This window comes from Syzygium oleosum, unplaced genomic scaffold (assembly GCF_021117445.2).
Source record: "Syzygium oleosum isolate NSW1041296 unplaced genomic scaffold, Sole_v2.1 Sole_v2.12, whole genome shotgun sequence".
In the NCBI taxonomy this organism is placed as follows: Eukaryota; Viridiplantae; Streptophyta; class Magnoliopsida; order Myrtales; family Myrtaceae; genus Syzygium; species Syzygium oleosum.
The window spans coordinates 5,669,401-5,735,058 of NW_026607496.1; the positions used below are offsets into that span (position 1 = coordinate 5,669,401).

The following is a 65,658-nucleotide window of genomic DNA, read 5'->3' on the forward strand; positions in this document are numbered from 1 at the left end:
AGACCATGTAGCGAAGGACAGAGAAGCTTTCGTGGAGTTCCGACGAGTTCCACAAGGAACGAAGTGGATATACGTGGGGAACAATTCAAGAGTGGAGGTCAGAGGCATTGGCACCTGTCAACTACTTATGCGCGGTGGACGCACATTGTTCCTACATGATGTGCTATTTGCTCCAGAGATTCGTCGGAACTTAGTTTCGGTGTTGGTTTTAGTTAGACTTGATTTTAATGTAAACTTCCATAACAATGGTGTAGACTTATGTTTAGGTACAAGTTATTATGGTTCCGGATATTTCTTAGATGGTTTCATTGTATTAGATGTTGACTATTGTGAAGTTAATGTTAGTTATTCCTTATTTACAACATCTGATTCTTATGAGAATGATGTGAACGTGTGGCATGCTAGACTTTGTCATATTGGCCAACAAAGAATGAATAGATTGGCTAAAGATGGCTTATTGGGCAATATTAAAAAGGTTGATTTGCCCATATGTGAGCATTGCCTAGAAGGAAAAACAACACGGAAACCATTTGGAAAAGGAACAAGAGCTGAATTTCCTTTGCAATTAATCCATACTGACATCTGTGGTCCAATGAATATAAAAGAAAGGTACGGGTCTGTTTATTTCATCACATTCATTGATGACTATACTCGATTCGGACATGTCGATTTGATTTCTCATAAGTCCGAAGCTTTAAATTGCTTTAAAAGATTTATGAGCTTCGTGGAAAATCAATTAGACAAGAAAATAAAAGCATTAAGATCCGATCGAGGTCGAGAATATCTGTCTGATCAGTTCAGAAATATATGTGATGAAAAGGGAATAGAAAGACAACTGACTATTCCATATACTCCTCAACAAAATGGTGTTGCGGAAAGGAGAAACAAAACCTTAATGGAAATGGTTAGATCAATGATGGCACAAGCTAACTTGCCCATCACCTTTTGGGGTGATGCTTTGTTGACTGCTGCCTACATACTTAACTGTGTGCCTTCTAAATCAGTTGCTTCTACTCCATATGAGTTATGGGCAGGCAGAAAGCCTCATTTAAGCTTTTTAAAACCTTGGGGTTGTGCTGCCTATACTCGTGAGTCTTCTCACAAGTATGGACAATTAGGCCCAAGAGGCAAAAAGAGTATTTTTATAAGATACTCGGAGCACTCAAAAGGATATGTATTCATAGGTGAGCAAGAAAGCGGAAGTATAACTGAATTTGAATCACGGGATGTCACATTCTTAGAGAATGAATTTCCTAAAAAGGGCGAAGTAGGTGGTGATTACTCACTATACGAATCTGTGGATCGTGATAGTGAAGTTAGTGGGAGCATTGTGACAAATGGAGAGTTGAATGCAACCCAGTCTCAATTGCAACCACTTAAAGAGACGACACCACCATTATCTCATTCGAGTGGGAGCGCAATGGAACGTGGTGAATCATCAGGAGTACAACATTCCATACGACAGTCAAGTCGTAATAGGATTCCCCGTCGACGTTTTGACATTGAAGGAGAAGCTTTCATGATCGCCCCACAAGACGAAGATGAGCCGAAGAATGTGAATGATGCTCTAAAGTGCCCTGATAAGGAAGAATGGATACATGCAATGGAAGAGGAAATGGAGTCATTAAGATCAAACCAAGTTTGGGAATTGGTTGACCTTCCAAAAGGACGCAAAGCCATTGGGAACAAGTGGGTTCTCAAAATAAAGCGTAAGGCTGATGGCTCAATAGAGAGGTATAAGGCTCGCCTTGTGTCGAAAGGATATAATTAACAAGAAGGAGTTGACTTTGAAGAAACTTTTTCTCCTGTGGTTAGATTTACCTCTATTCGCCTTATTCTGGCAATAGTAGCTAGTATGGATCTGGAATTACATCAAATGGATGTAAAGACTGCATTCCTCAATGGAGAATTAGAGGAAGAAATTTATATGGAACAACCTGTTGGTTTCATTACAAAAGGCCAGGAGCACAAAGTGTGTCGACTATTGAGGTCGATATATAGCCTTAAGCAGTCTTCGAGACAATGGTATATACGTTTTCACAATGCCATAATGGCATATGATTTTGTAATGATTAGTGAAGACAATTGTGTATATATCAAAAGATCCAAAGATCAATTTGTGATCTTGTCATTATATGTTGATGATATACTAATTGCCGGAAGTAGTATGGAGTTGGTTAATACAGTCAAGAATTGGTTATCTTCCAATTTTGAGATGAAAGATATGGGTGAAGCTGCATACATTCTTGGAGTTAAGATTTCAAGAGATCACTCAAAGAAATCCCTATCCCTTTCACAAGAGACGTATGTGAATAAAATCCTTGAGCAATTTCGTATGCAAGAATGTAAACCAATAGATACTCCTATTGCAATGGGCGAAGCATTAAGCGACAGAATGTATCCTAAGACTTCACAAGAAAAGGAGTAAATGGAACAAGTTCCATATGCTAGTGCTATCGGAAGCTTGATGTACGCTATGATGTGTACAAGACCTGATATTTGTTATGCAGTTGGAATGGTAAGTAGATACCAATCTAATCCAGGTCAAGCACATTGGATCGCCGTCAAAAGAATCCTGAGATATCTAAAGGGAAGTGCCGACTATGCGCTGACTTATCAAGGAAGTGATCTACACCTTGAAGGCTATACTGATGCTGACTGGGGAGGAGATTTAAAAGAAAGGAAATCTACTTACGGATACGTGTTCTTACCGAATAATGGCGCCATATCTTGGAGCAAGTAAGAAACAACGTGTGTAGCCTTATCTACAATGGAAGCCGAGTTCGTGGCTCTATCAGCAGCGGCACAAGAAGCTGTTTGGCTTAGAAGATTTTTGGATCACTTAGGTGTAACTGAGAATGCTACAAACCCAGTATTGGTCTATTGTGATAGCCAAGCAGCAATAGCGTACACTAAGGATCCCAAGTACCATGGAAAAACCAAACATATAGATATCAAGTATAACTATGTCAAGGACATGGTTGCACGAAAGGAAGTGAACGTGAAGTACATATCTACACAAATGATGATAGCAGATCCTATGACGAAGCCGATTCCTAGAGAAATTTTTCATGGTCATGTGAGATCTCTAGGACTGTGTAGAATATGATGTACTGAATATTGTAATTTTCCTAGAATGTTCACTATTAATGAAGTTTATTATTATCAATGCCTATAAGTTTGTATGACGTTTGTGAATGTCGATGCTGAGTGCATTATATTGAAAAGTTATGTCGGAAAGATGAGAGATTAGCCCACTTATACGGGTAATCGCCTCTACTCACTGTGTGATGAATAGAGATGAGACAGTTTTAAGCTTGTTATCTAGGTGATAATTGAGAGCTCGAGCTTGAAGCATGGACGTCGCCTTAACAGAATGTTAAGATGAGGACATATGGATTATTATGTCCGAAAGTGAAATGACCCACATATTTCACTTTACCTGTCTTTAATGCCAGATGTGAGTTCTAATAGATGCTTATGAATAGAGTAGATTTGTGAACTCAAGTTAGACATTGAGTATGTCTAAACTATCATCTGTACGGTATTGAGAGTAAAGACATATGCTCTATGGGAAAAGGAGAGAATACCGTAATACGTATTTCATATTACGTATACATGGGACGACCGATAAGAGTTGGCAAAAATTTATGATCTCAATTTTTAAGTCGTGTGAGACTCTTGAAGAAAATAGTTCTTCTCAATTAAAGTGCCCTCACGACTCTTACTTATTCTCGAAATTTCTATTCAGTATTTGCTATCTTAGGATGTTGCCGATGATCATGATAATTCGGTCTAACGGGGTATTTCTAGAAAAGCGAGTTGGATTGAAATGGAGAGGTTTAAGGAAAGAGGAAGATCAATTTAATTTATGATGTCACATTCTATATTTGTATTCACAGGTCGACCAATTATGATTTTGAGTAAATCATAGTTGTGAATACAATATATGAGATACTAAAAGAGATCAAGAGAGATAAAAAATGTGACTGATTGATCTAGGGAACTGCATACTAATTCCACTCTGGATAATGCCCAAATTTGAGCTGTTATATATTCCTAACAGATGTATAACAACGAGCTCTCGTAATATGCTGGTCGCACGGATTATTTGTCAATATGAACTTTGCAAGGAAGAGAGTTGTGTTTAGTCCATCGTGAGCGAGTGGGAGATGAAAGACATAATGGGTGGACCGCCCAAGATGGGCCAAACCCGGCCCGTGAGCCACAAGGGCCCACGAGGTAGTTATTTACCTATCTATAATAGAAGGCACCCCTTGAAAAACAGACGTGATTTTTCACATATGCAAACACACTCCTTCGAATACGTCGTCTTCTCCAGTTTTCTTCAGAACGCACACGAATACGAAAGATGATCGAAGAACTCTCAAGCGCAAAGTGGCACTTAATCTGTGACAATACCGGGTATGTTCGTTGTGTGATATACCTGTACGATCGGTGATACAAGTTGATGGTCCTCGGGCACGTTTTCCGCATTGATCGAATTCGTTCCGAATATTTTTCGAACGCAACGATCGGGGATTGAGTTTTCCCAACAGTTTCGTATTAGGTTTGCACAAGAGGGGAGAATGTTTCGTTCTGCTGCATTAATCCGATGTTGTTCTGATTATCATTGTTCTATAAATACAACTCTCTTCTCACATAATGCAGAAACTTATCTCCGAGCACGAAAGCGTGTTTTACCCAATACAAGACACATGCATGCATTAATTCGACAAGAAAGTAACATGATTCAAGTCAAATGCTTACCTATGTCAACGTATGAGCTCATAGGAGTCAATAAGCATGTAAATGAAGCCAAACAAACTTCATTAAAGTTTGAAATGATCCTGGACAGCAGCGCGCACAGCCTTTATGTCATGCAACAAAGGGCATAAAACACGTGAAAACGATGGGAAACTATCACAATAGCAATATGGTTTCACCGGTGATCAACAGAGCACCCAAATGAAGTCAAATTCTTTCTATGTCTAACTCATCCATATGCTCAAACAGTTACTCATCGATTAAATATATGACATGTATATCCTATCATAAGCAAATCATCATTTGGAGGCCAAAACGAATCAAATGGATGCAAATGCTTATCACAAGAAAATTATCATTTAGGTGTCAACAATCCATTCATTTAAGATGTGTTTAGATGAGATTTTAATATAAAAACAACAAAAGGACGTTGAGGACCCTTTCGTGGTTCGACACGTGGCTCGATTAGTTTGTGTTCGACTCATTTTGCCCACCCCACCAGCTTGGGGCACTCCGCCGCCACGCTGTAGTCGGCCAATTTCTCCGGAGCATAGAATGAGTTGTACAGCGGTATCAGCGACACATCCACGTACCCAAACCTCTCACCTCCAAAGTATGCCTTGTCCCCAAGCTCTCCCTCCAGCACCCTTAAGCCCTCGATGTACTCCTTTGCCTCTTCCCGGGCCTCCCCCGTCCACAGCAATGCCACTCGCGCTGCTGGGAAAATCTGCACTGTCTTTTCGTGCCTCGACGTTAAGCGCACCTAGGGAAAGAAATGTTTGAAAGATCGGGCGTCGGTCATCTTATCTTGTCCGCATAGTCGGCCCAGAGCCTGGCACGGGCGTGCTCGTGAGGATCGGAAGGCAAGAGAGGGGACTCGCAACCGCGGGTGTTGTCGATGTACTGGACAATATTGAGGGACTCGCAAACCGGCTTGCCGTTGTGCATGAGGACGGGGATTTTCTTGTGGACTGATTTCATCTCCAAGAGGAGGGGGCTCTTGTTGCTCAGAATGTCCTCCTCCCTCATATCAAAGTGCACGCCCTTCTCTTTCAGGGCAATCCTGGCCCTCATCCCGTAGGGGCTCGGCCAGAAGTCCAGCAATATCACTTCCTCTGCCATTGAAGCTCAGTAATATGAACTCAAGAATGCTTTTCTGCGGTGAAATAAGGCTAAAAGTGATAGGTTATATCCTAAACATAATCAAAATAATCATACAGATAATAGAAAAATTGACACACGAGTTTACCCAAGTTCACCCCAGAATAAGGCTACGTCCTACAAAGAGATTTCACTATGATATTTAGGTTTTACAATCACAATAACTCGTCACAATGATCTCTCATACGAGTACAATATATAGGACTTAAAATGGGCCCAAAGCCCAAGCCTATCCAAATCCCTTTGATCCCACAACAAACGGGTCAGCAAACCCGATGTTGTTTCGGGAGCGCTGCCCCCGAGCCCCCGTCCGCTCACCGGGAAGCGGAACCCCCGCCTGCTGTCCAGGCAGCGAGACCCCCGACATTCCCTGCGTAGGGGTCATATGTCATCGGTTCATACTTCGATTTCCCTAAGCTCACTTGGGCATGCCTAGTATAAGAAACAAGGATCTCCGAAGTATTCGCCAAATCCAACAAAAAGCAGGTGCCGATATAGAGGGAAAGACAATGTTGACGAGGCTCTCAACTCGCTGCAACGTTTGAGAGGCTGCTTACTGCTGTCATTGCTCGCGTCACCGTCAGGTTCAAGTCTACTCTTCACGACCGGCAGGCGGCGGATGAGATCATGGCTTAGGTTTAACATTTACGAGCATGGTAAGTTTGATTTCTCATCTGATCACGTCTTTTTGCTGATGTTTATTATGAGTTTACAGGCTTTAACGTCCCTACCATGATCTCATCCTTCCCCGTTCATGTGATCCTTTACACACAGTTGTTGGAGATCCGGGCCTACTATCACCATAAAGAATAGAGCTTTCACTATGGAAGAATACATATAAAGATCTCTTAGCTGATGCTCTGACCACCTGTTGATGATACTTAATAAATGAATATATTCAATTTCGATGTACCGATTGCGCATAACACTTGACGGCGGGTGCTTTGGAAATGATAACTATATAAACATGGGCATATAGACTGATTTTAAAAATGTGACGATGAACAAATCGACAACATTATCGAAAGCGTGGCGAAGCACATATCTTTAGTAAGATCACCGAAAGTCTCATTGTTTTTGAAAATCATTATTCCAGCCGAGCAAAATTAGTGAACATATTTGGCACGACAAGAACAACAACAATTTATTGAACTTGATACATGTTTTATGATCTTTAAGATGTACTTAATTTTGTCTTCCTATGTCAGGGCATGACGGTATTCAATTAGAAATCGACACACAAATCGTTATTTTCTTTTTCACTCGGTTTCAATTAAATAATCAATTTGTAGCCTTGTCAAATATTTCAAGAAAGATATAAAATGACAAGAATAATAGTCCAAATTTTGTGACGGTCCACCCATTGGCCTATTTTAGATCGGGCATTGTCGTCTTGCCGGTTTTCTCTGGAAAATGCTTAATTTTTCATTTTGTTGATAAATAATTCAGAAAATATTTCTACTAAGTAAAAATTTATTTATTTAATAGTAAAAACCTAGTCTTCCATTTTTCTTTTCACAGAAAATTCAAGAAAATATTTCAAAATAAATAGAAATGGCTGATAGAAAGCTAAATTTTTCTTCCTTGCGTACTAACTCACATAGTGGGTCGCAAAGCAAAGTGCACACTCCGATAATTTCTTTGCTAGAGATGAAGGTAAAGTTGCTACAGCAATGAAAAATGCTCTTGCAAAGGAGATGTCCAAATAAAAAGCTTAATTTTATCTATTAAAATATGTCTCGAGTTTGAGCCTATAAAACGAAACCCGACCGATGAGAATGTGTGAACTCGACCACGTTGGAGTAAAAAATTGGCATATCAGAATTGTTGGCAGAGATTTCAACAAGTGTGAAGAAGAATTAATTACGCGTGACTTTGTTGCCTTCTCCAAGTCCAATTTATCCTGCATGTTGGATTCTTTGGCATGCTGAATTTATTGGCGAAGGAAGACATCTTTTGTTCACACAGAAGAAGGAGCTCACCAATTAGGAAAAAAAGCCACAAAAAACTTCAAATTATGCTTACTGTAATACATTAACTTTAAAAAAAAAATTGTAACATCAAAAACCTCATATTTTTCCCACTATGACACATTTATCTTAAACTTTTTCTTATGACATAAAAAATCCCAAACCTATATATTTACTCTATGTCAAGATTTCGTTAGATATTTTTCTGTCAAAACAACATCGTTTTTATTTCACTTAAGCCACGTAGGCACCATGTTAACACTGTTTATTTTTTTGCGTCCATGTAGGCAAATTTAGGATAAATGTGTCGGAGTGGGCATAATTTAGAGTCTTTGATGGCTTTTGCCCTACATATTATTTATATTTATTTGTAGGGTCTAGACCTGAGTAAGTCCTTAAACTGCATTAAACTCGGAGCTATTTTATTGAGAGAGGGAAGAAAAACTTTCTCCTCAAAATACCTTTGCACTCTCCCAATTTTTAATAAAGAATTATGCCACTCCTTCCAACGCTGGACAACTAAGCCGTGTTAATTGACTACACCATGAGAAGAAGTCAAAACCCGACTCAGGAAAGCTTGGAGTAGACCAAGAATGGGTTGACTGCCTGCAGATGATTTGTGCAGTGGCCATTTAGCCTAGAGGTTAGTGGTTACGGGTTCTAGGTAGGTTTCATTGTTCCACCCGGAACTTAGAATCTACCCGTTGGAATAAATTTTTCATTTTTTTTTGAACCTAGAACTTACCCTGTATACCTTGAAACTTGGAACCTACAATATCACAGGTTTCAGGATTGATTCTGGGGTTTACCTAGGTTCCACCTGTAATATTAATTTAACGATTGTAGTAAATCATCACTTTTAATGACCACCATTTGCTGCTATAATCCTCTGATCGCAACTTATTTTTAGACACACGAATAATACGAAACATTAACAAAGTAAAAGTCTTAGTCACAAAATGGAAGTTTAGACTAGTGGTTCCAGATTATACATTTATCATCATACGTCATGGAATTTCGCATGATTGCGTGAAGACATAGACCAAGAAAAATACAAAAACTTGTTCCAGATTCCACCTACCTAGAACTTAGAACTTACCTATTAAAATAGGTTATTCAATTTTTAGAACCGGGAACCTACCCTGCATACTCTGGAGCCGGACATATTCCCACAGATCCGGTTCTCCGGTTCCATGGTAGAACCATGGAATCGTGCTCACCCATATTTTAGCCCACTTTGGGCCTTAGGTCGATCCCCGAATCAAAGTTTGATATTACTTTTTTGGCCCAAAGATGATACGGATCAAGATATTAAAATTCCCCGCATGTAAAGATAGACATCGATCGAGGCAAGAAACATCGACTTTACAATGACGAGATGGTGAATCGGCTAATCATGTCCAGATCTAACTTCACGGCAAACAATGTCATGCTTTCGAGGAATGGTATCATGCTCGCAAAGCATAGAATTCCAACAAAATGACAAGAAATCGTCACTAGGCCCGCACGAACAGACTCAAGGGACAGAAGGTTAGAAAAGCGCAATTATCTATCTTTTGGTTCACGAGAAAATTGTCTAAAAAATCTTAAATCTATTGTACGGCAGCCAATTCACTCTTAAATCTTTTAATTATGTCAATTTAGTTCTAAATTTTTTGACAACTTGCCAATTTAGTCATGAACCTTCTGGTATTTACTAATTTAGTCCTAAACCTTTGGACAACTTGCCAATTTAGTCATTCTGGCCAACTTTGATCCGAAATCGCTGATGTAGACACTAGCCATCTTACATGGCGTGATCAGTGCTGGTGTGGATAGTTTTTACATTTTTAATATTTTTTTTCCTTTACTTTTTTCTCTTTTCTTTCCCTTTGGCTCGTGGCCGACAGTTGTCCATTGTCGGCGACTGATCATTAATGAGGGCTCGACCCTCGTGGCCTGGGTGAGGGTTGCCCTCACTAAACCTGGCGAGGGCCGCCCTTGCCAGATCTAGCAAGGGCTCGACCCTCGCGGCCTAGGCGAGGGTCACCCTTGTTAAATTTGGCAAGGGCCACTGTCGCCTAGGCCCCGAGGGTCAAGCCCTTGCAAAGGCCACGAGGACAGCCCTCGCCATATTTGGCGAGAATGACCTTCCCCAAGCCGCAAGGGTCGAGCCCTCGCCAGATCCGGCGAGGGCTTATGTCTGGTCGTCGACCATGGCCGAATACCAACGATAGGCCAAAGGGAAAAAAAGAAAAGAGGAAAAATTTAAAAAAAATGAAAAAATTATCCACGTTATCGCTGGTCATGCCACGTAAGATAGCCGGCATCTATGTTAGCGATTTCCAGTTAAAATTGATCGGAAGGACTAAATTGACAAGTCGTCGGAAGGTTTAGTACTAAGTTAGCAATTCGTCAAAATATTTAGGTCAGTGATCTCAATATTTTTTTTAAAGAAAGGCAGTATGATCCTAGGACACAAAATTTACCACCTTCCATTTCAACATTTACCCTCACTTGGGAGTAGTGCAAGTTGAACCGCGAGGTTGCTAAGCCTAGGTCACCGTTAGGCACCGCTCTTTTTGCCATCTCCTTTAATTATCCTTAGAACTTTATTAAAAAGTTTCATCAGGCATTTATTAGGAAACTCAATAAGGCAAAACTGTAAATTTTCAACCCACTAGCTATTTTCATGATGTACAAAATCAATGCTTTGAGAGGCTCGATAGCATTTGTACACAAAACCACTTCTTTTATTGTCTCATGGTACAAAGATATCCTAGAAAAAGTTGGCTGAACTAGAATGTGGAATTTTTATTTTGAGTTACAAATTGGCCCTTTACAAAGTACTTTGTCTCAACAAAATAACCCTATCTACTTGAGCATGACGATATCCACGTTTTCGCACAAAAATAGATACTTTTACCGACCCTTTTTGTTGAAGGACATGAGCGAAGAGCATTCTTGATAAGACATCCATCTTCTCATCAAGTATAAATAGCTATCACCAAGAAAAAAAAACCGTGCAAATAGTCACACTCTTTCATGACTAATAATGTTCTTCAGTACCCAAAGTTGGTTTACAGAACAAGGAATGGACTTGTGCGTGTGAATTAGGCAAACAATTTCGAAACACCCATTTAAGATTTGGGTCACGTCTTAAAAGGTTTTGTCTTCTTGAAGGAGAGATAGTATAGTCTAATATTACAGGAACATGATATTAGGTCAAAGAATTAAGAGGGCTGTGATTGCCCGAATCTAGAATGTTTACATTTATACCGTGGAACGTTTAGGGATCCAAGTACAAGATTGTTAAATTCTGTACGTGATGGTTTGACTGGTCTGTCAACCTTGATAGAAAAATTACCGAAGGAGATAGAGAGGTATTCTAAAATTGGGAAGAACTTACTCTAAGAGCGAATTTGGGGATTGTTTCTCAAAAAGCAAATCTAATCTGAGATTCGTTGCAAGTTCTAGATTTTCGAACAAATATCAAAGGTTGGAAATTCTTCGACATATTAGGAAATCTAAATCTTCAACGATCATTTTCTGCCCTCATTTGGATCGAGTCGTTACAGGTTTTATCTCAGACATAGGCCAGCCCGAATTGGATATTCCTTGCTTTATTCATCTATCTACCAAACTTTATTCCCTTAACTTTTGTTTTTGCTTTATTTGCTACGTTTCATGTTCGATAATGTTCGAATGCATGATACTAATAGATGATTATTGGGAGCGAAATTGGTCAATAGTGCATGAAAAGGATTTTCATCAAAAAGGAAACTATAAATTCGAGAACGCAAATAATGCAAACATAATGCTAAACGGAATTAGCATATAATTTATTAGGCGATCCAGAAACACTCAAAGTACAAAAAAGAAATCATGAAAGTGTGGAAAGAGCTAAGCCTCGTCCAAAGGAAAGAGGGGTTATTGAACAAAAGAGCCGGGAAATGACCATTCTGAGATTCAAGAGTTGTCACTGCGCCTGAAGCTTCTTCCTCAACTCCAACATGAAGTCATAGACCTTGTGCTGGTCGGGCAACGACTTGGCCACGCTCTCCCTCTGCATGCACCGCTTTGCCCACCCCACCAACTTGGGGCACTCTTCCCCGATGCTAAAGTTGGCCGATGTCTCCACAGCATAGAACCAGCTATAGAATGGTATCAGCGACACATCCACGTACCCAAACCTCTCGCCTCCAAAGTACACCTTGTCCCCAAGCTCTCCCTCCAACACCTTTAAGCCCTCGATATACTCCGTCTTCGCTGCCTCCTGGGCCTCCCCTGTCGACAGCCACACCATTCGCCACGCAGGAAATATCTGTGCCGTCATGTTGTGTCACGTCTTGATGTCAAGCGCACTTAACAAGGAAATGATCAGGAAAGATTGGGTGCTGTTCGTCTTACCTTCTTGTCCATGTAGTCAGCCCAGAACCTTGCACGGGCACGCTTGTGGGGATCGGAAGGCAAGAGAGGGGACTCAGGACCCCAGGTCTCATCAATGTACTGGACGATGATGAGGGACTCGCAGACCGGCTTGCCGTCGTGGATGAGGACGGGGATTTTCTTGTGGACCGGGTTCATCTGCAAGAGCAGGGGGCTCTTGTTGCTCAGAAGTGCCTCCTCCCTCAGATCAAACTCCACGCCCTTCTCTCTCAGGGCAATTTTGGCCCTCATCGCGAACGGGCTCGGCCAGAAGTCCAACAGTATCACTTCCTCTGCCATTAGAGCTATGGTAATCTGAACTCGAGAATGCTTTTTTTGTGGTGAAATGAGGTTAAAAGCAGGAGCCACTTATATAGAGCAAAAGAGAAGATGGATGAGGCTTTTCATTCGCTGCAGTGCTCAAGGACTAGGACGGGCTGCTTAATGCTGTCATTGCTCGCGTCACTGGCAGGTCCAAATCTAGTCTCCATGCCCGGCCGATTAGCTCTTGGTTTAGGTTGTAACACGAACGAGAAATACATATCTTATTATTAGTTCGACTGGTGGTTGCTTCCTTCTTTCTAGTGCTTCCAGTTCTTCCCTACTGCATTATGTTCCATTTCTCATTATTCCCGAACTTAGACGCAATCATCTCGTCCTTGACTTTAAGCCAAGCTTTCATCTGTAAATAAACCGTAGTTTAATGGCGCGAAAGTAAACAATTGTACATAATTATGGAATATAATATTATTTCTTGCTGATGAAGAAAAGAACAATCATATTTCTGTTGCCCTACTAGGCGTAATCGACGTAGAAATCTGAACTCAAGAATGCTTTGTTTTATGTGGTTTATAGAGGTTAAAAGCAGGAGCCACTTATATAGAGGGAAAGAGAACATGGATGAGGCTTTTCATTCGCTGCAGTGCTCGAGGACTAGGAGGGGCTGCTTAATGCTGTCATTGCTCGCGTCACTGGCAGGTCCAAATCTAGTCTCCATGCCCGGCGTATTAGGTCATGGTTTAGGTGGCAACGTGAACGAGAAATACGTATCTTATTATTTCTTGCTGGTGCTTCCAGTTCCTCTCTACTTGTTTATTTTATATTTCTCATTATTTCTATTGAAAATATATCACGAATTTAAGCATAAAAAAGAAAAATTTCCTTGTTGGAGTTGATTTCCTATTTGAATGGGTACTTAGTTTAAGTAGGTGTCCTGTTTTGGATTCATCTTTTGTCTAGATATAAAAAGTATTTTCGCTGTGAAAAGTATCAAAAGATGACTTCTTGTAAATTACATTTTGAAACAATTCGAGACTGTTGAAGCCAATAAATTTTGTGGTAAGATTTATAATTTCATTTCTGAGTTGTTGTGTGCAATTGAGGGGTGGGAAACATTGATAGTGTTTGAGTTTGTAATCTCCATTTTATCGCTTGATCTCCAAAGGAATTCTTTGATGCTCTTCCCGTGAACCGAGGTCACCTTGACTAAATCACGTAAATCTTATGTCCGATCTATTTTCTTGTTTTGTCTATTTTACTAATGTGATCGCTTGTTTCCGCGATAATTTCTGTACTTAGACACAATCATCTAGTTCTCGACTTAGAGCCAAGCTTTCATATGTAATTAAAACCTTTTTTTATAGCTAAAAAATAAACAATTATACATAATTATGGAATTTAATATAAGCCGTTGCCCGACCAGTGGTAATCGACGTGCCATTGCAGAAGTTTTCGGTCATGGTGATCATTGACTTTTTAAATTAGGGTTTTTGATTATTTGGAAGTGATAATAACGTCATAGAAAAACCCCATCTTTTATCCCATTTTCCAGTTTACCCCATCTTTCAAGGTTGGCATAACAATACCCAACCTTTTTTGTTTTTTACTTCAAAATACCTTGCAGTGAAGCTCCATTCCAATCTCAAACAAATATCTTTAAATATTTATATAATTTCCATTAAGGCTACAGTTCTTTTAAAAAGCTTAATTTTTTGTTTTTTTTTATAAAAATTCAATTCTTCATGAGTAAGAATAGCTATATTTTATTGCAAAACCTAGTTTTCCTTTTTTTTTCTTTTCATGCAAAATTGAAACATATTTCAATTTAAAAAAATGGCCAGTAGAAGGCTAGATCTTTCTTCCTTGCATTATGAGTTATAGCTCACATAGTGGGTCGCTAAGCACAGTTAAATACTCTGCTAACCAAATTCTTTGCTAGAGATGAAAGCAACGACGTTGCTCTAGCAGGGGAAAATGCTCTTGCAAAAGAGATGGACAAATTGGTCCTTGAAAGGCTTGATTCTGTTGAAAGAGAGAGTAATTCAAATAGGCCTCAAAGAGTAACGAGTCAAGCCCCTAAAGCCTAAACGATATGGCAGGAAAAGGCTGCACCTTTTGTCCTTGATCTTGCGAATATGGTGGTCAACCTAATGGTAATTATGCCAAATCGTTCAACCCAAGTTGTAGGACAATATTTAGCACCGGCTGAGGAAGCTTAAATACGTTCGGAAAGCTCAGTATTTGTTTTGAAGATTAAAAAGCATTATGCATGAACTAATATGTGTGTTGGAGTATGCAGACGAAATATGCAAGCGGGGAAGTACGAGATGAGGAAAGAATGTACTAAATGTACTTGCATAACTGACTCCAAGTGAGGAGTGTCAATTTAAGAATTAGAAAGGAGTAAACTAGGGGCAATTTAGAAGCACAGAAAAATCTCCAGTTAGGTGACCCGCGTGTTTATGAAAACGGAAACTTGGTGGATTGGTCCCATGGCCTGAATAAGTTCAGGCCTTTTTGTACGAGCAAATGATTCTGACTCGCAGCACTTTACGCACTACTGGTAGGATATGAACAAATAACCTCCACATCCTGATTCGAAAATCCCCTAATGCCTCAATCAATTGCGCCAACTAGTTCCTTCACGATATCATAAATTAAATTATATAACAAATGTCAGTTCATATCACAAACTGTCACAATCTAGTGCATGTATACCATCTGAGTCATCCTCAGATCATTAAATACAGACGGGATAATATTACTAAATCATATTATATTGTATCCAACAAGAAACTCACATCACATAGGTTTAAGGAGTAGTGCCAAAGACGAACACGTCCTTCGAAATCGTGGGAACGGAAGGCAATGATGGTCTAGAGAAATCACAGATGTGAGGAAATTCGGACAATTTTGGTTTCGGTATTGTTGGTAATTCGGGCTTTGGTAGTTCACGAAGTGGCGGCAATTCGACTTTCGACAGTGATGGCAATTCCTACTTTGGCAGGCTCGGAATATTAGGAAGTTGAGGCAATCCAGACTAAGGCAGTTCGGGCACTTCAGGCAACGTTGCCTCTGAAAGTTGGTGAGCCTTGACTGAATTCTTGTAGATTATCAAAGAAAGAGCGAGGACAAACAATCCCAAAATACACGCAAACATATGATAATTTGCAATTGTGGAATCGACAAGCAAATTGAAAAACTTTGATGAAGATGGTGAAAAAGCTATGAATCTTGAGAAAAGGGTCGTGGCGTGTTTCAGGAATGGCTTGATCAAGAGGGGGAAAATCCCCGTCCTCATCCACAACAGCAAGCCAGTTTGCGGTTCTCTCGTCATTGTTCAGTACATAGACGTGACCCAGGGTCGCAAGTCCCCTCTCTTGCCTTTCGATCCTTACAAGCGAGCCTATGCCAGGTTCCGGGCCGATTATGTGGACAAGAAGGCAAGACAACAAAATGCTTTATCTTTCAATGAATTTCCAAGTGTGCTTAACATTGAGACATGAAATGATGGTGTAGATTGTTGCGAAAACCAAAGGATCGAAATTTCCTTAATTTTTGTTTTGGCTTCGTTTGCTATGCTTTCGTGTTTGATAATGTTGGTAATGCATGGTATTTACATGCGTTTTGGGAACAGAATAGGTTGATAATGCATGGAAAAGATTTTCATCAAAAAGAAAAATATATATTTGATGTCCACGCGCGCAAATAACGCAAAACATAATGCTGAACGAAATTCATGAAATGTTGTATAGAATTTATCAGCTGATCCAGAAATACTCAAATACAAAAAGGAAATCATGAAAGTGAAAAGAGCTAAGCCTCGTCCAAAGGAGAGGAATTACTGAACAAAAGTCATGAGATGACCATAATGAGACTCAAGAGTTGTCACTGCGCCTAAAGCTTCTTCTTGAGCTCTAACTTGAAGTCATAGACCTTGTGATGGTCGGGCAATGACTTGGCCACGCTTTTCCTCTGCATGCAACACTTGGCCCAACCCACCAACTTGGGGCACTCCTCCTCAGTGCTAAAGTCGGCCGATGCCTCGAAAGCATAGAACCAGCTATAGAACAGTATTGGCGACACATCCATGTACCCAAACCTCTCACCTCCAAAGTAAGCCTTGTCGCCGAGCTCTCCCTCCAACACCTTCAAGCACTCGATGTACTCCTTCTTCGCCGCCTCCTGGGCCTCCCCTGTCGACGTCCACACCGCTCGCACCACTGTAATCTACACCACCGTTTCATGTTTTGACGTTAAGCATGATTAATAAGGAAATGTATGAAAGATTGGGCATCATTGTCCCACCTTCTTGTCCACATAGCCGGCCCAGAACCTGGCGTGGGCCCGCTCGTGAGGATTGGAAGGCAAGAGAGGGGACCCATGACCCCAGGTCTTGTCGATGTACTGGACGATGACGAGGGACTCGCAAACCGGCTTGCCGATGTGGATGAGGACGGGGATTTTCATGTGGACCGGGTTCATCTCCAAGAGCAGGGGGCTCTTGTTGCTCAGAGCATCCTCCTTCCTCAGATCAAAGTCCACGCCCTTCTCTCTCAGGGCAATCATGGCCCTCATCCCGAATGGGCTCGGCCAGAAGTCCAACAATATCACTTCCTCCGCCATTGAAGCTATGGTAATCTGAACTCAAGAATGCTTTGTTTTATGCGGTGAAGTGAGGTTAAAAGCAGGAGCCACTTGTATAGAGCAAAAGAGAAGATGGAAGAGGCTTTTCATTCGCTGCAGTGCTCGAGGAGGGGCTGCTCAATGCTGTCATTGCTCGCGTCACTGTCAGCTCCAAATCTAGTCTCCATGCCCGGCCGATTAGCTCATGGCTTAGGTTTTAACATGAACGAGAAATACATATCTTATTATTAGTTCGACTGGTGGTTGCTTCCTTCTTTCTAGTGCTTCCAGTTCTTCCCTACTGCATTATGTTCCATTTCTCATTATTCCTGAACTCAGGCTCCGTTCGTTTGGCGGAAAATATTCTCCTTTCGGAAAATATTTTCCCAAAAGTCATTTTCCTGAAAAATGTTTTTCTGGAACACAATTTTCTGGTGTTTGGCTAAAATCTGAAAAAGTTTCGGAAAATATTTTCTGGTATTTGGCGACGGCCGATCCGCCGGCGGCGATCGGCAACCGGCGGAGGTCGGTGGCGGCGGGCGGCGATCGGCGGTGATCGACGACCGACGGCCGGCGGCGGCCGACGACCAACGGTGACCGGCGACCGACGACCAGCAGCGGTGATCGGCGGCGGTGGTGACCGGCGGCGGCCGACGACCGACGATGACCAGCGACCGACGATCGGCGATGGAGACCGCGGCGACCGCGGTGGCGGCCGGCGGTGGCGGTGGCGGCTGCGGTCGGCAGCGGCGATGGGCGGCGGTCGACGATCGACGGTGACTAGCGACTGGCGATGGCGACTGGCGGTTGCGACCGGCGGCCAACGATCGACGATGACCGGCGACCGACGATTGGTGGCGGCGATCGGCGACGGTGACTGGCGGCGGCGGCGACCGGTAGCCGGCGGCAGCGGCCGATGGCGGCAGCGGCCGATGGCGGCGACCGGCGATCAACTTCAGGAAATCATTTTCCCTCAAAGTGAAGGCAAAATTGCCTATGGGAGGGAAAATGTTTTCCGTGGGAAGTTATTTTCCGCCCCGCGAACACTGAAAAATCCGGAAAATATTTTCCGCCAAACGAATGGAGCCTTAGACGCAATCATCTCATCCTTGACTTTAAGCCAAGCTTTCATCTGTAAATGGACCCTAGTTTGATGGCGCGAAAGTAAACAATTGTGCATAATTATGGAATATAATATTATTTCTTGCTGATGAAGAAAAGAACAATCATATGTCTGTTGCCCGACTAGTGGTAATCGACGTGGCATTGTAGGAGTCTCTGGTCATGGTGATTTTTGACTTTTTAAATTAGGGTTTTTGATTATTTGGAAGGCTAATGTCATGTAAAAACCCCACCTTTTATCTCATTTTTCCAATTTATCCCATGTTTCAAGGTTGGCATAACAATACCCAACTTTTTTGTTTTAACTTCAAAAAATACCTTGCAGTGAAGCTCCTTTTCAAATCTCAAACATCTTTTTAAGTATTTACGGAATTTCCATTAAGGCCATATAGTTCTTGAAAAAGCTTAACTTTTCGTTTTTTTTATAAAAATCCCAAAAAAAATATATTCTTAATAAGTAAGGATAGCTATATTTTATTGAGAAAACCTAGTTTTCCATTTTTTTTCTTTTCAGGAAAAATTGAAAAAATGTAAAAAAAATTAATAAAGGCCGGTAGAAGGCTAGATCTTTCTTCCTTGCGTTATAACTTACATAGTGGGTTCAATACTCCGTTAACGAAATTCTTTGCTAGGGATGAAAGCAACGTTGCTACAGTAGGGAAAAATGCTCTTGCAAAAGAGATGGACATATTGTAAATGAAAGGCTTGATTCTGTCGTAAGAGGAAAGTAATTCAAATAGACCTAAAAAAGTTAGGAGTCAAGGTCCTAAAGCCAACCACTGGGATTTGCCCTAATGGCCACCATTCCTATTTGGAAAAGGAGAGATGGGGAGTTCGATTTTTTACCTTCTCAGGAGGGGGTTAGGGGTGGGAACGTTTAGTATCGGATGTAGGTTTCGACTCCTGGTAAAAGTTTAAGAGTAAGTTGAGAGTTAAGTAAGAAAAAAAAAAACCCCTCCAGCCAAACAGATATGGCAAGAAAAGGCTGCACCATTTGTCCTTGATCTTGCTAAAAAAGTGGTTAACCTTAATGGCAATTACACCAAATCGTTACACCCAAGTCGTAGGACAATCCTTAGCACTGGCTGAGGAAGCATAAATACGCTTGGAAAACTCACTACTTATTTGAAGATAACAAAGCATTTTGCATGAACTCGTATGTGTATATGCATGAGCAAACGAAATATCTAGATATAATAGTCCACAAAAAAAAATGATACAACATATTGAGTTTAGTACAAATTTAGGTCAATAACGAGTGCATTCGAGTGAAATATTTGCAAATCCAGATAGCTCTTCAACGCAAATCATAATGACTCTTTAATAAAATAAATTTGATGATCATATCAGTCATTTTATGGATGAAATTTCACTCAATGTTCGTGTAGCGGATAAGAATCACATGCATGCTTGTAGATCGTCAGCCCTGCTCTAAGCTTTCTCTAGTATGATTTTGACATCTTGTCATAGTGTAGTCAATTGTAGTATGTCATGCATGACGTACCCTCCTGATGGCAGTTTGGTCATGTGCTTTGAAGGACCCGCGTCGCCTCGAATGGTGGATGGATTACTTAAGTGTGCTCGGACAATTCCTCTCGCGAGTTATCACTCACACTTAGCTCGGATTCTTCCAAACCTTACCAATTGTGACATTGGTTGATTGGGCTTGTTTGGTTCAGCATTTGCAAGGGACTTTGGGTAGCCAAATGTAAATAGCGTTTGGCAATTTTTTTAGAGAATTTTGGGAAAATGCAATCACATTTCCAAAGGCCTCTAAAAGACTTTAGCTCATGGCAGGTCCGGAACTACTTTGGTAACTTGCATTCTCGAAATGCAAGTTCATTGTTTATTGCACTATTCATCGCACTGTTCATCTTCCCCGATTTACCCAGAGAAGCAGTTCCAAAAACTTACGACCGCCACCTAAGGGGTCGCGCGACCTTAGGCGTTGCCTAGGTTGCACGACCCGGGTAAGCATTGGCTTGGGTCGTGCGATCCCAGGCGATCGTCGCCTGGGTCACGTGACCCAGGCGATGATGCCTAAGTTTGAGCCCAGGCCACGGTTGCCTGGGTTGCATGACCCCAGGCAAGGCTGGTTGGTGGCTGTTTTGGCCGGCCAGTGTCTGAGACTTTAAAAAAAAAATATTAGCAAAAGTTATTTACAAAATATAGTTTTTACAAAACGGTGTTTAGTCAAAATTGCTTTCAAATGTGATTTTAAAATACACTTTACTAAACACTACTTGCATTTCGGAAAATCACTTTAGCCTAAAGGCCTTTGTATTTTGCCAAAGACATTCCCCCAAAGTCAGATCAAATGGGCCCTAAGTATGATGACTATTGCCCTTTCCTTTAGGAGTCGCTATTAACCTATTGGAGGCTGATTAGAAGCTTAGTTAAACAGAGAAGGCCGTTTTACTTTCCGTGAACCAGAGATTCGAGAATAGACACTTAATTGCGTTGAAGTCTATCAGTGCCTAAACTTGGTACCTATTCTTGCTATTTCGAAAACGTTTCGATCATGCAATCTTGTTCATTTAAATGCCTAGGCACATCCATCTAAATGAGTATGTGCCACGAATTTGCCTGCGAACATTCAACGTTCATACAATCAAGGTGATAATCCAAACATAATAAACAAAGACGACATGATGATAAAGCGTGAAAATAAAAAATTGATATGATGTCGGGCAAAGAATATACACAGCTACATTATTAAGCCTAGAGACAAGGACCCCCATGAGCTAAGCCCTAATTTAAACATGCATGCATCTTTCTAAAGGATGCTCTCATCCTCCAAAGGACCAAATGATGTTATACTAAGTGCAATCCAGTTTTAATATGACGTATCACTAAACATGCAATGCGGTACTCCTAAACTCACAGCTTTCATTAGATGCTTATGTTTTACTGTTAAACATGCAATGCCATTCAGTCCATGCGTAGATCGTTGTTACGTCTATGGGCAGTCAACCCATTCATGGTCTTCGACAAAAAAAAAAAAAAACGCCCATTCTTGGTCTACTGCGAGCTTCCCTGAGTCGGGTTTTGATTTCTTCTCATGGTGTAGTCAATTATGGCATGTCATCCGTTTTCTATCGTGACTCGAATACTTCATATTCGACTATTTTTAAGTCTCCTCGGATCAATTGTTGACGAGTTTTCACTTCGCCATAATTCATTGCATTTAGGCACATCTATTCTTACGAATAAGGTCACAGAGGTTCTATCCGAGACGTACATAACAAGGCGTTGTGATAATATTGCCCAAGACAGCCGAACTGGACTTTCTTTGCCCTTTACTTATCTACCTACTGAACTTTATTTCCTGAGTACTCATTATTGCTTTGTTCGCTATGTTTTCTTGTTTGATGATGTAGGTAACGCATGGATGAAAAAGATTTCATCAAAGAGAAAAAGAGAAAAAATAGTATGTTAGAGGTACACATGCGCAAAGAACGCAAAACATTTTGCTAAACGGAAATCATCGAAAGTGGAAAGAGCGAGCCTCGACCAAGGGAGAGAGGGATTAATGAACAAAAGAGTCATCAAAATGACCGTTATTATGAGACTCGAGAGGTGTCGCTGCGCCTGAAGCTACTTCCTGACCTTCAACATGAAGTCATAGACCTTGTGCTGGTCGGGCAACGACTTCGCCACGCTCTTCCTCTGCATGCACCACTTGGCCCATCCCACCAGCTCGGGGCACTCATCCCCGATGCTACAGTTGGCCAGTGTCTCCACAGCATATAACCAGCTATAGAACAGTATCAACGACACATCCACGTACCCAAACCTCTCACCTCCAAAGTATGCCTTGTCCCCAAGCTCTCCCTCTAGCACCTTTAAGCCCTCGATGTACTCCTTCTTCACCACCTTCTGGGCCTCCCCCGTCGAAAACATCGCCGTTTTCCCCGCTGGAAATATCTGCACCGTCGTTTTGTGTCTTGACGTTAAGCACACTTAGTAAAAGAAATGTTCGATAGATTGGGCATCGTCGTCTTACCTTGTCTACGTAGTCAGCCCAGAACCTGGCACGTGCCCGCTAGGGGTGTCAACAATATCCGCGCCGGCCCGGCCCGACCCGCGCCGGCTCGGTCCGGCCCTAAAATTTGGGGTATTTTGGGGTCGGGCCTTAATCTTCTTCGAATATGGCCCTAAAATTTGGGGTATCATTAGGGTTGGGGTAGGATCGGGCCGACCCATTAACACTCTGGGCCGACCCATCTCCCTCTTTCAGTCACCAAACGCCATCGCCGTCGGACGCTCTCGACTCTCTCGCCTCACCTCACCTCGTCTGCATCCTTCACTCATCGATCATCTCTCTGCATCCTTCACTCGTCGCCGTCGCTCGAGGTCGGTCTCTCTCTCTCTCTCTCTCTCTCTCTCTCTCTCTCTCTCTAGCTTTGCAACGCCTCTGTTAGGGTTCGCGTTTCGAGTCCTTGATTCTGTTGAGGCAGTTGTTGTCCTTTTCGCTCCGCTTGCCCTAGCGTCCTCGATCTGCTCCCTTTCGCTCCGCGATCGCGAGCTCCCGCCCTTCCTGGGCACAGGTTATGGAGCAGGTTAATGAGCGCTATTCCTTTTTGAATGTCCCTGAAGCCGAGGAGGCTCTAGAGCGATCGAGCTTCGGTGGTCACGTAGCGGAATCGGACGATCAGTCCGTCGAATTAGACGTTTCCTTTTGATGTTTATGACTTTTTAGGTTAATTGGCTATACACCCTTTTGATGTTTGTTCTCTTAACCCCGTGATTCAAAATCTGAAATTGTATACATGTACGCAGCTCGATGCGATATTGATTGATTGGTGTTTTTTACGTTGGGGGGACTGCTGATTGTGCTGTATAGGTATGTGAATCGCAAGTTTAGCAATCAGTATAAGGCGACGATCGGAGCTGATTTCTTAACGAAGGAAGTTCAGTTTGAGGACAGGTTGTTCACATTGCAGGTGAGCCCCAAAAAAAGGGTGAATTTTTCGCATGGTTCCTAGTTTCTTTTCCGTGTAAATTGTATCATTTGAGCATGGATTTTGAATTGCATCTGTTGTGCTCATTGGTTTCTGCGAATTTAATGGCCCTTATTTGATTAAAACGATGTTGATTAGCTGGTGACACCCTTTGGCTTTCTTGCTCTGAAAAATTTACCATGATTACTCTGTTACCGGGCTTCGTCTACATAGCATATGACTCAAGCTCAATGACCCATGGACTGCATAAATCTTTGTTTCCCACTTTTTTTCCCGATAAATCTGGTTACCTGGAATGCAAGAACTCACCATTGTGCTGCTTAAGGGACCTTTTTTTTGCAAATATATGTCATCCAGATTGGTTGAGCCAATGCCAATACAATCAAATTGCTTAGGTGATTTATTACAAACTATTTGGTCTAACAGATGGTCTGTTATTTTCAACATGGAATGCTAGTATCAATCTCACTTAGATGTTAGCAACAGCATAGCAACTTATCACCATTAGCATGGTGGCTACATTCCCTTTGGATTTTGTTACTCATAAGGCGTATTTGCAGTGAAGTTAAAATGATTTTGACTTTGCGAATCTGGCGGAGAAGCGGCGTGTATGGTTGTTAATGATGGCGTTGGACTTGAACATCTGATTGCCTTGGTGTCGAGAAACGGCAACGTCTCTTTGGGCATAGGATCTGTTGCTCTAATCAAATGCTAATTTATGTGGCTTCTAAGTTCTTGCTAGGAGTCGTTATATACCTATCAATATGAGGCATGCAAAATCTACTTTCATGGTTCTAGCATATCGTCCTTACTATCCATTGTATCAGTGTGTCTCTTATGTTCAGATGCATGAATTTGTGTAAAATTTTATTATGTGTTGATTATTTTGTTCTTTTTGGTTGTTTTAATTATCTTAAGCTTGCTTTAACTTGTGTAGAAAAGGGAGAAGTGATTAGTGCACATTACAAGCTCCTTCCAGTTGACTTGCGTGACATACCAAAGTTGGACGACATTATATCATTGGCTAATATTGATCCAAGGTATGCAATTATATTATCGTGGCTTGGGACTAAACCATAAACAGAGATGGAAAATCTCTGACCCTTGACATTTCTGTTTGCATGAATAAATTGTTGGAAGTGATCTTTTAAATTACTCAGATATGTGTGTATGGGCTAAATAGTTGGATGACTGGGATTGATAAAATTACTTTGTAGTAGGAACTTAATAAAGGTTTAGCAGCTGGTCTTCACAAATTTCGACTATGTGGACTAACTTGACCTTGTTTAACAGCTGGTCTTTACAAATTGTGGGGCAATGTATGTTTTTTTGGTTTTCTTTTCCATTTTATGTTCTATTGCTGCAAATTATATGAACTTGTTGAGATTTCTTAGCTGCTATCTTACTTCTATTTTGTTGGTCCTCATGATGAGATGGTTTATCAGTAGCTCAGATTCCCCTATCACATTACCCAAAATCAGCATGTTACTGGCTAGGAAGGGGAAATGAAAGAAAATACAAGATTCCCCATATCCATATCCTATCTTGCAACTGCTTCCGAAGTAACTTTGTCCCTCTAGTGAGTGCTTCGTTGTCAGCTGCTTGACTTGGTTCCATTGTGATCTGCATTACATCAAAGTCTGCCTTCCTCCGGAATAGCTTCTTACCATGTTCATTTTCATGATTCATGTTTTCATATTCTGGCTATGCGTCACCCAAGGAGACTTGTCTTGTCAGGTTGCTTGCCAACTTTGGTGGTAAGTGTACTTCTACAGCTTTCAAATATTTAATGCCTTAGCATGAAGTCGTTCTAGACACTTCATCTTTCATGGACTAAGACCTTCTGTATCTGCATCTTTTAGCCAGGTGATGACTATTCTTTCGCTTTTGTTGGTTGGGCTGCTCCTAACCTGGTAAGTTGTTTCCTATATGATTCCTGCGGTATTTCTTTCTTCTCTTTCTACTTAGTGAATGTCAATATACATAACAAGGGCAGCATTTGTTTTCTTTTACTTATTGGAGTTCCATTTGATGTTCTTTTATAAGGAAGTGATGGCCTGAAGCACATGCTTTTAGTATGGTTCTAGAATGACATATGCTTGGTCTTTCTGAAGTGTCGCGACCTAAAATTTCTCTCAGGCTAATGAATTGTTAAGACTAAGCCTAACTCGGGCCCTCCCAAGCCCTACCAATTCGCAACTTAGGGTTTAAGTTTTTTAACATGCAAAAGTTTTTATGCTCGGAGTCGCCACTAATCAATTTATGGTAGGTTGATTAGAAACCTAAATAAAATATAGGGAGATATGTTTTATTCCTACGAACCAGAGATTCTAAGCTCGGGGACTTGGTTACGCTAGATCTAGTCTAACGCCCTTTCGGTACCTTTTCTTTTCAAAAATATTTATGCATGCAGTCTGGATCCATTTTATTGCCTAATCACTAACATGTGAGGTGTTCATGCCGGTGCACAAACCACCAAAGTAACACCCAATAATCAAAACATTAAATAAATTGCAAGATTGGGAGAATTACTTACCTCGAAGCAACGTAAGCATCTGCATTGTTAGCTAGAAAATCACATTAACAATTCTAATATGATTTCTAATTAACAAGCAATTCACTCAATTTCTTTTTTGGATTTTCACTTATTTAAATGAAATCTAGCCTATATGCAATGACATGCGAAAATGACATGCGATTAATGCAACCTAGCATGCAAACTATATGTCGTGCGACGACGTGACCTATTTCTAATGACAGGACGAATGATTATTTTTGGTATTTTCTCAATTTAAATTCGGAATAATAAAAATGCCTAAATTAACATGCAAACTATGATGACTTAATCTACCCTAGCATGATTTCTTTTTAGGATTTTTGTTAAAATTCGAAATAATGAATTACTTAAATTAAGAATACAATCTATCCTAATCTATCCTAAAACAATTCATTCTTCTTTTTTGGGATTTTCATGGAAATTCGAAATAATAAAATAACCTGAATAATCTATTAAGATTAGAATATTACTTAATTTAAACTAGGAAATAGATCATCTCAAGTCCTAATTTAAATTAAACAACTACTCTATCTTCTAGATATATTTAGGATTCCTAGACATGTGAAAACTCTAATTCAAATCTAATTAATATTTTTTGAATTTTCTGTTTATTTGAAAAAGGAAAGCAATTAAATAAACAAGGATAGCAACCACATTCAAAACGTCCACGGGATCCGCCATATTTGTTTCAAACTCGGATTAGGCACAAAAATCAAACTATCGGTCATATCTATAGGGTTATAGATATCGACGGAAAGCCGATTATTCAAATTTGGAAAGCGGATAAAAATCATTATCGTACCCAAGTGGTTATGGATAGGATAATAATTTTCCGTATCGCCGCGTATCGAACCTTAGGGATAAGGTCGGATAGTCATCCAGATACGTTGCTAAATTAGGAATGATTCCTAATTTTGGGTGTTTTCGAATATTACGGATATCACAAAATTATCCTAGGATATATAGCTATCCACCAAAGAATATCCACGAAATATTCAAACACCGAAAACTTAGGAAATTAAATATTTCAGAAAATATTCGGATAATGATCTTACCTAATTTGCGGATAACTTCCAAATTCGAGCTTGATGCCGGATCGAGTTTGCGGATCACGGGACGGTAGCCGATGGTGGGCGATCGATGGCGGACACGGTTCTCACGACGGTGACAATGGCTCACAGTGATACGACGAGTTCGCGGTGGCGGTTCGGCTAGGACCGTCGATGAGGGGCTCAACCGGCTGCGGTGACAAGGACAATGGCGCCTTGGCTAGAGGTACAGTGCCACGGCAAGGACCGTCGATGGAGACTTCTCGGTGTCGCGGTATCGGTGAGGTGCTCACAACGCGGCCGGCGAGAGCTTTAGATAACTTAGCTTGCCGTTTGAGTGAGATCACTTGACACACGGGACGATCACCAACGAACCGGCACCGCGAAAAGCTTCAAGGACGCTCGTGGAATGTTGAGAACGCCGTAGGAAACAGAAACCGGCATGGCGAGGGTCGCAACGAGAAATTGGACGCTGAACAAAGAAAGCAAAGAACACCCCTTTGTCTTCACTTGATTATTTTATTCACAGCCTCTACTTCCTTTCTTTTCTTCGTGAATATCTCCCCTCCTTTGTCACTCTCAGCTTGGACCAATCAAGACAAAAACCACCGCTTGATCATGTCTAGTGTTGACTAGATTTTATTGCTTTGGCAGTGGGTCTTCAATGGCCGCATCTCTCGAACGACGGAAGCGTTGGTGCGGCGATGATGGATGGTTGCCAAGCACCGAAGGAACCACCGCGGGAGGACAGAACTTCTCTTCTTTTTCAGCCGTCAATCTCTCTCGTGCTCTCAGGAATTGTGTTCTGGAAATTATGAGAGTCCCCCCGTGTCAATTATTAGGCATAACGACATATTTATATCGCAACCCTAGGTTAATTAACCGGGCTTCCTAGTCCTAATGGGCTTAGACTTAGGCTTTATCATTTAATTTAATTTTAATTCCAAATGGGCTAAATTAATTCGGGCTGATTTAAGCTCAAATTAAAACAACCAAAGCCTTTTGACTTGTAATTCCCGACCCTTGCCTTCTAAGCGAGCCGAGTCTCGTTCGATGAAATTTTAAGCTCATTCGCCACTGCCAATCTGATGCAAAAAATGCAATTAAATTAAATGGACCTCAACTATATGTTTATGCAATTTAAATATTTTTGTTTAGGGGTTAAAAATTTAATCCCTAATTTTCTATGCAAATTACACTAAATGATACGCCAAAATTTAGGTGTCAACATGAAGCTTTTTATTTAATTGATCGGAATTTCATTATCTTGGACCTCTCATAATTTGACTTTTGTTAATGCGAAACACCTCAAACCTTTCAAAATTCAACGATTGACATGTGGAATTACACATGATATTCCATAATTTTTCGAAACTCGAGATATCCTTTTCCTTCTTCAAAATTTTGGAGGGAAAGTCACAAGTAGAAGTAATAAGCTGCAACAAACAGGCCTACCTCCCGAATCTACTGCACGCATTTCTTGTTGTTGTGATCCTGACCTAGTTTTACCCTTTTCCTGGTTGATATCGTAGTTATAGAGCCTATTCATATGCGGTTGAAGAATAACATAACTGTTTCAATTTTTTGTTTCGGAGAATCTATTAAGCTGTCTTGGAATCAGTCTAGACAGTGAGATTGAAAGACTTTCTACAAGCAGAGGGTTTCAGTGGAAATGAACTGAACTTGATTCTTTTTTTTTGTAATTTGCTTCAAAGACTCTAGAGAAATAACCTTAGTGCATGATAAGCTGACCTAGCTATTACCATAATTTCATTTCTGCATGTCTCCTAATTGCAGATAGATGAACCTGGATAGACATTTCCACCATATCAGCGTCAATCATTTCTAGTACAACAGCACCATACTCATTTGAGCTACCCATTCTGAATCTGTGACACTATGATTCATTTATTCTTTTTAGTCCGTATAAAAATCTTGATTCTCGGCTTTTTCTATCTGTGACACTGTGATTTTGGCATGCTGTATTAGGTTTTGCACTTTATTCGATCAAAGCAAGTTTTAATGCTAAGAATGGGAGCAATCATTGTTTCTAATATGGTACTTTTATTGTATTGTGTGTTGTTAGGTTGTACCCCGTTGCACTGGGCCGCATTAAGGGTTTGCTAGGGATTTTCAACACCAATAGTAACCTGGAATAACAGAACATTTAATCTTTTTCTACCAAAATTTGGTGAGTTTTTTTGTTCAATTAACAACAGAAAATGTTATGATGATGGTTTATCTAAGACTTTCCTACTTCAGATTTTTTAGATTTGCATGGTTTATCTACTCTAGAACCTAGTTGGTAAATATGTTGGCAAGTACATGAACTGTAGAAGGCATTACTACACCATTTGTATTTGTCAAGAGTATGTTGAGGACTACATTTCTGATTATAGTAATACTTTCCAGGTTCTAAGTGTCATAGATAGAATGATTGCTAAATGTTTGAGATAAGTGCTTCTAGTGTGACACAAAGAAGGACGAGATCTTCAGTATGGGAACACTTTAAACATATTCCTGATGAAGAAAATGTTGACTATATATACTGTGGGACATGTATTGGTTGTGCTAGTGGTCAAGGGACCAGTTCGATGCATCGTCATTTAGCTAGATGTAAGGAATTCCCATATGCAAATGTCGAGAAAAGGCAAAAAAGTAACTCGGGTCCTTGGAAATTTGACCAAGATGATAGTGGAAAAGAATTAGCGATCATGTTTATTCTTGATGAATTGCCTTTTAAGTTGGTAGAGCATGAGGGATTTCGGCGATTTGTGAATAAAATCCAGCCAAATTTCTTAATCCCGTCGCGCAACACTTTGAGGCACAAATGTTATGATTTATACAAGGATGAAAGAAGTAAGTTAAAGAAATATTTCTTGGAGACATCTCCAAGAGTGTCTTACAACAGACACATGGACTTCTTGTCAAAATTTGAGCTATATGTGTCTCAATGCTCATTTTGTTGATGCCGATTGGAAGCTGCATAAGAAAATATTAAATTTTTGTCAAATCCCGGGTCATTCTGCCGAGATAATAGGAAAAGTGGTTGAGAAATGCTTGATTGATTAGGGGATTCAAAGCATTTTTTCTATCACCGTGGATAATGCTAGCTCAAATGACTTAAGAATTCAATATTTGAAGAAGAGAGGTGAGTTGCTCCACATGAGTTGTTGTGCTCATATATTGAGTTTGATTGTGAGAGAGGGAATGAAAGACATAAATGATTCGATTGTTAGAATACGTTCGGCCGTGCGTTATGTGAGGTCTTCTCCTGCAAGGTTGAGACGGTTTAAAGGTTGTATTGAGCTAGAGAAAATTGAGTCCAAGAGTCTTGTATGTTTGGATGTCAAGACTCGTTGGAACTCGAATATAATGTTGGAAGCAGCTTTGAAGTTTCAAACAGCTTTTAGCTCATTGGAATTTCATAATGGCAAATTTGTTGAAGAGCTTTCCAAGGTGAAAGGATTGCCCACTAGTGATGATTGGGAGTATGCCCGTCACTTTCTTCCTTTTCTGAAGTTATTCTTTGATACGACTTTAAAAGTTTTGGGTTCTTCTTATGTCACTAGTAATGATATGGCAAAGGATGTGTATGGGATTTATATCATGATTGACAGATGTTGTGAAAATGAGGACTCGACTTTACAGGAAATGGCTAAGAGAATGAAGATCAAATGCAATAAGTATTTTGGCAATGTGAACAACATCAATCTTACTTTGTTCATTGCTTGCATACTTGACCTGCGGCATAAGTGGGAATATGTGAAGTGGATGATTAACTGTGTTTATGAAAGCAAGCAGGCGGAAACTTTACAAGATAAAGTAATAACATCTCTGACGTCTTTATTCGAGCAATACCGCACTGGTGTATGCCCCCAAAGCAACTTGAGGCTAAAGAGCACAAGGATGATTAATGTGTCAAAGTCTCCGGTGGTTAGTGCTGATATTATGACTGCAATGTACCTTAGTGAAACCGGACAACAATATTTAGAAGAAAAATCTGAATTGGACAAGTATTTGGAAGAAGGATGTGAACGTTATAGCGTTGAGTTTGATATCTTAAGTTGTTGGAAAATAAATTCTTCAAGATATCCCATCCTTTCTTTCATTGCTCGAGATATTTTGGCCGTGCCCGTCTCAACTGTAGCATCAGTGGCTGCATTTAGCACAGGAGGTCGTGTGCTTGATGTGTTTCGTAGCTCTTTAACCCCAGACATGGTGGAGGCTCTTATATGTGCTCAAGATTGATTACGATCCGCGCCACTTTCACGTTCGATTGAAGAGGACTTAGAAGAACTCGAAATCTTTGAGTCAGGCGAAAAAATATGGTTGTAGAATATTAATACCCTTCTATGTTTCAATGGATACATTAATTCTCATTTTCATCGTGAATTTAATGCAGAGTTGCCAACTACAACCATGGAGCCAAACTCGATATCAATTTCTCTAGATGATTGATGAAGTTGGAGATTGCCATTTTAGGTAACTTGTCAGTTTTTACTCGAGATTCTAAATGACTTGGGACCTATTTTTACTATATAGTGTTTGGACTACTACAGTTTTAACAGAAGTATGGTAAAACTATTTAAATAGCTGGTAAACTATGGCATCCAACACAAGGTTGTTTGCTTTGTTTAATTCCCCAATCGAAGCTTTACACATGGCTACCATACATGTTAATAATATACTCTCTCTTGTAGCAAAAGAAATACACGTATGTCAAGTGATCTAGTGCCATATATTCACACACTCGCGCGCATAAAAAACTCATACTGCTTACATAGGATATATATGTCTCATCATATGCATACAATCATCCAAGAAAAAGTGCAATGAATCGACACGGTCTCTGTTATATGCTTAACTAATCAAGTTTTCTTTTGTGCATGCCCCTTTAAATTTAATTTTATTGGTCACTAACCTCGGACCTGACATCTTTTAAACCATATCAAGACAAATATCCCAGTGTGTCTGGGCAAATTGAGTTTGTAGGTTGTCTCAAGGGTCTTTCATTTTGTCCTCAAACTCAATCTGCTTTAGCAAGCTGGTTTATGTTCAACCAACAAATAGCTTCTCAATGGAATCTTCAATTTTCTTGTCCTTCTTGCTGCACTTATCTTCTTGTTTCCCTTGTGACCTCTTGAGAACATCGACTTCTGACAGACTCAGGGTGAACAAAAGCCAATTTTAGTCCTTACTAGCAACAAACTTAATGATATCTCACCTACCACTTCTAGTTCAGCAACGTCTGGTGCCAGATCTTTGTTAACCCTTTTCTTATGAACTAATCTTAGAATCAATCTTGCTTTTGAATCTTCTAGAACAATCCACTTTCAGGCGGCACTGCATCGACGAGGAAAAGAAATTCGGAGTCCAACCCTTTTGCACTAGCTTTATCTTTGGAATGTCGACCCATGATGATGTATTAGTAATTGGAAGCAAGCCAATCTTGCTTAGGAGTGAAAAAATTCCAGTCATTGCTGTCCGTTAATGTTGTTTTAGTTACTTTGTACTACAGAACTTGTTCTACGATGGTATTGTTTTAGTTTCTTTCTTTTTTTTTTAGTTACTTTGTACTACAAAACTTGTTCTACGATGGTACTCACACAGTGAGAGTGGGAAGAAAAGAGATTCTGGCGTAGTGTTGGAAATCGTCTCTATTATCATTTTTCCGTCTTGTGCATATGAAAAGAAAAAATAAGAGAACAGAACCAACCTAACCTGGTTAGTCATCTGATAATTCGGTTCTGTATTTGCGGCGGGTTCACAATTCCAATCTATCTGCACAAAAAAAAAAAAAAATCAAAATTCGGCCCGACCCGACCCGACCCGGGCCTTGGGGTGTACGGTGAACTGGGTCTCGAGTGGGTCTGGGCGGGTCACGCATGACCCTATAGGTTTCGGATCGGGTCATGTATCAAGAAAGCCTGACCTGACCCGACCCATTGACACCCCTAGTACTGCTCGCTGGTAAGGATCGGAAGGCAGGAGAGGGGACTCGCGACCCCAGGTCTCGTTGATGTATTGGACGATGACGAGGGACTCGCAAACCGACTTGCCATTGTGGATGAGGACGGGGATTTTCTTGTGGACCGGGTTCGTCTCCAAGAGCAGGGGGCTCTTGTTGCTCAGAAGGTCCTCCTCCCTCATATCAAAGTCCACGCCCTTCTCTCTCAGGGCAATCCTGGCCCTTATCCCGAACAGGCTCGACCAGAAGTCCAACAATATCACTTCCTCCGCCATTGAAGCTCTGGTAATTTGAACTCAAGAATGCCTTTTTTTGTGGTGAAATAAGGCTAAAAGCAGGAGCCACTTGTATAGAACGAAAGAACACACTGACTAGACTTTTCATTCGCTGCAGTGCTCGAGGAGAGGGGCTGCCTACCGCTGTCATTGCTCGCGTTGCTGTCAGGTCCAAAGTGTACACTACAAGTCCGCCCGATCGATTAGGTCATGGATTAGGTGTAACATGAACGAGACATTTATTGCTATTACTAGTACAATTACGATTAGTCATACTGGTGGTTGCTTATTCTTTCTGGAAAGCTATGGCGCATAAGTAAATTATTATAACCATATAAGCTTGTTACAAATTTTACTTTAATGGAAATATTAGATATAATATTCCACAAGAAAATATGATACGACATTTAGTAAAAGTTTAGGTCAATAGAGAGTGCATTCGAGTGAAATTATTTGCAAATTTAGGCGGCTCTTCAAAGTGAATTATAACGACTCTTGAATAAAATGAATTTGAAGATCATATTATTCATTTTATGAATATAACTTTACTCAATGTACCTATAGAGGATAGAATTACATGCATGCTTGCATATCGTGGGCCCTACTCCGAGCTTTCCATAGTTTGATTGACATCCTGTCATGGTGTAGCCAATTGTAGCATGTCATGCATGACGATGACGTGACCTTCCTGATGGCAATTTGGTCATGTGCGTTGAAGGACCTGTGTTGCCTCAAATGTTGTGTGGATTACTTAAGTACGCACAAACAGTTCCTATTGTGAGTTGTCGCTTGCACTTAGCTTGGATTTTCCCAGATCCTACCAATTGCCGTTGATTGACTCAATTAATTATGATGATTATTGCTCTTTCCTTTAGGAGTCAATATTAACTTGAGGCCGATTAGAAGCTTAGTTAAACACAGAAGGCCATTTTAATTTCCGAGAATTAGAGATTCAAAAACAAAGACTTAATTGCGCTAAAGTCTATTAGTGCCCAAACTTGGTACCTATTCTCGCTATTTCGAAAACGTTTTGATCATGCAATCTTGTTCATTTTAATGCCTAGGCACATCCATCTAAATGAGTATGTGCCACAAATTTGTCCGCGAACATTCAACGTGATAATCCAAACAATAAACAAGCACGACATGATAATAAAGCACGAAAATATAAAATACAATATGATGTCGAGCAAAGAATATACACTGCTACCTTATTAAGCCCCGGGACAGGACTCCCACGAGTTAAGCCGGAATCTAAACAAGCATGCGTCTATCTAAGGATGCTCTCATCCTCCACAAGACCAAATGATACACTAAGTGGAATCCAATTTTCATGTTTTCTCACTAAATGCAATTCTAATATGACGTATCACTAAACATGCAATGCGGTATTCCTAAACTCACAACTTCATTAGATGCTTATTTTTTACTGTTAATCTTACCATTTTTCATTTCTTCGATTACATCAACATGAATTAACATCTATGCTAGACTAAACAAATGCAAACCAATTGAGCTTAACATGCATAACCACACTCAAAGACAAACTAGCAAGCTATTTAGGGATGATAACCCATTTAAACACATAGATGGCATCAGATACACTAACTAAAGCAACCATGCATATTCGACATCAATGCATTCCTAATGACACCAAAACATGATCCCGAGCCACCGAAACCGCTCACGACTTTCAACCGCTCCCCATCATACCCAAATCAGCCATGGTTTGGCGGTCAAACCCAAACCAACCATGATTCGATGATCCAACCTGAATCAATCATGATTCGGTATCTGAGGAGGCCAGGCCGATTGGTCTCCCGCCGGTACTTTGATCCGAATAACCATAATGAAATGAAGCTAAATAGCACTAAAACACATCGATAAATATCCCGACGCGTCACTAGGCTATGCTATCCGATCAAGGCCGACTCAAGGTATATTGTGTGGCTCAAATGAAGGCTAAAGCTGGCTGTTCATGGACTGAACGGCAAGCTCCAGGCCGAGAGCAAGCAATAAAAGGCCCTCACATGCATTAATTTGATAAGAAACTTAGATGGATCAAGCCCAATGCACACCTATGTTAAGTAGGGGTGTCAACGGTTCAAGTCCGGTCGGATTTCCATGATACGTAACGTAAGGGATGTGTGTTTATTATGACATTAACTGAGAATACCTGAACCCAAAAAGCAGTTCGGGGCTGTTCGGGTTTTTAGTTCTCTCTCTCTTTGTGGATCTACTACTCCAGGACACAATCAGGCAATGCCATCTAAGCATACTTGTGCAGTTATGAAGAAGAAAAGGACAATTTCAAGCTCACCATGGTACTTTCTAAGGATTAATCTAGCAAGGAAAACAAAACTTAGCCATTTTTGAATTTGATGGTCTTTCTCTGTCGGCAAAAGAAGAAAAAGAAAAAGGAACTTTTGTTGGCAAAAAATCAATGTGAATTGGGAAAATCAATGGAATCAGATTTTGAGGCGTGGTAACACTCTTTTTAAAGAATTATTTATCCCACAACGTTGTTAATGATTACTAGAAAAAATTCTCCAAGATACAATAAAGTCTCGAATGAGAATACCACAGAGCAATTATGGTACTTCTCCAGGTTCTCTCAAGGTAAACAATTGGAAAATATGGCGATATGTCTCTTGAAAGAAAGCGAAATTGGAAGTTCAAAGTAATGAACAGAATTATTGAATAAATATATTTGAACAAATACAATCTTTCAAAGATAAAGAAATTATGTCCAAACAGACACAACATTTCAAAGGTTAAGGAGATATGTCCGAATAGATACAACCTTCCAAAGGTTGTAAGAACACATATTAACCGTTAGGCAAAAATAATAAATTCAAAATTAAATTATTAATAAATAACCGTCACTCAATTGTGAACAGTCATACTGTTTCAATAAGACAAAATAATTATTTTATAATAATAATTTGAAAATTAATAAATAAAAAAATTTGTCCACATGCGCACTCACATTTTTTCGATGTGGGACAATGCACCTCTTAGTTTGTTTTACGAACAACTTATACTATATTTCACACTATCTTCTCCTGAATTTACAAATTAAGCTAAGAAACCAAAGCAACGACCAAAAAACAGAGAGAGGGAGAAAAAAAAAAAGAAGACGGAGAGATTCCCACAAAAGCAACAGATTTAAACCAAGAACAAAGAAGTAAGTTCCAAAAACAAAGAAGCTAAGAAGATCATATGCCTCTTTTTGGCTATGTTCACTCCAATGTGGAGAAAGCCCAATGAATTGTAAGCAAAGACTTGAGTTCATATGATAATTTATATGGAGAAATAAGGTTTTTCACCATTATTATGTTGTAGCAGCAAAAAGAATGTTGGTCAAGATGTAGTAGCAAGAGAGAAAGAGAGTGCAGAAAATCTGGGAAAGATGGCAATAGCTGGTTTTCATCAAGCTAACATCAGAGGTCGATTCGGTGTCTGATTGAGCTAAAATTGTCTTAGCATGCTCATGACGCATTCTTCTCAAATCTGATAATTTTGATTCTTATTTGCAACTCCCTATATCAGGTTTTCCGTGGATTAAACCGAACCTGTGTTTTGAGAGATTTATCCTTGATCTCTTATAAAGATCATGTGTATTGCCAATAATGGTGTTCTTGATATTATTGTTGCTATGTACCCTAGTATTAACTAGAGAAGAACTTTGTTCACCCAATTTTATTGATAGTGAAGATTTTTGGATGGACTCCGGTCCCGTGATTTTTTATCTCCTCATACCGAAGAGGTTTTCCACGTAAAAAATTCGCCTTGTGTTTATGGATGTTTGGTATCTATATTGCTCCATTTAGTTGTTTCGTATGAGGTTTGCACAAGAGGGGAGAGTGTTTTGTTCTACTGCGTTAATCCAATGTTGTTCTGATTATCATTGTTCTCCAAATACAACTCTCTTCTCACATAATGCAGAAACTTATCTCCGAGCACGAAAGCGTGTTTTACCCAATACAAGACACATGCATGCATTAATTCGACAAGAAAGTAACATGATTCAAGTCAAATGCTTACCTATGTCAACGTATGAGCTCATAGGAGTCAATAAGCATGTAAATGAAGCCAAACAAACTTCATTAAAGTTTAAAATGATCCTGGACAGCAGCGTGCACAGCCTTTATGTCATGCAACAAAGGGCATAAAACACGTGAAAACGATGGGAAACTATCACAATAGCAATATGGTTTCACCGGTGATCAACAGAGCACCCAAATGAAGTCAAATTCTTTCTATGTCTAACTCATCCATGTGCTCAAACAGTTACTCATCGATTAAATATATGACATGTATATCCTATCATAAGCAAATCATCATTTGGAGGCCAAAACGAATCAAATGGATGCAAATGCTTATCACAAGAAAATTATCATTTAGGTGTCAACAATCCATTCATTTAAGATGTGTTTAGATGAGATTTTAATATAAAAACAACAAAAGGACATTGAGGGCCCTTTCGTGGTTCGACACGTGGCTCGACATGTAGCTCGATTAGTTCGTGTTCGACTCGTTTTGCCCACCCCACCAGCTTGGGGAACTCCACCGCCACGCTGCAGTCGGCCAATTTCTCCAGAGCATAGAATGAGTTGTACAGTGGTATCAGCGACACATCCACATACCCAAACCTCTCATCTCCAAAGTATGCCTTGTCCCCAAGCTCTCCCTCCAGCACCCTCAAGCCCTCGATGTACTCCTTCTTCGCCGCTTCCTGGGCCTCCCCCGTCGACAGCAATGCCGCTCGCGCCGCTGGGAATATCTGCACTGTCTTTTCGTACCTCGACGTTAAGCGCACCTAGGGAAAGATATGTTCGAAAGATCGGGCGTCGGTCATCTTATCTTGTCCGCATAGTCGGCCTAGAACCTGGCACGGGCGTGCTCGTGAGGATCTGAAGGCAAGAGAGGGGACTCACAACCCCAGGTGTCGTCGATGTACTGGACAATGATGAGGGACTCGCAAACCGGCTTGCCGTTGTGGATGAGGACGGCGATTTTCTTGTGGACTAATTTCATCTCCAAGAGGAGGGGGCTCTTGTTGCTCAGAATGTCCTCCTCCCTCATATCAAAGTGCACACCCTTCTCTCTCAGGGCAATCCTGGCCCTCATCTCGTAGGGGCTCGGCCAGAAGTCCAGCAATATCACTTCCTCTGCCATTGAAGCTCAGTAATATGAACTCAAGAACGCTTTTCTGCGGTGAAATAAGGCTAAAAGTGATAGGTTATATCCTAAACATAATCAGAATAATCACACAGATAATAGAAAAATTGACACACGAGTTTATCCAGATTCACCCCAGAATAAGACTACGTCCTGCAAAGGGATTCCACTATGATATTTAGGTTTTACAACCACAACAACTCGTCACAATGATCTCTCATACGAGTACAATATATAGGACTTAAAATGGGCCCAAAGCCCAAGCCTATCCAAATTCCTTTGATCCCACAACAAACGGGTCAGCAAACCCGATATTATTTTGGGGGCGCTACCCCTAAGCCCCCGTCCGCTCACTGGGAAGCGGAATCCCCGCCCGCTGTCCAGGCAGCCAGACCCCCGACATTCCTTGTGTAAGGGTCATATGTTGTCGGTTCATACTTCGATTTCCCTAAACTCACTTGGGCATGCTTAGTATGAGAAACAAGGGTTTCCAAAGTATTCGCCAACTCCAACAAAAAGCAGGTGCCACTTATATAGAGGGAAAGACAACGTTGACGAGGCTCTCAACTCGCTGCAACGTTTGAGAGGCTGCTTACTGCTGTCATTGCTCGCGTCACCGTCAGGTTCAAGTCTACTCTTCACGACCGGCAGGCGGCGGATGAGATCATGGCTTAGGTTTAACATTTACGAGCAAGGTAAGTTTGATTTCTCATCTGATCACGTCTTTTTGCTGATGTTTATTATGAGTTTTACAGGCTTTAACGTCCCTACCATGATCTCATCCTTCCACGTTCATGTGATCCTTTACACACAGTTGTTGGAGATCCGGTCCTACTATCACCATAAAGAATAGAGCTTTCACTATGGAAGAATACATATAAAAATCTCTTAGCTGATGCTCTGACCACCTGTTGATGATAGTTAATAAATGAATATATTCAATTTCGATGTACCGATTGCGCATTACACTTGACGGCGGGTGCTTTGGAAATGATAACCATATAAACATGGGCATATAGACTGATTTTAAAGATGTGACGATGAACAAATCGACAACATTATCGAAAGCGTGGCGAAGCACATATCTTTAGTAAGATCACTGCAAGTCTCATTGTTTTTGAAAATCATTATTCCAGCCGAGCAAAATTAGTGAACATATTTGGTACGACAAGAACAACAACAATTTATTGGACTTGATACATGTTTTATGATCTTTAAGATGTACTTAATTTTGTCTTCCTATGTCAGGGCATGACGGTATTCAATTAGAAATCGACACACAAATCGTTATTTTTTTTTCACTCAGTTTCAATTAAATAATTAATTTGTAGCCTTGTCAAATATTTCAAGAAAGATATGAAATGACAAGAATAATAGTCCAAATTTTGTGATGGTCCACCCATTGGCCTATTTTAGATCGGGCATTGTCGTCTTGCCGGTTTTCTCTGGAAAATGCTTAATTTTTCATTTTGTTGATAAATAATTCAGAAAATATTTCTACTAAGTAAAAATTTATTTATTTAATAGTAAAAACCTAGTCTTCCATTTTTCTTTTCACAGAAAATTCAAGAAAATATTTCAAAATAAATAGAAATGGCTGATAGAAAGCTAAATTTTTCTTCCTTGCGTGCTAACTCGCATAGTGGTTCGCAAAGCAAAGTGCACACTCCGATAATTTCTTTGCTAGAGATGAAGGTAAAGTTGCTACAGCAATGAGAAATGCTCTTGCAAAGGAGATGTCCAAATAAAAAGCTTAATTTTATCTATTAAAATATGTCTTGAGTTTGAGCCTGTAAAACGAAACCCGACCAATGAGAATGTGTGAACTCGACCACGTTGGAGTAAAAAATTGGCGTATCAGAATTGTTGGCAGAGATTTCAACAAGTGTGAAGAAGAATTAATTACGCGTGACTTTGTTGCCTTCTCCAAGTCCAATTTATCCTGCATGTTGGATTCTTTGGCATGCTGAATTTATTGCCGAAGGAAAACATCTTTTGTTCACACAGAAGAAGGAGCTCACCTATTAGGAAAAAAAGCCACAAAAAACTTCAAATTATGCTCACTGTGATACATTAACCTTACACTTTTTTTTGTGACATCAAAAATCTCATATTTTTCCCACTATGACACATTTATCTTAAACCTTTTCTTATGACATAAAAAATCCCAAACCTATATATTTACTCTATGTCAAGATTTCGTTAGATATTTTTCTATCAAAACATCGTTTTTATTTCACTTAAGCCACGTGGGCACCATGTTAACATTGTTTATTTTTTGGCATCCATGTAGGCAAATTTAGGATAAATGTGTCGGAGTGGGCATAATTTAGAGTCTTTGATGGCTTTTGCCCCACATATTATTTATATTTATTTGTAGGTTCTAGACCTGAGTAAGTCCTTAAACTGCATTAAACTCGGATGTATTTTCTTGAGAGAGGGAAGAAAAACTTTCTCCTCAAAATACCTTTGCACTCTCCCAATTTTTAATAAAGAATTAAGCCACTCCTTCCAACGCTGGACAACTAAGCCGTGTTAATTGACTACACCATGAGAAGAAGTCAAAACCCGACTCAGGAAAGCTCAGAGTAGACCAAGAATGGGTTGACTGCCTGCAGATGATTTGTGCAGTGGCCATTTAGCCTAGAGGTTAGTGGTTACGGGTTTTAGGTAGGTTTCATTGTTCCACCTGGAACTTAGAATCTACCCGTTTGAATAAATTTTTCATTTTTTTTTAACCTAGAACTTACCCTGCATATCTTGAAACTTGGAACCTACAATATCATAGGTTTCAGGATTGGTTCTGGGGTTTACATAGGTTCCACCTGTAATATTAATTTAACGATTGTAGTAAATCATAACTTTTAATGACCACCATTTGCTGCTACAATTCTCTGATCGCAACTTATATTTAGACACACGAATAATACGAAATATTAACAAAGTAAAAGTCTCAGTCACAAAATGGAAGTTTAGACTAGTGGTTCCAGATTATACATTTATCATCATACGTCATGGAATTTCGCATGATTGCGTGAAGACATAGACCAAGAAAAATACAAAAACTTGTTCCAGGTTCCACCTACCTAGAACTTAGAACTTACCTATTAAAATAGGTTATTCAATTTTTAGAACCGGGAACCTACCCTGCATACTCTGGAGCCGGACAGATTCCCACAGATCCGGTTCTCCGGTTCCATGGTAGAACCATGGAATCGTGCTCACCCATATTTTAGCCCACTTTGGGCCTTAGGTCAATCCCCGAATCAAAGTTTGATATTACTTTTTTGACCCAAAGATGATACGGATCAAGATATTAAAATTCCACGCATGTAAAGATAGACATCGATCGAGGCAAGAAACATCGACTTTACAATGACAAGAGATGGTGAATCGGCTAGTCATCTCCAGATCTTACTTCACGGCAAACAATGTCATGCTTTCGAGAAATGGTATCATGCTCGCAAAGCATAGAATTCCAACAAAATGACAAGACATCGTCACTAGGCCCGCACGAACAGACTCAAGGGACAGAAGGTTAGAAAAGCGCAATTATCTATCTTTTGGTTCCCAAGAAAATTGTCTAAAAAATCTTAAACCTATTGTACGGCAGCCAATTCACTCTTAAATTTTTAATTGTGTCAATTTAGTTTTAAATTTTTTGACAACTTGCCAATTTGGTCATGAACCTTCTGGTATTTACTAATTTAGTCCTAAACCTTTGGACAACTTGCCAATTTAGTCATTCTGGCCAACTTTGATCCGAAATCGCTGATGTAGACACTAGCCATCTTACATGGCGTGATCAGTGCTGGTGTGGATAGTTTTTACATTTTTAATATTTTTTTTTCCTTTCCTTTTTTCTCTTTTCTTTCCCTTTGGCTCGTGGCCGACAGTTGTCCATTGTCGGCGACTGATCATAGGTGAGGGCTCGACCCTCATGGCCTGGGTGAGGGTTGCCCTCACTAAACCTGGTGAGGGCCGCCCTTGCCAGATCTAGCAAGGGCTCGACCCTCGCGGCCTAGGTGAGGGTCACCCGTGTTAAATTTGGCAAGGACCACTGTCGCCCAGGCCCCGAGGGTCAAGCCCTTGCAAAGGCCACGAGGACAGCCCTTGCCATATTTGGCGAGAATGACCCTCCCCAAGCCGCAAGGGTCGAGCCCTCGCCAGATCCGGTGAGGGCTTATGTCTGGTCATCGGCCATGGCCGAATACCAACGATAGGCCAAAGGGAAAAAAAGAAAAGAGGAAAAATTTAAAAAAATGAAAAAATTATCCACGTTATCGCTGGTCATGCCACGTAAGATAGCCGGCATCTATGTTAGCGATTTCCAGTCAAAATTGATCGGAATGACTAAATTGACAAGTCAACGGAAGATTTAGTACTAAGTTAACAATTTGTCAAAATGTTTAGGTCAGTGATCTCAATATTTTTTTTAAAGAAAGGCAGTATGATCCTAGGACACAAAATTTACCACCTTCCATTTCAACATTTACCCTCACGTGGGAGTAGTGCAAGTTGAACCGCGAGGTTGCTAAGCCTAGGTCACCGTTAGGCACCGCTCTTTTTGCCATCTCCTTTAATTATCCTTAGAACTTTATTAAAAATTTCATCAGGCATTTATTAGGAAACTCAATAAGGCAAAACTGTAAATTTTCAACCCACTAGCTATTTTCATGATGTACAAAATCAATGCTTTGAGAGGCTCGATAGCATTTGTACACAAAACCACTTCTTTTATTGTCTCATGGTACAAAGATATCCTAGAAAAAGTTGGCTGAACTAGAATGTGGAATTTTTATTTTGAGTTACAAATTGGCCCTTTACAAAGTACTTTGTCTCAACAAAATAACCCCATCTACTTGAGCATGACGATATCCACGTTTTCGCAAAAAAATAGATACTTTTACCGACCCTTTTTGTTGAAGGACATGAGCGAAGAGCATTCTTGATAAGACACCCATCTTCTCATCAAGTATAAATAGCTATCACCAAGAAAAAAAGCCATGCAAATAGTCACACTCTTTCATGACTAATAATGTTCTTCAGTACCCAAAGTTGGTTTACAGAACAAGGAATGGACTTGTGCGTGTGAATTAGGCAAACAATTTCGAAACACCCATTTAAGATTTGGGTCACGTCTTAAAAGGTTTTGTCTTCTTGAAGGAGAGATAGTATAATCTAATATTACAGGACCATGATATTAGGTCAAAGAATTAAGAGGGCTGTGATTGCCCGAATCTAGAATGTTTACATTTATACCGTGGAACGTTTAGGGATCCAAGTACAAGATTGTTAAATTCTGTACGTGATAGTTTGACTGGTCTGTCAACCTTGATAGAAAAATTACCGAAGGAGATAGAGAGGTATTCTAAAATTGGGAAGAACTTACTCTAAGGGCGAATTTGGGGATTGTTTCTCAAAAAGCAAATCTAATCTGAGATTCGTTGCAAGTTCTAGATTTTCGAACAAATATCAAAGGTTGGAAATTCTTCGACATATTAGGAAATCTAAATCTTCAACGATCATTTTCTGCCCTCATTTGGATCGAGTCGTTACAGGTTTTATCTCAGACATAGGCCAGCCTGAATTGGATGTTCCTTGCTTTATTCATCTATCTACTAAACTTTATTCCCTTAACTTTTGTTTTTGCTTTATTTGCTACGTTTCATGTTCGATAATGTTCGAATGCATGATACTAATAGATGATTATTGGGAGCGAAATTGGTCAATAGTGCATGAAAAGGATTTTCATCAAAAAGGAAATTGTAAATTCGAGAACGCAAATAATGCAAACATAATGCTAAATGGAATTAGCATATAATTTATTAGGCGATCCAGAAACACTCAAAGTACAAAAAAGAAATCATGAAAGTGTGGAAAGAGCTAAGCCTCGTCCAAAGGAAAGAGGGGTTATTGAACAAAAGAGCCGGGAAATGACCATTCTGAGATTCAAGAGTTGTCACTGCGCCTGAAGCTTCTTCCTAAGCTCCAACATGAAGTCATAGACCTTGTGCTGGTCGGGCAACGACTTGGCCACGCTCTCCCTCTGCATGCACCGCTTTGCCCACCCCACCAACTTGGGGCACTCTTCCCCGATGCTAAAGTTGGCCGATGTCTCCACAGCATAGAACCAGCTATAGAATGGTATCAGCGACACATCCACGTACCCAAACCTCTCGCCTCCAAAGTACACCTTGTCCCCAAGCTCTCCCTCCAACACCTTTAAGCCCTCGATATACTCCGTCTTCGCTGCCTCCTGGGCCTCCCCTGTCGACAGCCACGCCATTCGCCCCGCAGGAAATATCTGTGCCGTCATGTTGTGTCACGTCTTGATGTCAAGCGCACTTAACAAGGAAATGATCAGGAAAGATTGGGTGCTGTTCGTCTTACCTTCTTGTCCACGTAGTCAGCCCAGAACCTGGCACGGGCACGCTTGTGGGGATCGGAAGGCAAGAGAGGGGACTCAGGACCCCAGGTCTCATCAATGTACTGGACGATGATGAGGGACTCGCAGACCGGCTTGCCGTCGTGGATGAGGACGGGGATTTTCTTGTGGACCGGGTTCATCTGCAAGAGCAGGGGGCTCTTGTTGCTCAGAAGTGCCTCCTCCCTCAGATCAAACTCCACGCCCTTCTCTCTCAGGGCAATTTTGGCCCTCATCGCGAACGGGCTCGGCCAGAAGTCCAACAATATCACTTCCTCTGCCATTAAAGCTATGGTAATCTGAACTCGAGAATGCTTTTTTTTGTGGTGAAATGAGGTTAAAAGCAGGAGCCACTTATATAGAGCAAAAGAGAAGATGGATGAGGCTTTTCATTCGCTGCAGTGCTCGAGGAGCGGCTGCTCAATGCTGTCATTGCTCGCGTCACTGTCAGCTCCAAATCTAGTCTCCATGCCCGGCCGATTAGCTCATGGCTTAGGTTGTAACATGAACGAGAAATACATATCTTATTATTAGGTCGACTGGTGGTTGCTTCCTTCTTTCCAGTTCTTCCCTACTGCATTATGTTCCATTTCTCATTATTCCTGAACTTAGACGCAATTATCTCGTCCTTGACTTTAAGCCAAGCTTTCATCTGTAAATAAACCGTAATTTAATGGCGCGAAAGTAAACAATTGTACATAATTATGGAATATAATATTATTTCTTGCTGATGAAGAAAAGAACAATCATATTTCTGTTGCCCGACTAGTAGTAATCGACGTGGAAATCTGAACTCAAGAATGCTTTGTTTTATGTGGTTTATAGAGGTTGAAAGCAGGAGCCACTTATATAGAGGAAAAGAGAACATGGATGAGGCTTTTCATTCGCTGCAGTGCTCGAGGACTAGGAGGGGCTGCTTAATGCTGTCATTGCTCGCGTCACCGGCAGCTCCAAATCTAGTCTCCATGCCCGGCGTATTAGGTCATGGTTTAGGTGGCAACGTGAACGAGAAATACGTATCTTATTATTTCTTGCTGGTGCTTCCAGTTCCTCTCTACTTGTTTATTTTATATTTCTCATTATTTCTATTGAAAATATATCACGAATTTAAGCATAAAAAAGAAAAATTTCCTTGTTGGAGTTGATTTCCTATTTGAATGGGTACTTAGTTTAAGTAGGTGTCCTGTTTTGGATTCATCTTTTGTCTAGATATAAAAAGTATTTTCGCTGTGAAAAGTATCAAAAGATGACTTCTTGTAAATTACATTTTGAAACAATTCGAGACTGTTGAAGCCAATAAATTTTGTGGTAAGATTTATAATTTCATTTCTGAGTTGTTGTGTGCAATTGAGGGGTGGGAAACATTGATAGTGTTTGAGTTTGTAATCTCCATTTTATCGCTTGATCTCCAAAGGAATTCTTTGATGCTCTTCCCGTGAACCGAGGTCACCTTGACTAAATCACGTAAATCTTATGTCCGATCTATTTTCTTGTTTTGTCTATTTTACTAATGTGATCGCTTGTTTCCGCGATAATTTCTGTACTTAGACACAATCATCTAGTTCTCGACTTAGAGCCAAGCTTTCATATGTAATTAAAACCTTTTTTTATAGCTAAAAAATAAACAATTATACATAATTATGGAATTTAATATAAGCCGTTGCCCGACCAGTGGTAATCGACGTGCCATTGCAGAAGTTTTCGGTCATGGTGATCATTGACTTTTTAAATTAGGGTTTTTGATTATTTGGAAGTGATAATAACGTCATAGAAAAACCCCATCTTTTATCCCATTTTCCAATTTACCCCATCTTTCAAGGTTGGCATAACAATACCCAACCTTTTTTGTTTTTTACTTCAAAATACCTTGCAGTGAAGCTCCATTCCAATCTCAAACAAATATCTTTAAATATTTATATAATTTCCATTAAGGCTACAGTTCTTTTAAAAAGCTTAATTTTTTGTTTTTTTTTATAAAAATTCAATTCTTCATGAGTAAGAATAGCTATATTTTATTGCAAAACCTAGTTTTCCTTTTTTTTTCTTTTCATGCAAAATTGAAACATATTTCAATTTAAAAAAATGGCCAGTAGAAGGCTAGATCTTTCTTCCTTGCATTATGAGTTATAGCTCACATAGTGGGTCGCTAAGCACAATTAAATACTCTGCTAACCAAATTCTTTGCTAGAGATGAAAGCAACGACGTTGCTCTAGCAGGGGAAAATGCTCTTGCAAAAGAGATGGACAAATTGGTCCTTGAAAGGCTTGATTCTGTTGAAAGAGAGAGTAATTCAAATAGGCCTCAAAGAGTAACGAGTCAAGCCCCTAAAGCCCAAACGATATGGCAGGAAAAGGCTGCACCTTTTGTCCTTGATCTTGCGAATATGGTGGTCAACCTAATGGTAATTATGCCAAATCGTTCAACCCAAGTTGTAGGACAATATTTAGCACCGGCTGAGGAAGCTTAAATACGTTCGGAAAGCTCAGTATTTGTTTTGAAGATAAAAAAGCATTATGCATGAACTAATATGTGTGTTGGAGTATGCAGACGAAATATGCAAGCGGGGAAGTACGAGATGAGGAAAGAATGTACTAAATGTACTTGCATAACTGACTCCAAGTGAGGAGTGTTAATTTAAGAATTAGAAAGGAGTAATAGTAGGGACAATTTAGGCTGCGCATGGCAATCATTTTATGCCCTCGAAAAGATTATGCTCAGAAATGATTTTTTTTATTCCGTGCCCAGAAATAATTTCTAAGCATTTGAAAGCGTTTGATAACTATCGAAAATTTCTATTCTTAGAATAGAAAAAGAACAGAAATGCATTTGGTAACTATATAAAATTCCATTTTATTAATAATATTTTGAATTTTTTAATATTTCTTTCTTTTTATTTTTTTTTCCTTTTTTTTTCTTTCTTTCCCTTCCCTTCCTTGGCCATAGCCGGACGCCAGTGACCGGCCATAGGCCAGGGTCGGCGAGGGCGTCGCAGCCCTTGCCGCTGCCCTCACCGCCGACCTCGCTGGTCCCGACGGCGAGATCGGCCTCGCCTTGGCTGGGTGAGGTCGGCGACGGCGAGGTCGGCCTCGCCTTGGCTGGGCGAGGTCGAGCCTTGCCTTGGCTGGGCAAGGCCTCGCCGGCCACCAGTGAGGGCTACGACACCCTCTTTGACCCTGGCCTGTGCAGGTCGCCGGCGGCCGACAGGCCAAAAAATAACAACAAACCAAAAAAAAGAAGAAAATAAAAAAGAATCAGAAATGAAAAAATTGTTCCATAATCAACAAGCTACTTTTTTTTGTTTCGTGATTCTGTTCCAAAACTGATTCTGGGAACAATTTTTTGCAAAATTGTGCCCGGGCACAAAAACTTTAACAAACGGATTTATGTTCCCAAACTGATTCTGGGAACAAAAGAACAGAAATTTTACCATTTGACAAATTGCCAAACGGGCCCTTAGAAGCACAAAAAAATCTCCAATTAGATGACCGGCGTGTTTATGAAAACGGAAACTTGGTGGATTGGTCCCATGGCCTGATTAAGTTCAGGCCTTTTTGTATGAGCAAATGATTCTGACTCGCGGCAGTTTACACGCAAATGGCGAGATATGAACAAATAACCTCCACATCCTGATTCAAAAATCCCCTAATGCCTTAATCAATTGTGCCAACTAGTTCCTCTACGATACCATAAATTAAATTATATAACAAATGTCAGTTCATATCACAAACCGTCACAGTCTAGTGCATGTATACCATCTGAGTCATCCTCGGACCATTAAATACAGACGGGATAATATTACTAAATCATATTATATTGTATCCCAACAAGAAACTCACATCACATAGGTTTAAGGAGTAGTAGCAAAGACAAACATGTCCTTCGAAATCGTGGGAACGGAAGGCAATGATTGTCTTGAGAAATCACAGACGTGAGGAAATCCGGACACTTTTGACAATTTTGGTTTCGGTATTGTTGGTGATTCGGGCTTTGGTAGTTCGCAAAGTGGCAGCAATTCGACTTTCGAAAGTGATGGCAATTCCAACTTTGGCAGGTTTGGAATATTAGGAAGTTGAGGCAATCCAGACTTCGGCACTTCGGGCACTTCGGGCAACGTTGCCTCTGAAAGTCGGTGAGCCTTGACTGAATTCTCGCCAATTATCAAAGAAAGAGCGAGGACAAACAATCCCAAAATACACGCAAACATATGATAATTTGCGATTGTGGAATCGACGAGTAAATTGAAAAACTTTGATGAAGATGGTGAAAAAGCTATGAATCATTAGAAAAGGGTCATGGCGTGTTTCAGGAATGGCTTGATCAAGAGGGGGAAAATCCCCGTCCTCATCCACAACGGCAAGCCAATTTGCGAGTCCCTCATCATTGTTCAGTACATAGACAAAACCAAAGGTCGCAACTCCCCTCTTTTGCCTTTCGATCCTTACGAGCGAGCCTGTGCCAGGTTCCGGGCCGATTACGGGGAGAAAAAGGTAAGACAACAAAATGCTTAATCTTTCGATTAATTTCCATATTAAGTGTGCGTAACATTGAGATATGAAATGATGGTGTAGATTGTTGTGAAAACCAAAGGATCGAAATTTCCTTAATTTTTGTTTTTGCTTCGTTTGCTATGTTTTCGTGTTTGATAATGTTGGTAATGCATGGTATTTAGATGTGTATTGGGAACAGAATAGGTCGATAATGCATGGAAAGGATTTTCATAAAACAGAAAAATATATATCTGATGTCCATCCGCGCAAATAACGCAAAACATAATGCTGAACGAAATTCATGAAATGATGTATAGAACTTATCAGCTGATCCAGAAATACTCAAATACAAAAAGGAAATCATGAAAGTGGAAAGAGCTAAGCTTCGTCCAAAGGAGAGGAGTTATTGAACAAAAAAGTCATGAGATGACCATAATGAGACTCAAGAGTTGTCACTGCGCCTAAAACTTCTTCTTGAGCTCCAACATGTAGTGATAGACCTTGTGCTGGTCGGGCAACGACTTGGCCACGCTCTCCCTCAGCATGCAACGCTTGGCCCATCCCACCAACTTGGGGCACTCCTCCTCGGTGCTAAAGTTGGCCGATGTCTCGAAAGCATAGAACCAGCTATAGAACGGTATTAGCGATACATCCACGTACCCAAACCTCTCACCTCCAAAGTAAGCCTTGTCGCCGAGCTCTCCCTCCAGCACCTTCAAGTACTCGATGTACTCCTTCTTCGCCGCCTCCTGGGCCTCCCCTGTCGACTTCCACACCGCTTGCGTCACTGTAATCTACACCACCTTTTAATGTTTTGACTTTAAGCATGATTAATAAGGAAACGTATGAAAGATTGGGCATCATTGTCCTACCTTCTTGTCCACATAGTCGGCCCAGAACTTGGCGTGGGCCCGCTCGTGAGGTTCGGAAGGCAAGAGAGGGGACCCATGACCCCAGGTCTCGTCGATGTACTGGACGATGATGAGGGACTCGCAAACCGGCTTGCCGTTGTGGATGAGGACGGGGATTTTCTTGTGGACCGGGTTCATCTGCAAGAGCAGGGGGCTCTTGTTGCTCGGAAGTCCCTCCTCCCTCAGATCAAACTCCACGCCCTTCTCTCTCAGGGCAATTTTGGCCCTCATCGCGAACGGGCTCGGCCAGAAGTCCAACAGTATCACTTCCTCTGCCATTAAAGCTATGGTAATCTGAACTCGAGAATGCTTTTTTTTTGTGGTGAAATGAGGTTAAAGCAGGAGCCACTTATATAGAGGGAAAGAGAAGATGGATGAGGCTTTCCATTCGCTGCAGTGCTCGAGGACTAGGAGGGGCTGCTTAATGCTGTCATTGCTCGCGTCACTGGCAGGTCCAAATCTAGTCTCCATGCCCGGCCGATTAGCTCTTGGCTTAGGTTGTAACATGAACGAGAAATACATATCTTATTATTAGTTTGACTGGTGGTTGCTTCCTTCTTTCTAGTGCTTCCAGTTCTTCCCTACTGCATTATGTTCCATTTCTCATTATTCCTGAACTTAGACGCAATCATCTCGTCCTTGACTTTAAGCCAAGCTTTCATCCGTAAATAAACCGTAGTTTAATGGCGCGAAAGTAAACAATTGTACATAATTATGGAATATAATAGTATTTCTTGCTGATGAAGAAAAGAACAATCATATTTCTGTTGCCCTACTAGTCGTAATCGACGTAGAAATCTGAACTCAAGAATGCTTTGTTTTATGTGGTTTATAGAGGTTAAAAGCAAGAGCCACTTATATAGAGGGAAAGAGAACATGGATGAGGCTTTTCATTCGCTGCAGTGGTCGAGGACTAGGAGGGGCTGCTTAATGCTGTCATTGCTCGCGTCACTGGCAGGTCCAAATCTAATCTCCATGCCCGGCGTATTAGGTCAGGGATTAGGTGGTAACGTGAGAAATACATATCTTATTATAAGTTGGACTGGTGGCTGCTTCTTTCTGGTGCTTCCAGTTCCTCTCTACTTGTTTATTTTATATTTATCATTATTTCTATTGAAAATATATCACGAATTTAAGCATAAAAAAGAAAATTTTCCTAATTTGAATAAATTTTCTAATTGGAGCTGGTTTCCTATTGAATGGGTACCTAGTTTAAGTAGGTGTCCCGTTTTGGATCCAACTTTTGTCTAGATATAAAAAGTATTTTCGCTGTGAAAAGTATCAAAAGATGACTTCTTGTAAATTACATTTTGAAACAATTCAAGAGTGTTGAAGCCAATGAATCTTGTGATAAGATTTGTTTTCACGTCAATCTTGTGTCCGATTTATTTTCTTGTTTTGTCTATTTTACTAATGTGATCGCTTGTTTCCGCGACAATTTCTATACTTAGACACAATCATCTAGTTCTTGACTTAGAGCCAAGCTTTCATATGTAATTAAAACCTTTTTTTATAGCTCAAAAGTAAACAATTATACATAATTATGGAATTTAGTTTAAACCGTTGCCCGACCAGTGGTAATCGACGTGCCATTGCAGGAGTTTTTGGTCATGGTGATCTTTGGCTTTTTAAATTAGGGTTTTTGATTATTTGGAAGTCATAACGTCATAGAAAAACCCCATCTTTTATCTCATTTTCCAATTTACCCCATCTTTCAAGGTTGGCATAACAAAACCCAACCTTTTTTGTTTTTTACTTCAAAAATACCTTGCAGTGAAGCTCCATTCCAATCTCAAACAAATATCTTTAAATATTTACATAATTGCCATTAAGGCTACTATTGACACCTATTTTTAATTTGCCCAAAATTAATTGCACAAAATTTAGGAGTTAATTTTGGTTAATTCCTAAAACAAAAATATTTCAATTTAAATATATTGCATATAGAAATTAGGCACATTTTGCATTAATAGGGTCTATTAGAGAAGATTAAAAAAAAAATCGAGTCGGGCCGAGTCGGAGCTGGGCCGATCCGTCCCATTTCTTTTTTTCCTTTTCCCCCCGGGCCCGGCCCCTTTTTCTTTTCCTTTTTTTTTTCCCTTCGCGCGGGCCCGGCCCGCTTTCCTTTTCTTTTCTTCTTTTCCCCCCCCTCCGCATTGGGCCGGCCCGGCCCACTCCCTTCTTCCTTCCTTCCTTCCCCTGCGCGGTCGCTCTCTCCTCCCCGTTCTCCCCGTGCGCGACCGAGCGTGACGCACGGCGGCGCCGCTCCTCATCGTCATCATCCGGTCAGAGGAGGCCCAGGCGAGCACGCCACAGGAACTGGCCATTAAGGCCAGTCCCGTCTTCCCCATTTCCCAGGCTCTCTCTCCCTCTCTGCCCCGTCTCTCTGCACCCTCTCTGCACCGACCCCCCCCCCCCCTCTGCTCTGCTCTACACCGGCCTGCCATGGCCGCGAAAGTCGCGGGGCAGGTAGGCCGGTGCAGGCGGTCGTCATTGCAGACGTAACGAAGCCGGGGGACGCCGTTGTTCGCCTATAAAATCGAGAGAGAGAGAGAGAGAGCCAGGGTCGGCCGTTTTGAGATATAGAGAGAAGCCGGGAGAGAAAGAGGGAGACGGAGCGAAACAGAAGAAACTGAGAGCTCTTCCGGCGGCCACCGCGCCTCAGCCATCCATCCCCGTCGCCGAGTCGACGGCGGCGACACAGAGAGAGAGAGAGAGTCCCGGTCGGCCATTTTCATTGAGAAACAGAGGAGAGAGAGACTAAGAGAGACAAGAGAGAGAATAGAGAGAGAGAGGGAGCAAACCGAGGCCACGCCGGAGCAGGAAGGACAACCAGCAGCATCGCCGTCGCCCACAGAATAGCCAGAAAGCCGCCCCGACGAGCCGTCACCGGTGAGCTTCCCCCCGGCCGAGACTCCCTGTCCTGCTCTGTTTTTTTGACACGGTCGGGCCGGGATTCACGCCGGCCGTGTCGCGTGATTCCCGGTCCATGCCGTCGCCGGTCCCAGTTCCTAGTCTCAGTTGAGAACCAGCCGTAGCCGCCGGAGCCGACCGGTTCGTCGGAGGAGGGCAAAACACCTCAGTTTTTGGCACACGCGTCAACTGTTTGACGAAATGCCTCAGTGAGGCTGGTTTCGTTTTGGTCGCCGGCCGGCGAACAGGTGGCCGGACGGTGAGTCCAGGTAAGTGGTGAAGCTCGGCGTTCAACCAGGAAGCAGGTTTGGGGGCGGTACCGGTCTGGGTCGGCCGGCGGACGGCCATTTTTGGCTCCGCCGGCGCCTCCCCGCGGGTCTGTATGTTCGGGTCGGATCAGGCCCGAATCAACGAATCCGGCCGGGTCAACGCCCGGGTCGGATCCGTTGACTCCGGGTCGGTTCAGCACCAGACCAGATTGACAGATCCGACCGGGTCAATGCCCGGGTCGGATCCGTTGACCCGGGTCGGTTCCGACCCGATCCGGATTGACCGATCCGACCCGGGTCAACGCCCGGGTCGGATCCGTTGACCCGGGTCGGTTCCGACCCGGCCCGAATCCGCAACCCGACCCGGTTTAATATTATATTAATATTTTTATTTTATTTTATTTTTTTAAAAAAAATTTAAAAAAAATTAATTTTTTTTCTTCTTATGTATTATTATTATTATTTTTTCTTTTTTTTTCGAAAAAAAAATTAATTAAAAAAAATCTTTTTTTTTATTATGTTATATCTAAATGTTTAATTTATTGTAGTATTATTGTGCATATTTTTGTCTTGTTTAAATTAGACAAGCCTGAGATTGCGCGGTAATATTTTGCATGTTATTTTTATTATCGCTGTATTATTATGCATGTTTTTAATACAATCGCATGAGTTGTGTTTTGAATGTCATCTGACTTAGTTAAGGTTAGAACCTTAGGCTGCATGAATTATTGTGTTCCTGACTGCTAATCGTTTCTGATTATGCACTCGCTTGATCACCTCACATGTTAGGAGAAAGGTCCTAAAATCAATCCAAATTGCCTGACAAATGTTTTCAGAAATGAACAGGGTAAAATGGTACCGAAAGGGCATTAGTTATCCAACTAGTGTAACCAAGTCCCCGAATTCAGTTAATCTCCGGTTCGCAGGAATAGGGTAATTCTCTCATCACCCTATTTGGGTTTCTAATCGACCCACCCCAAATCGATTAGTGGCGACTCCTCGATATAAACCATTTGCATGTTAAAAACTTAAACCCTAAGTCGCGATATGGTATGGGCTTGAGAGAGCCCGAGTTAAGTCCCGAACCTAGACTTAGCACGTACCAGGCAAGCCCCCCTTCTTTTTGCATGTTCAATAAAAAAGGGCTCGGGAGTTCGGTCGCGACAGACTGGCGACTCCGCTGGGGACTTGCATTTTTTAAAGTGGACTTAGGCCAAAAAAATTTTATTCTGTTCAAAATGATTTTTGTTTGGCAGCAAGGACTCCAGGTATGATACTAACATTAAGGTGTTATTTGTGTTTGCAGGTTCGAATTGATTGTTTATAATTTGTTGTGCATGCTTTAATGATTTTGCACTACACCATTGCACACACAACCACGCTGCCAGACCTGGGCCGCGATAGGGCATTTTAGGATGGTGTTAAGAAAGATACGACCTCGAACGCGAGCCCGCGATGTAGAGGTTGCCTTTCTTTTCCCCGAAATTTATTTCTAAAAATCGTAAAGAAATATCTTTAGTCGCTATTCGCGTGACTATAAGATATTCCTTTCGATTTGGCCGAGGTTAAAAGGACTTGACACCAACGCGAGGCTGCAACGGTCAGGCACCCTTTTAATTTCATTTTGCTGAACCAGTCTAAATAGAAATCGAACCTCACTCCTCATGCGCATGTCTCTGTGATTGCCATGGTTCTTGGTAAAGTAAGTTTTCTATTCATGCACTTTGCAATTTATTTATTTTTATATATCCCGGTCGGTCCATGATTAGTCTAGGTTAGTTGTGGATTTAATACCGTAATCGTTTTGGAAGAAATAGTTACTAAAAAAAAAAATTTTAGAATACTTACTTCCAATTCGTACCTTTATTTTTATAAGTACATTACAAATCACTGTTCTCCCATACGTTTTCTTGTCATTTTCAAAAGGGAGAAAATTTGTTATAAATATTTGTTTTGCGCTTTAATGAAACCACCGTGGCCTTCGGCCCAGTGGTATCCGGGATGAGCAAAACGGTCCGAGGCGACCGGGGTTCGAACCCCGGGGACGCCGTTTGTAATGTTAATATAGATAAAAACCTTTTTTGCTTCCCTTATTTTTTTGCAAATAAAGAAAATACGTGATAGACAGATGCAATACTAGACTCAGTCATGGACTGATCATTTATGAGATTTTATACTCATTCGTTGCCATTTTTTTTAACAGGTAATTACGAATTATACCAACCCGCCAAGTAAAAATGGCTGAAAAAGATATGACAACTCGTGTGGCAGACATGGAGACCGAAATAAAGCAAGTCTTCGCCTTTCTTCGACAACTCTCAAAACAAGTGGAACATCTGTCAGTCCGCTTAGACCAACTCACCATGACTCCGCTTTGCTATCCAAGACCAGGGATGATAATTCAAATGGAGCCCTCCAGTGTCAACCAAAAGGGTAAAGACGTCATAGCTGACAATGTCCACTAGTCCCCTGATCCTAAGGAATTGAGCACTCTATACCCAAAGTTCATGCAACATGAACAATACAAACCCAGTATCCCTCCATCACAAAAGCGAAACAACCGGAGACAGTTCACTCCCCTCCCAGGACCTCCGTCTCAGATGCTGGCAATACTCCGGAAGAAAGGGCTGCTCTCCACTGAACCAAAGCGACCTAATCCTGAGAGCTTTTCAAACTACAATCCGTCTAAAAAATGTGATTATCACATGGGCGAGGTGGGACATTCAACTGATGGGTGCTATACTCTTAAGCACCGAATTCAAAACCTGCTGGATACCAAGACTTTCTCATTCGAGACCAGTGAAGGGAATGGGCGCAAGCCCGCTTGAGTAGAACTCCTCTCATCCTTTTGCATGAATCCCTGGAAAAGGGGCTATCCTTGCATTTTGTTTTTTGTAGTCATTTCTGCTGGAAGAAATGTCTTTTTGAATTCACCCTCTTTTGAGGTTGTAAATCCGTGTATTGTAAATAAATAATGTTTTGAGGGCCTGAGGAAGTATCCCAAACCGGCCCGTTGATGATATCCAGCCACGAAAAGGAAAGTGTTCTGAGGCCCGGGCTTCCTCATGTTTCCTCGTTTCTAAGCTTTTGAAAATAAAACAAACGTTTTATCATTTTTCAAAAGGGCAAAAAAAGAATAGTGGTGGAAAAGCATGCATACTCATAGCCCTGTTTGTTTTTCTAACTCGCTCACTTCGTGTCTTAGAGCATACTCCTTTTTGATTTGTTATTACAAAGGGGACATTTGAAAATGACACAAACTGAAGAGCACATTAGACCCTGATGATGCTAGCGGACCAACTCATCTGATAGGGGCAGTCCGAGCGAAGATCATCCAATCTTCAAATGAAACATGGGGCAAATCTCACTACTACCAGTAGGTGATATCAACCCCAGAAAGTCAAAGAGAATGCTGACCATTCCTTGACCCCATGACGAGCGAAACATCATTTCGTACAAAAGTCGGGGGCAGATCAAGAAAAGATTACCCCTTTTGAAAGAAAAAGGTATGTCTTATTCCTAAACAAATTTTGGAAATGACATTCCATCCCTTTTCTTTTGCAGATAATGAACTGGGGAACATGCTAGACTCTGACGTGCTAGCGAGCCGGATAGAGCACCAATGTTGGAATCTCTCGAATGAAACATGCAAAGAAATGCTTAATTGGGAGAGCAGACTATGGGGCATGCAATCCCCCAGTCCATCAAAAAGGGTGTATTTCGTTCCTAAAGTTTATCCACTTTAGCATAGAAATGACACATTCTTTCCTTTTATGTAGGACAAATTTGAGTAAAGATCCTGTGCAAGCAGCTGGAAAAGACTTCGCACATGACAAAATGGCGTCAAGGCCGATCCTGACAATCATGAAAGTCTCGATGTTAGTCATGCCCACATCCGTCAAAGACCTTTAAAGCAGAAATTAGCTTTGCTGCGAAGTTCCCCATGCAAGCAATTGCACATGCCTGTGCAATCAGGAATCGGAGCATCCACGAGAAACTTCTCAACATGCTGGAATCGCATTGACACAGCGTGCGCTGACAGTAAAACCCTCTATTTAAAAGCACCCCTGATTATAGAGGATTTCATTCGAGCTTCGAGACCGAGAATATGGAGGAGCAGACTGAAACAGAGAAGGCTGAACAAAGTAAAGAGGAAAAAAGACTCTGCTAGCTTTGAAGGCAAAATGGAAGAAGGGTAATTTGTATCGTTCTCAATTTACCCTCAATCCTCTCATTTCTAACATAAGCTCCTGTTTTTGTTAGGAGGGAATTATCGACATCCGAGGAAACTCAAGGAGTTGTCAATTTAATTTCAAATAAAGGGAATCACGAAGGGTAATGTTGTATCGTTCCCAATTCCTATCCCTCAAAGAGCCGTTCATTAACACGGTCTTTCTTATTACCTTGCAGGTTTGCCCTACTGTTGCAGCATAGGTAAGTATTTCTTTCCCTTAAAACTTTAAGAGTTGAAAGAATCAAAAGAAAGATGAAACATGTTAAAGTAAATAAATGCTTAACCTTCCCCAAAGTGCATCGCATATCTTTTGGAAAGGAATTTTGCATGGTAATTTTACTTGTTTAATTCACCAATTCCCTGTGAAAATCTTGACAATTCAACGAATGGTGTCGAACTGCTCCGATGTATTGAATGAGATGTCTCAGGATGATGAGAGGCAATCCTTAGCCTAAACACATTCTCAAGTACCAAACCCTTGCAAGATGAGCGAAAAGGTTTCACTTCTACAAGGTAAAGAGATTTCTCACATAAGGTACGGTAGCCAAAATGACGAGAGGCAGTTCATTTCTCTGCCTCATGCACTACCATTAATCCTTTGCTTGACCATTTGAGCCCATACACTTGGAGGTTCTTTTTAAATCACCCATGTCAAGAACCACTCCACATCGGGGCAGCTTGAGGTAAATCAGCACCACATGGAGAATTCAAATTCAAAGGGAGCAAGAAGAGCGTCCCTCCCTTTTGGTCACCGCCCCTGTGGCTTCGACCTTGTCATTTTCACAGATCCAGTGGTCCTCGACAGAGTCCTCCAAGACAAGCACACCATCGATGGCAGGACAGTCGAGGCTAAGAGGGCTTTGTCAAGAGAGGAGCAGCAAACTAAAACCTGTCCAAAATGCCAATATCGTATTGATAACAGTGATGTTGTCACTGAGCAAGACAGGAAGGATGAGGAGTTTGTAATATCTAAAATTTTCTATGATCATCAGCTACAACAGCTCTCACAAGGTGAAAAAGATGAATATAAATTTTCTTGCTCTCACTTGCATTAATCTTTGAGTGTTATTATTGCAGGTGAACTCTCAAGATAATTTAAGTGCCCTAGGATGATGAAGAGCAGTTCTTCTTCTATCCCATACACTTATATCCCTTGCTAGCCCAATTGAGCTGGTGATTCCATTTCGTATGAACCCAGTTGGTGATCATCCCCTACACCGGGGCAAGACAAAAGTCACCACAGCTTGAGCATCAGGGTCCAAAGTACCGAATCAAGATGAAGTCTCCAAGAGCCTAATAACATTGTCTGCTCAAACTTGTTTAGGCTAGTCCTGACAACACCAAAAGAGCAGTAAAAAAAATGCTGAAAACTTGGGGCATGAAAAAGCAATGTGCCTAGTAAAAGCAAGGCCAATGCCCATGAATAAAAAAAAAACAACAAACAAAGAAAAAGAAAAAGGAGAAGAAGAAAAACGATGAAAAGACGACCCCAAAGGGTTAAACTTGAGTTCTTCTTCGATACAAATTCCTACTTTAGGAACTCTATCTTGACAAAGATCTGTCACATGATAGATGAAGACAAACCTATTCTTGAGAAAGCAATTGGGACAAAGATAGAATGGTATCCAGGAAAATGCTTGACGCAGAAGCCCCTCAAGAAAAAGTTGTCAAAGAAGCTAAAACACGGGATTACCCAGGGAGTTTTCCAAAAGAGTCCCGACGGTGGAGAAAAAGGCTGGTGACAACGCTAAGATGATCACCAATTTTCACCCTTACACACATTTTTGAGCCTAACGATCCTTTCGTTTCTCAACCTGTGAACTGAGCCCACGTTACATCCCTCATGAAGTCTCTTCTGATTAGGGCACTTGATTTAACGTGGAATTTCAAATGTTTATAAACAACGCTCGAGGAAGTGCGAGCAAGACTATTTCTATCTCGTTTTGCATGGTTCTTGACTTGTAAACCCGGAGATAATTGCAGAATATTTTCTTTCATGGCCTTGACTCGGACAGTCTCCTTCGTTAATCCATTGACCAAGCCTACATTACGACCCTGAAGAAGACCTCTCATATTGGCAGCGTCGTACCGCTTGCGAGAAAACTCAGACCCTTGCGGATGTGATAACGGACAGATTGAGTGTTTTCGATGTTCCCGCATTAATGGACGGGACAAATAGCCCTTTTCAATGAGAGCAAGTGGAAAGTCCTTTCTGACTGACGATCCATCGTTCAGCATCTCGAGAAGTCCACCTCCCAAGTGAAAATTGTCTTAATTGACCTTCGGTGGATGTTTGGTAATGCAAACATGGCAAAATCATCATGCATGAACTTTCAAATACACATTCTGGGATAGCCTAGCTTGTCTATCCTTGATGAATGCATGCATGTTTGCGCTAACCCTTTTTGACAGGTAAAATATCCTCAAAGACTCAAAGAACATATGACCTTTGGAGCGTCTCCAAAGATGTCACAAAAAATTTCTTCCGTTCCCCAAGTGGAATTGACACATCATGCTTTTGCAGCTCAGAGTTCTAATCCCCAGTGATAGAATACGAAAATTCGGGCGCTGGAGAAGCCCTCATTATCATTCCAAGAGAGATGCCCCGAAAAAGGTTGAGTATTCAGCAGATGATGCATCAAACCTCCGGGTAAGAAATCCCAGGTATTTCATCAGATTTCTTTTCAAACTACCCAGAAGGTAAATTGGGTGTTCCTTTGAAAAAGAAAAGCATCTTGACTAGCTGGTCAAGATATTTCATACGATATTCCAGAATAGCCTTAATTGTCTATTTCTCCAATGAATGCGTATGTGTGCACAAAGAAAAACTTGTCTGACAAGAGACACGCCCTTAAGAGGCAGGAACGTGCCCAGGTAAGTATACTTTACCCATGCCTGATTCCAAAAATCCATATACCTACGATTGTTATGGTACCCTCTGAACATCGGATTGACCCCGTTGTTCACCCTCTGAACATCGGATTGACCCCGTTGTTCACCCTCTGAACATCGGATTGACCCATTTGTTCACCCACTGAACATCGGATTGACCCCGTTGTTCACCCTCTGAACATCGGATTGACCCCGTTGTTCTCTAACTGAACATCGGATTGACCCCGTTGTTCACCCTCTGAACATCGGATTGACCCCGTTGTTCACCAACTGAACATCGGATTGACCCCGTTGTTCACCCTCTGAATATCGGATTGACCCCGTTGTTCACCAACTGAACATCGGATTGACCCCGTTGTTCACCCTCTGAACATCGGATTGACCCCGTTGTTCACCAATTGAACATTGGATTGACCCCTTTGTTCACCCTCTAAACATCGGATTGACCCCGTTGTTCATCCTCTGAACATCGGATTGACCCCTTTGTTCACCCTCTGAACATCGGATTGACCCCGTTGTTCACCCTCTGAACATCGGAGTGACCCCGTTGTTCACCAACTGAACATCGGATTGACCCCGTTGTTCACCCTCTGAATATCGGATTGACCCCGTTGTTCACCCTTTGAGCATGGGACTGACCCCCCTATTCACATCAAATCCTCGAGCGAAGACCCCCAGATGCTCATCGTTTGAGCCTTTTCAAGACCTGCTGGCGAGGACCCACCAGGTAACAAATCCTTGGGCGAGGACCCCCAGGTGCTCATCGTTTGAGCCTTTTCAAGACCTGCTGGCGAGGACCCACCAGGCAACAAATCCTCGGGCGAAGACCCCCAGGTGCTCATCGTTTGAGCCTTTTCAAGACCTGCTGGCGAGGACCTACCAGGCAAACCATCAAATCCTCGGGCGAGGACCCCCAGGTACTTTGTCAAAGCAATCCCCAGTCAAGGCGATCGAAGAAAGGTTCGGGTCCTAGACAAACAAAATCCAGTCAGTCAAGGCGACCGAAGAAAGGTTCGGGTCCTAGACAAACAAAATCCAGTCAGTCAAGGCGACCGAAGAAAGGTTCGGGTCCTAGACAGACGAAATCCAGTCAGTCAAGGCGACCGAAGAAAGGTTCAGGTCCTAGACAGACGAAATCCAGTCAGTCAAGGCGACCGAAGAAAGGTTCGGGTCCTAGACAAAAACAATCCCCGTCAAGGCGACCGAAGAAAGGTTCGGGTCCTAGACAAATCATTTTTCCGTCAAGGCGACCGAAGACAGGTTCGGGTCCTCGACACACAATATCAACCATCTGGAATTACTCTACCCTTCGGCAAGGTAAATAACCCCAGGTATGTTTTTATTTGCTTTAGCATGCATCATCCTATATCGCATCATAAAAATGGGACTCCGGTCTCGCCAAAAATAACATTCATTGAGTATGTATGGGCTAAATTGAGGTGTCATTTTATCTTTGAATGTAACCTCTGCGAGGTCAATCTCTGCGAGCTCACCTTCAAAGAGGGGCAGCTGTTGACACCTATTTTTAATTTGCCCAAAATTAATTGCACAAAATTTAGGAGTTAATTTTGTTTAGTTCCTAAAACAAAAATATTTCAATTTAAATATATTGCATATAGAAATTAGGCACATTTTGCATTAATAGCGTCTATAAGAGAAGATTAAAAAAAAAAATTCGAGTCGGGCCGGGTCGGAGCTGGGCCGATCCGGCCCATTTCTTTTTTTCCTTTTCCCCCCGGGCCTGGCCCCTTTTTCTTTTCTTTTTTTTTTCCCTTCGCGCGGGCTTGGCCCGCTTTCCTTTTCTTTTCTTCTTTTCCCCCCCTCCGCATGTTGGGCCTGGCCCGCCCACCCTTCTTCCTTCCTTCCTTCCCCGCGCGGTCGCTCTCTCCTCCTCCCTGTTCTCCCCGTGCGCGACCGGGCGTGACGCACGGCGGCGCCGCTCCTCATCGTCGTCATCCGGTCGGAGGAGGCCCGAGGCGAGCACGCCACGTGGACCGGCCATTAAGGCCGGCCCCGTCTTCCCATTTCCCAGCTCTAACTCCTCTCGCCCCGTCTTCGCACCTCTCTCGCACCGGCCCCCCCTCTGCTCTGCTCTACACCGGCCTGCTATGACCGCGAAAGTCGCGAGGCAGGTAGGCCGGTGCAGGCGGTCGTCATTGCAGACGTAACGAAGCCTGGGGACGCCGTTGTTCGCCTATAAAATCGAGAGAGAGAGAGAGAGAGAGAGCCAGGGTCGGCCGTTTTGAGATATAGAGAGAAGCCGGGAGAGAAAGAGGGAGACGGAGCGAAACAGAAGAAACTGAGAGCTCTTCCGGCGGCCACCGCGCCTCAGCCATCCATCCCCGTCGCCGAGTCGACGGCGGCGACACAGAGAGAGAGAGAGAGTCCCGGTCGGCCATTTTCATTGAGAAACAGAGGAGAGAGAGACTAAGAGAGACAAGAGAGAGAATAGAGAGAGAGAGGGAGCAAACCGAGGCCACGCCGGAGCAGGAAGGACAACCAGCAGCATCGCTGTCGCCTGAGAATAGCCGAAAGCCGCCCGACGAGCCGTCACCGGTGAGCTTCCCGGCCGAGACTCCCCTGTCCGCTCGTTTTTTTGACACGGTCGGGCCGGGATTCACGCCGGCCGTGTCGCGTGATTCCCGGTCCATGCCGTCGCCGGCCCAGGTTCCTAGTCTCAGTTGAGAACCAGCCGTAGCCGCCGGAGCCGACCGGTTCGTCGGAGGAGGGCAAAACACCTCAGTTTTTGGCACACGCGTCAACTGTTTGACGAAATGCCTCAGTGAGGCTGGTTTCGTTTTGGTCGCCGGCCGGCGAACAGGTGGCCGGACGGTGAGTCCAGGTAAGTGGTGAAGCTTGGCGTTCAACCAGGAAGCAGGTTTGGGGGCGGTACCGGTCTGGGTCGGCCGGCGGACAGCCATTTTTGGCTCCGCCGGCGCCTCCCCGCGGGTCTGTATGTTCGGGTCGGATCCGACCCGAATCAACCGATCCGACCCGGGTCAACGCCCGGGTCGGATCCGTTGACTCGGGTCGGTTCCGACCGACCCGATCCGGATTGACCGATCCGACCCGGGTCAACGCCCGGGTCGGATCCGTTGACCCGGGTCGATTTGACCCGGGTCGGTTCCGACCCGACCCGGATCCGCAACCCGACCCGATTTAATATTATATTAATATTTTTATTTTATTTTATTTTTTAAAAAAAATATTTTAAAAAAATTAATTTTTTTCTTCTTATGTATTATTATTATTATTTTTTCTTTTTTTTTCGAAAAAAAAATTAATTAAAAAAAATCTTTTTTTTTATTATGTTATATCTAAATGTTTAATTTATTGTAGTATTATTGTGCATATTTTTGTCTTGTTTAAATTAGACAAGTCTGAGATTGCGCGGTAATATTTTGCATGTTATTTTTATTATCGTTGTATTATTATGCATGTTTTTAATACAATCGCATGAGTTGTGTTTTGAATGTCATCTGACTTAGTTAAGGTTAGAACCTTAGGCTGCATGAATTGTTGTGTTCCTGACTGCTAATTGTTTCTGATTATGCACTCGCTTGATCACCTCACATGTTAGGAGAAAGGTCCTAAAATCAATCCAAATTGCCTGACAAATGTTTTCAGAAATGAACAGGGTAAAATGGTACCGAAAGGGCATTAGTTATCCAACTAGTGTAACCAAGTCCCCGAATTCAGTTAATCTCTGGTTCGCAGGAATAGGGTGATTCTCCCATCACCCTATTTGGGTTTCTAATCGACCCACCCCAAATCGATTAGTGGCGACTCCTCGATATAAACCATTTGCATGTTAAAAACTTAAACCCTAAGTCGCGATATGGTATGGGCTTGGGAGAGCCCGAGTTAAGTCCCGAACCTAGACTTAGCACGTACCAGGCGAGCCCCCCTTCTTTTTGCATGTTCAATAAAAAAGGCCTCGGGAGTTCGGTCACGACAGCTATAGTTCTTTTAAAAAGCTTAATTTTTTGTTTTTTTTATCAAAATTCAATTCTTCATGAGTAAGAATAGCTATATTTTATTGAAAAACCTAGTTTTCCTTTTTTTTTTCTTTTGACGCAAAATTGAAACATATTTCAATTTAAAAAAATGGCCAGTAGAAGGCTAGATCTTTCTTCCTTGCATTATAAGTTATAGCTCACATAGTGGGTCGCTAAGCACAATTAAATACTCTGCTAACCAAATTCTTTGCTAGAGATGAAAGCAACGTTGCTCTAGCAGGGGAAAATGCTCTTGCAAAAGAGATGGACAAATTGGTCCTTGAAAGGCTTGATTCTGTTGAAAGAGATAGTAATTCAAATAGGCCTCAAAGAGTAACGAGTCAAGCCCCTAAAGCCCAAAAGATATGGCAGGAAAAGGCTGCACCATTTGTCCTTGATCTTGCGAATAGAGTGGTCAACCTAATGGTAATTATACCAAATCGTTCAACCCAAGTTGTAGGACAATATTTAGCACCGGCTGAGGAAGCTTAAATACGTTCGGAAAGCTCAGTATTTGTTTTGAAGATAAAAAAGCATTATGCATGAACTAACATGTCTGTTTGAGTATGCAGACGAAATATGCAAGCGGGGAAGTACGAGATGAGGAAAAAATGTACTAAATGTACTTGCATAACTGACTCCAAGTGAGGAGTGTTAATTTAAGAATTAGAAAGGAGTAAAGTAGGGGCAATTTAGAAGCACAGAAAAATCTCCAGTTAGGTGACCGGCGTGTTTATGAAAACGGAAACTTGGTGGATTGGTCCCGTGGCCTGATTAAGTTCAGGCCTTTTTGTATGAGCAAATGATTCTGACTCGCAGCACTTTACGCACTACTGGTAGGATATGAACAAATAACCTCCACATCCTGATTCGAAAATCCCCTAATGCCTCAATCAATTGCGCCAACTAGTTCCTTCACGATATCATAAATTAAATTATATAACAAATGTCAGTTCATATCACAAACTGTCACAATCTAGTGCATATATACCATCTCAGTCATCCTCAGATCATTAAATACAGACGGGATAATATTACTGAATCATATTATATTGTATCCCAACAAAGAAACTCACATCACATAGGTTTAAGGAGTATTAGCAATGACAAACATGTCCTTCGAAATCGTGGTAACGGAAGGCAATGATGGTCTAGAGAAATCACAGACGTGAGGAAATTCGGACACTTTTGACA

General features: G+C 41.5%; 5 protein-coding genes and 1 pseudogene across 6 annotated transcripts; all 6 read right to left on the reverse strand.

The window, feature by feature from the left end:
- Positions 1–11,681: 11,681 nt before the first annotated feature.
- On the reverse strand, positions 11,682–12,656 carry LOC130139573 (glutathione S-transferase U19-like). Its single transcript, XM_056316803.1, has 2 exons — positions 12,288–12,656; positions 11,682–12,201 (listed from the first exon to the last, which is right to left on the reverse strand). Exons 1-2 carry the CDS (start codon positions 12,603–12,605, stop codon positions 11,857–11,859), a joined length of 663 nt encoding a protein of 220 aa, XP_056172778.1. The 5' UTR covers positions 12,606–12,656; the 3' UTR covers positions 11,682–11,856.
- Positions 12,657–16,440: 3,784 nt separating this feature from the next.
- LOC130139570 (probable glutathione S-transferase) lies at positions 16,441–17,210 on the reverse strand. Of its 2 annotated transcripts, none has more exons than XM_056316799.1 (2): positions 16,893–17,210; positions 16,441–16,814 (listed from the first exon to the last, which is right to left on the reverse strand). In XM_056316799.1, exons 1-2 carry the CDS (start codon positions 17,208–17,210, stop codon positions 16,482–16,484), a joined length of 651 nt encoding a protein of 216 aa, XP_056172774.1. In that variant the 3' UTR covers positions 16,441–16,481. The 2 variants fall into 2 exon arrangements, with proteins under 2 accessions (XP_056172774.1, XP_056172773.1); XM_056316798.1 differs by having other exon boundaries at positions 16,441–16,809; positions 16,885–17,210.
- A 4,719-nt stretch (positions 17,211–21,929) lies between these two features.
- LOC130139571 (probable glutathione S-transferase) lies at positions 21,930–33,148 on the reverse strand. Its single transcript, XM_056316800.1, has 3 exons — positions 32,867–33,148; positions 22,339–22,377; positions 21,930–22,259 (listed from the first exon to the last, which is right to left on the reverse strand). The coding sequence occupies exons 1-3, from the start codon at positions 33,146–33,148 to the stop codon at positions 21,930–21,932; spliced, it is 651 nt and encodes a 216-aa protein (XP_056172775.1).
- A 4,403-nt stretch (positions 33,149–37,551) lies between these two features.
- Positions 37,552–38,329, reverse strand: LOC130139569 (glutathione S-transferase U25-like; annotated as a pseudogene).
- Positions 38,330–44,126: 5,797 nt separating this feature from the next.
- LOC130139568 (glutathione S-transferase U19-like) lies at positions 44,127–45,097 on the reverse strand. Its single transcript, XM_056316797.1, has 2 exons — positions 44,726–45,097; positions 44,127–44,639 (listed from the first exon to the last, which is right to left on the reverse strand). Exons 1-2 carry the CDS (start codon positions 45,041–45,043, stop codon positions 44,295–44,297), a joined length of 663 nt encoding a protein of 220 aa, XP_056172772.1. The 5' UTR covers positions 45,044–45,097; the 3' UTR covers positions 44,127–44,294.
- A 4,439-nt stretch (positions 45,098–49,536) lies between these two features.
- Positions 49,537–50,525, reverse strand: LOC115672213 (glutathione S-transferase U19-like). The gene is made up of 2 exons (XM_056316603.1): positions 50,120–50,525; positions 49,537–50,041 (listed from the first exon to the last, which is right to left on the reverse strand). The coding sequence occupies exons 1-2, from the start codon at positions 50,435–50,437 to the stop codon at positions 49,709–49,711; spliced, it is 651 nt and encodes a 216-aa protein (XP_056172578.1). The 5' UTR covers positions 50,438–50,525; the 3' UTR covers positions 49,537–49,708.
- Positions 50,526–65,658: the final 15,133 nt, after the last annotated feature.

Coding starts and splice junctions, on each gene's coding strand:
- LOC130139568 (XM_056316797.1), bottom strand. CDS start 45,043: ATGGCAGAGGAAGTGATATTGTTGGACTTCTGGCCGAGCCCGTTCGCG. Junction 44,640..44,725: donor CTGACTACGTGGACAAGAAG/GTAAGACGAACA, acceptor ATGACGGCACAG/ATATTTCCTGCGGGGCGAAT.
- LOC130139571 (XM_056316800.1), bottom strand. CDS start 33,148: ATGGCGGAGGAAGTGATATTGTTGGACTTCTGGTCGAGCCTGTTCGGG. Junction 22,378..32,866: donor CCGATCCTTACCAGCGAGCA/GTACTAGGGGTG, acceptor TGACACCCCTAG/CGGGCACGTGCCAGGTTCTG. Junction 22,260..22,338: donor GGGCTGACTACGTAGACAAG/GTAAGACGACGA, acceptor ACGACGGTGCAG/ATATTTCCAGCGGGGAAAAC.
- LOC130139573 (XM_056316803.1), bottom strand. CDS start 12,605: ATGGCAGAGGAAGTGATACTGTTGGACTTCTGGCCGAGCCCGTTCGCG. Junction 12,202..12,287: donor CTGACTACATGGACAAGAAG/GTAAGACGAACA, acceptor ATGACGGCACAG/ATATTTCCTGCGTGGCGAAT.
- LOC115672213 (XM_056316603.1), bottom strand. CDS start 50,437: ATGGCAGAGGAAGTGATACTGTTGGACTTCTGGCCGAGCCCGTTCGCG. Junction 50,042..50,119: donor CCGACTATGTGGACAAGAAG/GTAGGACAATGA, acceptor AAGGTGGTGTAG/ATTACAGTGACGCAAGCGGT.
- LOC130139570 (XM_056316798.1), bottom strand. CDS start 17,210: ATGGCGGAGGAAGTGATATTGTTGGACTTCTGGCCGAGCCCATTCGGG. Junction 16,810..16,884: donor GTGGACAAGAAGGTGGGACA/ATGATGCCCAAT, acceptor GGTGTAGATTAC/AGTGGTGCGAGCGGTGTGGA.